Here is a 72,089-nt window from a genome sequence, read left to right on the forward strand (position 1 = left end):
CACCTGTGAAGGATTCACCGGTGACCGCTAATCCCCCGAGTGACTGAAGTGTCCCCCCCTCTCTCATACTCACCGATCCCCGATCACCGGCGCTGCACGGCGTTCACACTGCTCCGGCGGCTTTTTCTAATTTGAAAAAGCCGGCCGCCCATTAATCAATCTCGTATTCCCTGCTTTACCCGCCCACCGGCGGCTGTGATTGGTTGCAGTGAGACACGCCCACCATGCTGAGTGACAGGTGTCACACTGCACCCAATCACAGCAGCCGGTGGGCGTGTCTATACTGTGCAGTAAAATAAATAAATAAATAATTAAAAAAAACGGCGTGCGGTCCCCCCCCATTTTAATACCAGCCAGATAAAGCCATACGGCTGAAGGCTGGTATTCTCAGGATGGGGAGCTCCACGTTATGGGGGGCCCCCCACCCTAACAATATCAGTCAGCAGCCGCCCAGAATTGCCGCATACATTATATGCGACAGTTCTGGGGCTGTACCCGGCTCTTCCCGATTTACCCTGGTGCGTTGGCAAATCGGGGTAATAAGGAGTTATTGGCAGCCCGTAGCTGCCAATAAGTCCTAGATTAATCATGTCAGGCGTCTATGAGACACCTTCCATGATTAATCTGTAAGTTACAGTAAATAAACACACACACCCGAAAAATCCTTTATTAGAAATAAAAAACACAAACACATTCCCTCATTACCAATTTATTAACCCCGACAAACCCTCCATGTCCGGCGTACTCCACGGTCCTCCAGCGTCGCGTCCAGCTCTGCTGCATGGAGGTGACAGGAGCAGCAGAATACACCGCCGCTCCGGACACCTCCACGCAGCTAATGAGATGAGTAGCGCGATCAGCAGCTGTCAGTCTGGTAACTCGCGGTCACCGCTGGATCCAGCGGTGGCCGAGGGTAACCTCAGTGACAGCAGCTGATCGCGCTACTCATCTCATTAGCTGCGTGGAGGTGACCGGAGCGGCGGTGTATTCTGCTGCTCCTGTCACCTCCATGCAGCAGAGCTGGACGCGACGCTGGAGGACCGTGGAGTACGCCGGACATGGAGGGTTTGTCGGGGTTAATAAATTGGTAATGAGGGAATGTGTTTGTGTTTTTTATTTCTAATAAAGGATTTTTCGGGTGTGTGTGTTTATTTACTGTAACTTACAGATTAATCATGGAAGGTGTCTCATAGACGCCTGACATGATTAATCTAGGACTTATTGGCAGCTACGGGCTGCCAATAACTCCTTATTACCCCGATTTGCCAACGCACCAGGGTAAATCGGGAAGAGCCGGGTACAGCCCCAGAACTGTCGCATATAATGTATGCGGCAATTCTGGGCGGCTGCTGACTGATATTGTTAGGGTGGGGGGCCCCCCATAACGTGGAGCTCCCCATCCTGAGAATACCAGCCTTCAGCCGTATGGCTTTATCTGGCTGGTATTAAAATGGGGGGGGACCGCACGCCGTTTTTTTTAAATTATTTATTTATTTATTTTACTGCACAGTATAGACACGCCCACCGGCTGCTGTGATTGGGTGCAGTGTGACACCTGTCACTCAGCATGGTGGGCGTGTCTCACTGCAACCAATCACAGCCGCCGGTGGGCGGGTAAAGCAGGGAATACGAGATTGATTAATGGGCGGCCGGCTTTTTCAAAAGATGAAAAGCCGCCGGAGTTTTTATAACAGCCGTTCAGCGCCGCGCTGGAGATCGGGGAATGGTAAGTATGAGAGAGGGGGGAACTGACCGACAGACAGCTAGAGGGACAGACAGACATAGAGACCGACCGACGGACTGAGGGAGAGAACGAAACATAAAAAGAAAAAAGACTGACATGACATGAAAAAAGCACAAAACATACAGGGAACAAACAGAGATGCGTCCGTGTCACTCGGACGTGCGCACAGACCCATTGACTTTCATTGGGTCCGTGCTGCGTGTGGCGTGAATAAAACGGACATGCTGGCGTGAGACACGGCCCACAAAACGCATCACGGAGACGGACAAACGGACATAACCAAAAACGCAAGTGTAACCGCTGAGATATAGTAACATTGGTGCACGTTTGGCCGTGTCTCCAGTATACACGGAAACGGACCAAACACGCACGTTTTTCACGGATGTGTGGCGGAAGCCTAACTAGAAGCATTGGAGACAGCGCTGAAGCTGCAGCAGATAGAAAGGCGGCAGGACAGATTTGTGTTCTATTCAGTTAAATATGGAACTTATTTATTGTTTAGATTCTTATTAAACTAGTAATAAACAGTACAATGTATGTGTTTACATAATTTTGTTGTGATATCAAGGTGGGGGAGGCAAGAAAGATTTCTTGCACAGGAGCCCCCCGCAGTCTGTGTCCACCCCTGCCAGAATTAGATGCAGCAGTAGAAGTCCTTCCATCATGTTTCACTTTAGGAATTTCCTCCTGGATTTGGCTTTAAAAAGAAACAAAAACTAAAGGATCAATTCCACGAAATACAAATGACTTCAGGGCAATGAGTAAACTGAGGGGAGGAAGAAGGGAGAGAACAAGAGAAAGGCCAGCTTCTTGTGGGAGGAGGCTGAGTGTTGGCTATGGGTGGGGATTGCTCACTACGAGGAAGTGAAGAAAGTTTACCTACAAGGAGGGGATGAATGCGCAGAAATCCTACATGTAAGCCCTGGGAGCAGGAGATCCAGCTACAGAGGACAATCACAGATCAGCATGTCCCTACCATCAGCAGGTCAGTGGGACTGGCACTGTACATGTACACGTTCTCTAAACACTATATCAAATAGTCTCTTTTGTTGCGTGATTTCCAGTATTTTTTGTGTGTTCCAGTTACTTTGTATATTTCGTCTTACAACAGCTTGTGTGAAAAGTATCCATACTGACGATCGTCTGAGCGTTGTGTATAACTGGTCATGCTCCTCACAGTTTAGTTACCTGACATTTTTTTTGTCATTCTGCCCAATGTGGTCGCTGTCGTATATAGTCTTTGTCATTAGTGGTGCGCAACACTCGTAACGAATAGTCAGACGGGTGCAAGTCGTATAATGGAAGTCAATGGGGAGCTTGATCATTTTTCTTGGAGATCTTGTGGAAAAATGTGCGAGGTCCCCGTTGATTTCCATTATTGAGTCAAGATGTCCGAGCGTCCGACTACTCGTTACGAGTACCGACCCTGCTAGTGCATGCTCATCACTGATTGTCACATATGAGAATACCAATATGCACATCACTATTAGAGCCTCAGTATTTACTTGATCTGCTTATTAACAGACTTAGGCGGAGATCTAGTAGGACCAAAGCACATGGTATTGTCCGAAATAACAAGTTATCCAGACTGACTGTGTTCAACTGGTCATTTTTCACTGCGTCCACCATCACTAATCCGAGATACCATTACTAGTGTGGCACAGGACACATCAAAACTGATATAGTATTTGTTGAGCGAAATAACTAAAATTCTGTTATATTGGCAATAACAACCACAGTTGGTCTGGGATTACACCCCTACTGCACGTGTTAGAAAATGGACTGAATGATGTGGTGGTTTGCCGAATCAAGGATATTGCTTTTGGATAATCCATAGTTTGGACAAGTTAACATGGATGAGTCTCCAGATAGTTTATACATATACAGAGAGCTTTTTCCCCTTTAGGGTACGTGACAATGATCTTCCTGGCATTCTGGACGCAGAGTCATTTCTCTTGCGGAGACGCTACTGTTCTGTGCTGGAGAACGCGCTGTCCATGCCCACGATCAGGGTTACTGACCCACCATATTTTCACTGCGTTTTCCCACTCAGAACACTCGCGTCTCTGCAAGAATTGACATGCTGCAGCTCGGAAAGCAGCTCCGCAGGTCAGTTTACACAGCGTTAAAAAGCACAGTGGGCATGAAATTTCTATAAATCCCATCCACTGTGCTTGGACTGTACAACACAGCATTTTAAAGCCAACAAAATCACCTTGCATCCAAAACTCTGCTAACACTGATAATGTGCACACAGCCTTAGGCCATGTGCCCACGGGAGAACATACCTGCGGATTTTCTAGATTTTCCAGATAAATCCGCAGGTTTACGCAAGTACAGCTACTCCCCATGTTATCCTATGGAATTTGGGGAGTGCTGTGGTATTTGCGGCTGCGGATTTCCCGCAGCTGCAAGTAACTGCATGCCAGTTATTCATGCGGAATTCCTGCCTTTCCACTATGGAGATACAGGGCGGGAAATCCACACGAAATCCGCACTGTTTCCGCAGGTTTACCGCAACAATTCCGCCAGAAATCCGCAATAACTGATAGCTGCATATTCCGGGGAGCTGCTGCGTGAACCTGCGGAAATACCTGCAGAAAATTCCGCAGGTACGTTCTCCTGTGGGCATATGTCCTTAGGGCTCGTTCAGACAAGCGTATCAAACATACGTGTGCTGTCCAAATTGAAATTGGAAAGCATGCTGACTAATGTTATACCATAGGGCTGGGTTCACATGTAGTGTTAGCTTGCAAACCAAATAAGTTTTAACTCAAATTGCAAAGGTTTTTTTGATGCAGATATTGGTTATGTGGTTTCCTCTGGTGAAAGATGGAGGGTATGTGTTGTAAAAGTAAAAATCTTTCACTAAAAACTGCATTGCAAAACTGTGGTAAATAAAAAATGTGGCTTTGCAGTATTTTGGAACGTGGTAGGAGGGTGTTTAGTGTCTTAGCCATAGGCCATGTGCACTTGTAGAGTATTCAGTGAGGGTTTTTTTTTACCTCAGTATTTGCTCCACTCCTGGTTTTGGCTTACAAATGCTGAGGTAAAAACTCACCAAATACTGAATGTGTGCACATGGCCTTAAGCCTATTCACACGGCATGAAAACGGAGCGAGTGGAATGCGATATTTTATCGCATTCCACTCGGACCAATGTTCGCCTATGTCCCAACACCCATGTGCGATTTATTTTCTCAGCCCTAAATCGGACCGAGAAAACAATCGCAGCATGTTGCGATTGTAATGCAAGTCTTGTGTCTCTCATACCCATTCAAGTCTAAGGGGCGAGAGAAAAATCGCACTGTACTCGACAGTACACCGATGTACCGCAAGTGCAGGGCAAGAATGGTAATAGCCGGCGACGGAGGAGAGAGGGAGATAAATCCCTCCCGCCCTTCCTCAGCGCCGGCCCAACCCCGCAGCTGTAGTCCGGTCACATGATCGGACCTCAGTCGCAGGGACACTCGCATGACACTCGGCTCCTGCTGTGCTGCCAGCGTGATCCGAGTGTCATGTGAGGATCGCAGTAGATCCCCGTGTGGTCCTGGCCTTATACGTCTCCTCTGACTGTTTCACTCCTGGTTTTGGTTTACAGTGATGAAAAGTATAGTGCAGGTTGTGAAATAGACATCAATCATACACTTTCCAAGACTGTTCTGAAACATGAGACACGGACCTGAGACATTACGACAATTGCCCTGTGTAAGCAGAAAAACTGTCAGTATATAACCGATATTACTGTTAGGAAAGCTGAGAAACAGGACTGGGAAGGTCAGTAGATCTGTAGTGCAGGGTTTATGGTGTTTTTTTGTATGCTATACTGAACAGTATTTCTGGTTTGTCTTGATTTGTAACCCCCTGGGCTCCCATGTATTTATACATGTACGACACGTCACCTCTGGCATGTTTCAGTCATATCTTGTATTAGGTAACAGGAAAGCTGCCTGATTTACTAGAAAGAAGTATTTTCCCAATGTGCCCATGTTCCCATTCACACCCTTGCATAGCTGTTATTCTAATTAGCAGGGACTATGCAAGTACTGTGTGGGTGTCATGGTTGCCTCGGCGGTAACGTCTGTTGATGATGAATTTGATGAATCTTTGGTAAGAGATCAGTATCGGAGACACTCTATAAGGCCTGTTTCACACGTCAGTGATTCTGGTACGTTTGTGCTTTTTTTTTTAAACGTACCAGAATCACTGACATACGCAGACCCTTTATAATGAATGGGTCTGCTCACACATCAGTGATTTTTCACAGCACGTGTCTCCGTGCGGCGTACCCGCGTGTCCGTGATTGCCGCACGGAGACATGTCCATTTTTTTTCTGGCATCACTGATGTCCCACGGACCACGCAGTGGTGTGATCCGTGAAACACGTGCCAGAAAAAAACGTGCTTCTAAAATAAAAAGCATTTTAACTCACCTGGTTCCAGCGACGCTCTCTGCAGCCTGTTCTCCCTGCTGCTTCTGAGCCGGCTCATTACTGTCGCGCATATTCATTATGCACAACACAGCTGACCCGGAAGCAGCTGCTGCGGAGGTCAGCGCCGGCCGGATGCTGCACCGCGGGAGCGATCAGCACCATGGAGAGCGGGAGCGCGCACAGGTGAGTTAATCTTTAAGTGCAATCACGGGCCACGGAGAACGGAGCCCAGATTGCACTTAGACAACCCACGTGTGCCGTGATTCACGGCACACAGAGGGACATGTGCGTGTTTTACACGCCAGTGAAAAACGTCAGTGTTTTTCACTGACGTGTGAAACGGGCATTAGGCTGGGGCCACATGGGGCACTACTGCGATGCTCGCATGACAGTCGGCTCGCGCTGGAAGCACAGCAGGAGCCGAGTGTCATGGTAGTATCCCTGCGACTGCGGTCCGACTGTGCTAGCAGACCTCAGCTGCAGGGGGCGGGCCGGCGATGCGGAGGGGAGGGAGGGATTTCTCTCCCTCTCGCCTCCGTAGCCGGCTATTGTGATTCTCGCTCTGCACGCGCGGTACACCGGTGTACTGCGAGTGCAGTGCGATTTTTCTCTCACCCCATAGACTTGAATGGGTGCGAGAGAAAAGAGCCTCGCATTACAATCGCAGCATGCTGCGATTGTTTTCTCTGTCTGATTAGGGCTGAGAAAATAATCGCTCATGTGCGCTGACACACAGGCTAGAATTGGTCCGAGTGGAATGCAATGTTTTATCGCACTCCACTCGCACCGATTTTCTTGCCGTGTGGCTTAGGCCTAAGAAGGGTGCTGGGTAATATTTTATAGCATATGGTAACGTAATTCATACTGAAGTCTTGTCTTTGTATATCGTGTGTCTTTTTTCTCCTATTGTGGCGCATACTAATAAAATTTAAGACAAAGGCTATGGTGTCAATAGCTGTAAAAAAAACATCATAACCAACAAAGCCTTTGCTCTTCATATAGGAATATTGGATTATAAAAGCATGGCCACCTTCTCCCAGAATCCGAGCCAAAGCCTGTCCATAGGATGAGCTGCAATAATACACACTGCCCATATAGACCTGTACTTGTTTTTCTAGTCCTGTACACATCATTTAATGAGCGACACAATGCAGCCACATTTTTTTTTCTTTTCTTTTGAGAACATCTCGTTTGGAAATACTTGTGTGTTATTAACGTGAACTTCTGGTTCTCTAATGTTTCAATTTGCATAAAAGAAACCCTGAACAAGAGTGTGAATAAGCCCTTATGACAACATTCCACCTTCCTTCATACTATTGTCACTATTCCTATTGTTCCTATTTCAGTCTCTTGTGCCTGTGTTTTATGAGGCTGTGAATGTGAGCATTGCTGGTAAATTCTAAGTGACAGGTGCATCTCCTAATGGAACAGGGTTTCAAGTTTTCTTGCTGAATTAATGAATCCCAAGATACCACTACGCCATTTGTTTTCATCATACAGCATCTGTATCCGAGCTACCGCTTCTATCACACAGTGACCACTATCAGAAATATTCTTGTTCTGATACTTTTTGTCTACAAATTTCCCATTTTTGTTGGTTGTGCTACAATTAGTCCTTATAAATAATGATATGACCACTTAGAATATGATCTTCTTACTATTTTATAACATAGACAGATATGACAGGTTTAATAGGGTTGTTCATGGGTTTAAAAGAAACCACAATCATTGCTCATCTGTTAAATTCCCCACTGTTCCAGCATTGACAAACCAATGCTTATTTTCCTAGCAAGATGATGTTCCGTATTTCCACAATAGCGCTGCAGTCAGTCACTGATCTCAGATGTCTTGCAACACCACTGTAGAGTCCAATGATTGGCGGTAACAGTCACATGGAAGGACAGCTTGTCATTGAAGCAGGAAAATAAAGATGGCAGACTGAACAATAACATTTGACATGGTGCTTGTATTCTCTGTAATTGCTATACAGACCTATAACAATCATGAGCTGTGTGAAACAGACCGGCTGCTATAGTACAAAAGTACAGTACCAGGATACATGCATTATATGGCAGGACTGCAGTGCAAACCCTGGATGAGTGAATTTCTTTTACAGTCCTACAATTTACGATCAGAGTGTTTCCATAGGTAAAGGAAATGTTTCCAATAACTACACTGTTTTAGGAAAGTCATGGAAATTGTCTGCTAATGCATCAGTTTCTAAGTCACACTTTACCATTCTGCCTGATAGAAGATAGGCCCCTTTCACATTGCATTTCGATCTCTGTTCAGTGGTCCCGTGTCCGCCTCAAGAAAGCATATACTCCCAAAAATGTTGCACGACAGAGCACACGGTGACTCGTTCTGCACCATTACAGTCAATAGCCCTGTCGGGGCATACATCCAAAACCCATTTTGCAAGTGGTTCAGACGGAAGCCCCGATGGGACCACTGAACGGGGATCGAAACGCAATGTGAAAGGGGCCTTACTGAAGCAACTGATAACACAATAATCCTATTGACATCAAGGAGAATGAAAATATTGAGAAACCTGATCTATTGTTTGTCTGACAAATTAACAAGTCAGGTCTTTAATGCATATGGATTTGAATGCTGCCTCCTAAATGGGGACTTTGGAGTTAGTTCTCCATAAGTTCTGCATTTGGGCCCTTTATACAGTGATGGGCTTCGAGAAAACAACATATCAGTGGGAACAGAACCTAATGGCACTTGACTGTACTAAGGCTCTTTTTTTCATGGAGGCCCCCTTAGATGTGTACGAGGTCTCATCTTTACCCTTATAGGCCTCAAATTTCATATAGCGGTGTTACAGGGTGTGACAGGATCTCTAGGGGCAGGGGAGCGTAAACTGGCTCTCAGGCTGTAGGCACACAAATGACCATGGTTGTAAAGGTAGGACTGAAGGTGACAATGTTTGAGCTTCCTTCCTTGCCCTAGTTCCTGAACAACCCTGATCTATTGATCCCCCTCCCTCCACCCAGGGGAGGGCTGAGACGGGAGTGGTAAATATTCCCCTGGGGAATGGGATATTTGTCATCTGACAGAGCAAGTATACAAGTACATGGAAGCTGTTGGGATCTGTACGAGAGGAGTCATATAGGCTCTATGCACTGCTGTTCAGACTCTGTGACTGTGTGCTGAAAACTTTATACTTCATTGTAGACATTAAGGTATCAGTATGGAAAGATTACCTCTTCTGGGGTGGACCAGATTATGCACTGTGGTTGTACATATATCCCTTTCTTTTATCCCTTCCCATCCCTCTGTTGAACTGGATGAGCATTTAGGCAGGCAGGCACAACACATGGCCCACCAAAGGCTTTATTACAGCCCACAGACCAGTCCAGGAGCTGCCGGTCTCTGCTTCCAATATTCAAATGTATTCACGTCTAACAGATGCAAATATATTTGAAAATCTGAGCTCTGGCACAGAGCAGAAGAGAGCTTGTCAGCCACTGCTCCAATGTGCACAACGTAATGAGGTGTTCACGCTGCTGCCGGTGCCACATAGGCACCAGAGAAGTCGGCCTCGGTAAGTGCTCCATGGAGGAACTGAAGAGTAAATGTGTAATCATTTTAGATGAGGTTAGGATTAGGGTTACTGCTAAGGTACATACATTGTGGGGGGTATTGTAAAAGGGGCACAATATAGCGTGGGGCAGAGGGGAATATTATGGAAAGGGGCAGTTTGAGGGGACATTTTGGAGAGGGATAGTGTGTGGGTTGGTGATATTATGGAGAGGCTCAGTGTGGGGGGTATTATGGAGTGGGGCAGTGATTGGGGGAGGTATTATTGAGAGGGGCAGTGTGTGGGTTTTATTATGGAGAGGGGCAGTGTGGGAGGATATTATGGACTGGAGCAGCCTGGGGGGACAATATGTAGAGGGGAAGTGAGAGGGGACATCATGGAGAGCTGGAATGTTGTTTTCCCGTTTTCCAGTACAATATGTGGCAGAATAAATGGAGTCTTTCAAAAGTACTGATTCTGCAAAACAATGAGCCCTCATATGGCTATATCGACAGAAAAAAAATAAAGTTATGGCTCTTGGAAGAAAGGCAGGAAAAAACAAAATTGCAAAAAATGGAAACTTGCAAGGTGGTGAAGGGGTTAATATATATTTTTTAAAGCTCAGCCAAGTGAACCTATAGCTTAAATGTTGCTGCCAAGGCGCCCACGACACATATGTAATGGAAATTTTAGCTATAAGTTCCTGTCTTGTTTCCATCTTTAGAAGTGACAAAACCGGCTGCAGAGCAGCAAACTGTGCTGGAATCACAGCTCAAAAGACCAATGCCAATGAAGCACAGTCTCAAGGCGCGTCGTCCCAGGGTGCCCGATACTGCACCCCCAGATGTCCATTATGAAAGGGTGTTGCCTGGAGAGGTACCAGGTGAGGTGGATAATGCACTCCAAAAATTGATCTATGCTTTGTTATGGTATATTGTTTTTGTAATTTCTTTCTTAATTGCAGTGTGCAATAAATGTAGGCCCATATAACTAGCATCATCCACTTAAAGCTGTGTTCCTCAACTCAATTCCCACCAACGGTGTGTGTTTTCAGGATTTCCTTAGTATTGTACAGGTTAAGTGTCAAGCACCCTCGGTAGTGATGAGCGAGTACTAAAAAGCTCGGGTGCTCGAGGCTCGGGCCGAGCATCCCAAGATACTCGTGTACTCGGCCCGAGCACCGAGCCCAATGTTATCCTATGGGGGACCCGAGTATTATTCTGAAATGACCACCGGCAGCATGTAGAAACCATAAAACTGTAAATTAAATAAAAAAACGTGTGTGTGTGTGTAAGCGTGCATATATATATACACGCGGAGTGGAGTGCGGGAGGGGCCGTAGCCGAGCGGGGAAGTGTCGGGCTAAAGGCACGGTCATGCTGTGAGGGCCGGCCAATCACTGCAATTCCACAACAGGGCTGTGGCATTGCAGTGGTCTGCCAGCCAATCCCTGCATAAGGGCTGGCTCTAAAAAGAGCGCCAACATGAAGACCACGAGTACAGCACGAGTATTGCGAGATTACTCGGTCCCCGCCGAGTAGCCCGAGTACAGTGATACTCGTGCGAGTACCGAGTAGTAACAAGCATACTCGCTCATCACTAACCCTCGGTCATGAGTTCATGACTAAGGGTGCTTGACACCAGAAACTAGTAAAGGCATTATAGGCGATGTGGCACATGTAGCTAAGTTAAAAAGTTTAAAAAGTTAAAGAATACTGCAGGACACTTCATTATAGAAAGCAGACACCCCCAAAAGAGAGAAGACAGAAGACCTTGCAATCCTATTCGCCAGACGCCGAACAGGAGGTTCTGCAGTGGAACGCACACCCACACACATCAGATCGCACACCCACACACACATCAGATTGCACACACACCACATCCAGCGATATGCCGATTGGTTCTGGGGAGCAGACCATCCTGGGATGCAGTGTAGTGGAGCGCGAGGACCTGCAGTGGAACGCATGGATGACTCAGTGGTGGAATACATCGATGCGTTCCACCGCAGGTCCTTTATGCATTCCAACGCACTGCGTCCCAGTATTCTCTGCCGGCCAGAAACGCTCTGTATCGCTCAGTGGTGAGTGTGTGTGCGATCTGATGTATGCAAGTGTCGGCCAGAAGCAGGGGAGAACTGCGTGGCGCATACATGCTCAGAGCGCCTGCCAAAGATTGCAGGATGACTTGGGAGCCACGAAGATGCCCAGGGTCTGGTAAGTATGAATCTCCTGGGAAGGGGGGGCTGAATTTTTTTTGGTGGTAAACTTTCCCCCAAGCATGTTTCCCCAAGAATAAGGTCTACCCTGAAAATAAGCCTTAGCACATTTTTCGGAGCAGTGTCTTATTTTCGGGGGAACACGGTATTATGAGGAAATTGAGAAGTTTGAGACTGAAAGATCAGCCCAGGAGGAGAAATAAGCTGATTTGGCTAATAAAATATATTATAAAGTTGCTTCTTTTTATGTATACTATTGATTTTATTAAATAAATAGTAAAACAATAGTTAAACTTTAATTTTATTACTGTGGACCTAAGAACTAACCGACAGGTAGTTGCTAAATACAAGCATGTTGTAACCAGAGCCGATCTCTGTTGGCATAGAGTGGTCAGCTTCCACTGATGTCATATCGACAAAGCAGCTCTCCCTCTTCTGGGTTGCTTTGTTGACAGGTCATGACTGCCAATAGCATGCTGATTGACAGCTGTCTCCTTGCTACGTAACTGAGGGATGCTGGCTGTCGATCAGCATGACATCAGCAGTTATGCCTCATCAATAGAGCAGCCCCGAAGAGTGAGAACTGCTCTTTTGACGTGGTGCAACTGAATCACTGGGAGAAGCGGTTAGTGAATGCTCTGAACTGGCTCTAGATAGAACGGCCAAGTAGTTAGGAACCTCACCTGTTAGTTTTTCACTAATAATTAATAAAAAAAAATATATAGTCCTAAAGAACCCCTTTTAAGTGTTTTTTTCTTTGTTTTTTTTTTTTACCCCCCCCCAGAATGTTAGGATCTGATTTGTTAATGAAACAATAAGGCTATGTGCATACAGAACTTTCTTGAGGTGCTTAAAAATTACATGTTTTCCAGTGGAAAATGCTTCAGGAAATGCTCCTTTTCGAGGGGATTTGGAGGAGTTTGTTTGTTTTTTTTTGTTTCCTGGCCTTGATCACACAGTTTTTAGGAGGTTTTTAGCAGAAACTGAGATGAAATTCTTCAAATCAACTTCTGCTAAGCCCCCCCCCCCCCCCCGCCAAAAAAAAAACAACAAAAAGACAAGTTGTAGGGGTTGTCTCACAATTACGACTTATCTGTCGACAGAATTACTGGAACACCCACCCGTCGTGAGAACAGAAGTCCTGTGTCCCCTGTTCAAATGTAAATAGAACCGTGGACATTTATACACACTCCTGCTAAATTTATTGTCTGGGACTGAAAAAGATAACGGAACGTTATACTAGGCTTTCCCTGTCAGTCCATGATCCAATAACTATGATCACTTCTCCATGTGAAGGATCTTCTTTTCATCAGTTGAAGTCCTATCGGTGGGACCCCCATTACTGTATATGAGCCAGAAAGCTACAGCAGAAATTTCTGCTTTGCTGTAGCTTTCTGGCTCATATATACTGTGTGTGTATATCTATCTATCTATCTATCTAATATATATATATATATATATATATATATATATATATATATATATATATATATATATATATATATATATATATATATATATATATATATATATATATATATATATATATATATATATATATATATATATATATATATATATATAATATATATATTACACTTCAGTATTATTTGATCATACTGTACTGGAGTTCAATATAATATGATGAAAGGGAAGACAAATATTATGATCCCATAAAGTAATCTGTTGGAGGTAGAAAGTCCATCTTTACTGAGCTGGAAACATGACTCACTCATATATAAATATAAAAGTAGTAAGAGTAAGCAATTCTTGCACAACATACTGAAAGCATTCCAGTATATTCTGCCTACCGAATGGAACCCATCTAGAAATTGAAAGTATATAATATGTGAGATATGATTTAACGGAAGGCACTAAGGTCATGAGATAATACATTGTGGAGATGTGTATGACCCAAGAACAGACGCCGTGCTCCAAAATGACTGAAAGAAAAGTTATACAGAAGATGTGTGACTACTTTCTAAGGCTTCTGTCTCAAGTTCTATATATCCAGCTTTACGGCCTCCAACATGTGTGTCTACATTTGATTCTTTATGACATTGATCAGTCCGGTATAATATACGTTATCCTCAATCATAGTACTGTACAGATTTTTTTATATAAAAAAATGTCCTTGCATGTTTGAAATTTCTTGGCTAATTTACGGTAAGTGATTTTAATCTACAATCAAATTTGGCTAAATCTGTCATGTTAAGAATTTGAGTTTTAATTTTTCTTCCCTCCATAATTTGCAATGTTATATAATCCGAATCGGTATTGTTAGCTTAATAAAAACTCGCTTTCCTTGATCAGATCTGTGGACGTTGCTTTGACACACACCACCTACCTTCTCATTGTTTCTTGGCAGAATGGTAACTCCTAATTGCAGTGGCCTCCTTTATCAGAATAATACCCCTTGTCAAACTGCAAAAAATTGTTCAACAGTAAGTCAAGTAGACCAAGTTATTGACTTGGTCAAGAAATTCCCAGGATATCGATCGGATTGAGCTTTTGTGCGATAAGCTGAAAAAGAAGTCCGACCCATGGAAGCCGCACTTCACAGCTAACAGAATTTGGTGCCAATAGCATAGTATCAGATACAGCAGGACACCATCAGAAATCTTATGGAGCCTTAAAGAGTTTATCCATGCTTTTCATAAAGTCTGCAGGTATTCTGTGACTAAATTACATTGATACAAGTGAATTTAGCGATAAAGCGCACATCTAGTCGTAATAACGCTGGGAGTATGTACATTGCATACTTGCGGTCACATGACTGCTTGGTTGGGGTCCTCATGGCACACGCTGTTTTGGGATTCATAACTCTACAGTCACATAGAGAACATGCAGATTTTTGTGAAAAGCCTGGACAACCCCTTTAAGTCCCCTATACACATTAGACTAATGGCATCCAATTCTGCCCATATCAACTGATTTGGCCTATAATCTATTGTGCATGGGGAGTACCAGCCAAGTAATGGTTGTGGAAGAGATCAATCAGGCATATCCAATTTCAGGTGGCTCATTGCATTGTTTTTGCAAAGGTAGAACACCAGCAGACAGACTAGTAAGCAGCTTTCTCGTGGAGAACACAGGAGCGCTCGGCCAAGTAAGGGCTCCTGTGCATAGTAGTTGGCTGAGATATCTATCGGCTGATGTATTGTTAGGCCGACAGCCATGTTATGGCTCGATTTAGTGCAAAAAATGTATCTGTATAGCTAATTCAGTAAATAATTCTCATGCCTTTATGTATATTTTGTGTCCTAAGAATATAACCATTTTATTGTATTTTACAGGTCAGGAGGAGATTGACAGCAGAAAAATACCAGAGACTAAAGGTAATAATTTAGAGCTGAGCGGACCTGTTGAAGTTGGGTTGATACAGCCGGACTTTGGATAAAGTTCGGTTTGGGACCCGGATTTGACCTGAACCCTAATGGAAATCACTAATTGGGCAGTTCGGGTCTCCGCCCACATGCAGTCAGTCATAAACACAATACTTCCGTGGTGGGGTTTTTCCACTTTTTTTTTTTTTTTGCACACTATATCTGATTACACTGTTGTTACCCCCACTGCAAGCCGATCAAACATTGAAAGCAGCTTGCACTTGGCTGAACACTGAGAATACCCAAGCACAGCGATGCTCGGGCGAGTGGTTTGCATACATTAAGCTCCCGAACCCATCATTTTAAATTAAATGACTTTAGGGTGTTGAGTAGGGCCATTGGATCAAATACTTAATTAATCTCTTGACAGGGGATTGTGGGAAATGTGTCAATTTGCCTTACATGAGCCAGATTTTCAAATATAAGATGGCCACCGATGACGACATAGACCCTCCCATCAGCATGGATCCACCAGATGAGGTCCCTCCCACAGAATTACCATGGATCCGTCCAATGACGTCATAGACCTGCCTACGATGATGCCCACCAATCAGCTCATGGACTAACACATTGTTCAACCCACTGACCAATGGACACATCCAAGCATACCCACCGTAGGGCTGACCATGCCCCTTCTCCTAGTTTTTATAAGGCATGTTCTTGAATAAATCTCTCAAGTTTCTGGGCCGACCTTGGTCGAGGAAAGATAAATATCCGACTGTGTGTCTGATCTGATTTTTCAAGCATGCACTCGATCCACACCAATTAGAATCAGGCAGTAGACAACTTGTGGCACTTTGTAAGAATTCACCGTAACAAAGGTATGCCTGCACGCTGTAGTTTTGTGTTGTCACACAAAATGCACATTCTGGCCAAAAACCGCACCTTATGCCAGAAAACGCATAACAAACCTGCATGCGTTTTTCGCATGTTTTTGTCCCGTGCATTTTTTTTTTTTTGTTTGCAAAATCAATGGCTGATAGGGCTAAAAACTGCAGGGGAAAAAAAGAAGCAATGTGCTCACAGAATTTCTGAATTCAGGTAATCTTTGCCTGGGGAAGGAAAGACATGCAGTTTTGGGCAACAAACTGCACCAAAACAAGCGGCAAAAATGTGTCAAAAAACGCAACATGCGTACATGGCCTTATACATCTTTCCATGTCTATGGCAATTGGATACATGCAGGTTTTTGTTGTTTTTTTTTTTTCTTTTTTTCAGTTTTAGCAACAAACATGCTAGTTTGTAGTTTTGCAACAACTTGAGAGCCACAGATTATAAACCAATGCTATGGGGTAACCATCATTTTTTTTTTCCAGCTCTTAAGTTTAATCCGTAGCATTATTGATTGAATTCATAGCAGGGATATGTCATTAGAAAGACTTATGTTTAAAGTCTTTATGTTAAAAAAAGTCACTTTTAAACTTTTTTGTTTTATTTTGCTTGTCACCATTTTATCAAAACATTTTTCTGATATCTTGGGGTTTAAACTCAGGCCACTGTCCCTCATAATAAGCTAAAATTTCCTATTCTGTAGAAGTAATTTTCAGCTATCATTTCATTATCCACAGACCGGATTACAATAAAATATAACACCTTCATATGGTTAACTCACCATCCACCATTCATAATAAATGAAAGTTACAGCTCCCTCCCTCCCTGTACAATGACCTCTGCACAGAACACAGAGCATGTGACACCCCCACCAGGCTTGTGGGGCACTCAGAACCGGGCCGGTGCTGCTGGGAGGTCACGGCTGCAGGGCCCGACTCTGTGACCCTGGCGGTGTCGTTTAAAATGAGTGGGGGATATTTACATGGGATGATAAGTCGTGCGGCAAGATATAGACCGCTGCTGCTATTCAGCTCTCTTAGGGTCGGTGGTGATGCAGCAGAGGTGGTTCAGCTCTCCACGGGTAGAGCTTAACCCCAGGGCAGGTGTCGTCTATATCGGAGGACTTATCATTGGGGTGCAGGACCGAAGACGCAGGGAATAACTGGACAACACAAGGACCGTAGTTTCCTTTACGTTTTACTGGATAGTAGATGGTACAGACCCGGGAGACTGGTCCAGGTGTTAACAGAGGTCCGGGCGGCAGCCTGGAAGCAATTGAGGGGATCCACCTAGCCAGGTGGGTTCAGAGGCCTTCCTTCTGCGCTGTAACATGTGTGTCCCTGCTGCTTGAAGCTAAGCTGCGGCCCTCTTCTCAATATTAGTATTGGTTCTTACATGTATGGCAGGCAGTGAGAGCCTTCTACAGGTGCCGCTTTTCTGGTCCCGGCTCTGGGCTTTACTATGCTGCTGTGCCCCGGGTGTTCTGTGGGACCAGAAGACATGCAGTCTCCTGCCCTCTGGATTCAGCTGCCAGGCCTTCAGTACCTGCACAGCCTAGGACTCCGATGTCCTGTCCTCTGCGCTCTGCTCTGGGGGAGCTCTGTCGTAGCTCTGTACGCTAGGCTCTCTCCTTGATTCTCCTCTGCTCCTTTCAGTTTCACTTCTATGTCTGTATTAACCGCTCCCCCAGGCCAGAATTCACAGGGAAGCTCCCCATGAACTGGGTTTTAGAGCTCCCCCTTCTGGTCTGGAGTTAGGAAAGTGTTGACTGCTGGTGCTACCTAGCATGGGGACCCCCTTCTTGCTTCCAGGCATAATGTCACCCGCTGTGAGGAGGGCAGTGTTACTGTGGCAACCGGACCACTGGGGTGCCACACATACCTAGAACATTCTCCCATAGAAGTTAATGAACTACTCCAGCTTGTTGTTTCATATGGGTCCATGTGGCTGGTATTATTTTCTCACAGCTCTTAAGTTTCTTAAACAAGATAACCACCGTCATGTTCATAAAAAAAACAAAAAAACAAACAACCTACAGAACCTTTAACTATTTTGATTCTATAGTTTAATGCCTTCCATCCAATGCACAGAGCACAAGTAAGGGTACCGTCTCACTAAACGACATATCAGCGATTCCGACCACGATACGACCTGGTCAGGATTGCTGGTGCGTCGCTACATGATCGCTGGTGAGCTGTCAAATAGGCAGATCTCACCAGCGACTTGTGTAATGATGCTGTGCTTGGTAACCAGGGTAAATATCAGGTAACTAAGCAAAGCGCTTTGCTTAGTTACCCGATATTTACCCTGGTTACCAGCGTACACTGCTTACAGGCTGCCAGCGCTGGCTCCCTGTATACGTAGCTAGGGTACACATCGGGTTACTAAGCAAAGCGCTTTGCTTAGTTACCCGATATTTACCCTGGCTATGTGTGCAGGGAGCCAGCGCTAAGCGATGTACACTGGTAACCAGGGTAAATATCGGGTAACCAAGCAAAGTGCTTTGCTTAGTTACCCGATATTTACCCTGGTTACCAGCGTACGCTGCTTACAGAGTCCGTGCTCGTTGGTCTCATGCCGATGTGTGCTACACAACGGGAGACCAACGAGCAAAAAATGAACCAGAACAGTGAGTAATGATCAGCGATTTCACAGCAGGGGCCAGGTCGCTGCTTAGTGTCACACACAGCTAGATCGCTGATGATGTCACTGGTAAGTCACAAAACCTGTGACTCAGCAGCGATCTCGTTATGTGAGAAGTACCCCTCAGTTGCAAAGGTTGTAAAGCTTTTGTACAATTGTTGTCTAACCAGCAGGAGGGCACATATAGCGCTTAAATCATGTAATTCATGGATAACATAATATACATGAATTACAGGTATAAACATTAGTGCAACCAGAATAATTTTAGGTTATAGTGTGGATTTTATTATGGAAATGTATGTTTAGATGATCCCTTTAGTAAGGTATGATTGAGGGGCACTTACTTGAGGGCATTGACAACACATTTTATTATATGATATTCTCCATGACCTTCAAACCCAATGGTATCTGTGAAATCGTCTTTTTTCCACAACAAGGAAATTAGGCATGATGAATATATAGAGTGGCCCTGATTTATCAGCTGTCTAGCAGCAGAACTGGTTTTGTTACCCATAGCAGCCAATAAGAGCTCTGTTCAATATCTTAATCTCCTCCAGGGAGCTCCTTGCCCAGACACGCAGCCCTGACTATGAATAAACAAGCCTAGAATATAATTACGGTAATTCAGACCGCACAATTGCTGCTGTGTGCTGAAATCTCTAGGCGCTAAGTCACAGAAGATATTTCTTTTCCAATGCTTTGTTTATGATATAATCAGACTGCAATCCGATCCTTTAGTATGAGAAAAAGAAAAAATTCGACCAGGTTTCTCCTCCTTCGTTGTTGCAATCCGATCCTGTATATGAATTAGGGTTTCTGAAGACTGGTTCACATGCAAAACAACATTTTGCATGCTACTTATCTTGGGTGGATCGAAACGTTAGGGATAAAACTCATTGAATGGCAATGGGGCTAATCCTTGAAGTAATCAGAGTTGGAAACCGAAAATCTAAGGTAAAAAGTGGATTAACATCAAATTTCTTCAGTTTAAATACTACCCCAAATTGCAAAAAAAAGTTTGGAAGCTGTGTAAAAAGTAAAAGAAAATAAGAATGCAATGATTTGGAAGTCTCTTACAGCCATATTTTATTCACAACAGAGCACAGATCAGAAGGTGAGCATTAGCCGTTATTCCATGTCATTTGAAAAATATTAATTTATGTAGAAATTGATAGAAAAAGATCTAAAAAAAAATGTAAAAAAATGTTTAACTTTCCACCTCAGATCCATGTACACTTATGAATAAAATATGGCTATAGGAGATTTCCAAATCATTGCATTCTTGTTTGTGTCACAACTTTTTTTGGAATTTTATTTATTTATTTTTTTCAAGCATGTGAACATACTTCAAATATATCCACTCATTCATAGAAAATGTTTTATAAAAGTGACCTGCATCTTCTGAAGGTCTGTATTTATCTTCCTAGATGCCGATTCAAGCATCACTGAGACCGACGGTTGGTTTGCAAAGTGAGTGGACGTTTCTACTGTGCATCTTATTAATTGAGATATTTATAATAAATTTGTCAGTGTCATTTATATTTGTCAGCTTTCAATATGGCATGAGGCAAAATTGTTCAATATTCATTCTGGGGAAAAAAGGGATGATTTTTCATCTTTATCGTCATCCTTATGCCATCCATATGGTAACGGCAACAGTTATTAAAATTTACAAGACCCAATACAGTTTCCTATGTTGAAGAACTGAAATGTATCTATAATGGATGCAATAGGGTTGATACTATTGGGATGTAGTGTGTGTGTGTGTGTGTGTGTGTGTGTGTGTGTGTGTGTGTGTGTGTGTGTGTATATATAATATACGTATATTGTGTGTATGTGTGTGTATACATATACACTGTGTGCAGAATTATTCGGCAAGTTGTATTTTAGAGGATTTTTTTTTTTATCGATCAACAACTATGTTCTCAATCAACCCAAAAGACTCATAAATATCAAAGCTTAATATTTTTGGAAGTTGGATTGTTTTTTTTTTTTTTTTTTTAGATTTGGTTATCTTAGGAGGATATCTGTTTGTACAGGTAACTATTACTGTGCAGAATTATTAGGCAACTTAATAAAAACCAAATCTATTCCCATCTCGCTTGTTTATTTTCACCAGGTAAACCAATATAACTGCACAAAATTTAGAATGAACATTTCTGACATGCAAAAACAAAACCCCCCAAAAATTAGTAACCAATATAGCCACCTTTCTTTATGATGACACTCAACAGCCTACCATCCATAGATTCTGTCAGTTGCTTAATCTGTTTACGATCAATATTGCGTGCAGCAGCCACCACAGCCTCCCAGACACTGTTTTCCCTTCCTGTAGATCTCACATTATATAAGGGACCACAGGTTCTCTATGGGGTTCAGATCAGGTGAACAAGGGGGCCTTGACATTATTTTTTCATTTTTTTTTTTAGACCTTAACTGGCCAGCCACGCTGTGGTGTAGTTGGATGCATGTAATGGAGCATTGTCCTGCATGAAAATCATGTTTTTCTTGAACGATACCGACTTCTTCTTGTACCACTACTTGAAGAAGTTGTCTTCCAGAAACTGACAGTAGGTCTGGGAGTTGAGATTCACTCCATCCTCAACCCGAAAAGGTCCCACAAGTTCATCTTTGATGTTACCAGCCCATACCAGTACCCCACCTCCACCTTGCTGGCATCTTAGTCGGAGTGGAGCTCTCTGCACTTTACTGATCCAGCCTCTGGCCCATCCATCTGGCCCATCAAGAGTCTCTCTCATTTCATCAGTCCATAAAACCTTTGAAAAATCCGTCTTAAGATATTTCTTGGCCCAGTCTTGACATTTTATCTTATGTTTGTTGTTAAAAGGTGGTCATTTTTCAGCCTTCCTTACCTTGGCCATGTCCCTGAGTATGGCACATCTTGTGCTTTTTGATACTCCAGTAACATTGCAGTTCTGAAATACGGCCAAATTGGTGGCAAATGGCATCTTGGCAGCTTCACTCTTGATTTTCCTCAATTCATGGGCAGTTATTTTGCGCCTTTTTTGCCCAATATGCTTCTTGCAACCCTGTTGGCTATTTGCCATGAAACGCTTGGTTGTTCGGTGATCACGCTTCAAAAGTTTGGCAAGAGATGCACATCACCTGATTTACTTAATTGGTAGTTGGCTCTCAAGCCTATACAGCTTGGAGTAGGACAACATGTATAAAAAGTATCATGTGATCAAAATACTCATTTGTCTAATAATTCTGCACACAGTGTAAATATACTGTGTATGTATATATAATATAAATAATTACTGTGTGTATATATACAGACCGAATGTCAGCATGAAAATAAATGTTTCCGTAATTTTTTATCGGACTCTGCAAACAAAGAGAACTGGATCCCAAAAAAAAACACAAAATAATATCTCAACAGCCTCATTGAATAACATTTGTCAAGTGCTATTAGTTTTTTCCACAGTCCACACTCGGACAAAAAATACAATTGTGTGAGCAGAACAAAACAGAAATCGGTATACGTTGTACTACTCATTCTATTTTTTAAAGGGACTATGTCAGCACAGAATGACTGTTCAAACCAAGTACAGATGCCCGCTTGCTATCTCATCTGAGAGCACCATAATGTAGGTAAGGAGACTCTGAATCCAACAATATATCACTTAGATTAATGGGTGCAGCAATTCAATTCAATCAGAAGTTTTAGATTTTGCCATCAAGCAGAGCTGAGAGCTGTCCTGCCCACACCAGGCTCTCTATAGGGATTGTACATTGACAGTGAGGTGTCAGTCTGAGAAGGGGGCGTGTCAGACTACCCTGCGCTTGATATTTTAGTCCAATCAATGATAATCACTAAGTGATAAAGCCTTTACTTTACGTAAACAATAGCACTCAGCCTGCTGAGAGGTATGGTTGATTTTTGTATTTAACCCTTACAGCATGCTGTCCTCAGATTACATAGCAAGAACCTGCTGACCGTTTCCCTTTAAATGATTGGCCCTGCCATGATGCACTGGGCACCTGTACTTGATTTGAACAGTCATTCTGTGCTGGCAGTGTCAATCCGTTTAACAAAATCTATAATCTAAGGCTCTCTTTAGATTGGCATATATATTACTGCAAGGATTCTGATATTGTTGATAGCAAGAATAACCGCGATATTCTTGGTTACATATACTATTCTTCAATGGAAAACTACCAAAACCATATAAGAAAATGAAATGTTCAAATTTATTGGGATCCACTTTGAAAAGGCAGTATGAAGTGATTGGGTACATCACTTTTATCTTATTTGCCATAGCACATATTGGTTGAAAATACATTTTGTGCCAAGAATAACCCTATGTCAATTGACCAAAGATCATGGGTTTTTAGTCTGGGTGCTCGCATTGAGAATTATTGGAGTTGAAACTACAGTATTGTACAATGTATGTAAATGGGGATTTTCAAAGTCAGACTAATGTTCGATAGTTAGGACTAGCTTTATTGCACATGCCTCACTGCTCCTGTGGAGCAAAGTGCAGAATTCAAGTAATTCCTAGCAGCTGCGTTCTTTGGTAACTTTTTGTTCACGGCAATTAACCGGTTTGCTTGTTTAGGGAGAGACAAGATACATTCTTGGTAACAATAGGTCATTTAAAGGGGTTGTCCACTCCTGATATTAATGGCCTATCTGTAGGTTGGCAATATCAAATTGGTGGGTTCAGACACTGTCACCCCCACTGATCATCTGTTATCAGCTTTGGTGGGGCCTGGATTTAAACTGTGTGTGGTGCGTAATAGCATAGCTTTGCACACTGCTTAGTGGCTGTTCCCAAGAACTGAAGCTCCGCTCCTATTCATGAAATGATGAAGGGAGCTGTGCTGTTTCTTTTTGTATATTAAGGGCAGACCTGATAACCACTGATATATGTGGGTGCTGGGTGTTATTGCCCCACCAATCATTCCTAAAAATCGAACACCAACATAAAAGTAGTGGACAACCTTTTGAACATTTAAAGTTATCTATGGGTGTGTTGTTGATATGGCATTAGTAAAACAAAGTATCCATAAATCTATGTTGCATAACTTTAAGGAATTAATGCCCTCCAACACCAGTGATCTAATGTGTCATAATCTGGTTACATTTCCAGGTCTCAAGCACTGGACCCAGCTGCAGAGTATAACATGAAAAATGGACGACGAGGCTTGGCGCTAATCTTTAACCATGACTGGTTCTTTTGGCAGCTCACATTGCCAGAAAGACGCGGTTCTAATGCTGACAGAGATAATCTTTTTAGAAGGTATAATCAAATCCGAATGTATAGTGTGTGTTTTTTTTTTTTTTTTGTTTAAACCCTTCACGACATCTGCTGTATATGTACAGTGCATACTGGGGGCGGGTGAATGGAGCGGGCTAACTGGGTGAACTAGCTCAGTACTCTGCAGGTAGTGGCTGTGTGTTCCAGCCAGAACCGGCCTCTAACAATCACATCTATGATTGTCAACCTGCCTAATGCTGATGTCAAACTCTGACAGTGGCATTTAACACACGTTGGCATGAGGAGGCGCCATTCTATGTGTGGATCGGCACGCCTGTGATGTAATCGCGGGGCACCAATGGGTTGCTATTACACCCGGGGATCTATTGAAGACCAATTGTACTTGTCATTTCAGATCTCCCTTGAAACCCTGCCTGTGGTCAGACGTCAAAGGAAACAGTCATGTTTACTATATACTGCAATGCAATGGCATTGCTATATATGGCAAAAGCAACCACAGGTTAGAGTTCTTTTAGGGAACTAGCAAATGCAATGAAAAGTTAAAAATAAGTTTTAAAAAATATATGAAAAAAAGTTCAAATCACCCTCTTTATTTTTTTAATGTGGGGAAAAAAAAAAAAAAAGATAAGAAAAATACAGATCTGGTATCGTTGCTTTCAGAAAAGTCAGATCAATCAAGATATAAAAATAATTAACGCAATCGGTAAACATCATAAATGATAAATTAAAGAACACTAAAATTATGAGGGGTTTGGATGCTAGAATTCCACAAAAAATGCTGTAACAAGCAATCAAAATATCATATTTATCTCAATATAGTATCAATAATAACATAATCTCATTCTGAAAAAGGTAAGCCATCACACCGCTCCATCAACTGGAAAATGAATACGTTAACGGTCTCAGGATATGGTGACAACCCCCCCAATTTTTTTTTAAAAATATGATATAAAAATAGGAAATATAATTTTATTACCATAAAGGTGCTAATGAGGAGAATCATAGTGCCAGATTATTTTTGCCATGTAGAGTATGCCGTAAAAACAATTGCCAAAAAACAATTTAAAAATTGCAGGGAGGTTTTTTTTTCACAATTTCATTGCACTTGGAATCTTTTCCCTGATTTCTAGTACACTATTTGGTGGTAAAATAAATAGTGCCATTTTAAAGTGCAACTTGTCCTGCAAATATGAAGTCCTCATATGTCTACGTGGACAGAAAAATAAAAAACGTATGGCTCCAGGAAGAAAGGAAGGAAAAATTAAAATGCAAAAACGAAATACGATTTTGTCCTGAAGGAGTCGGTGGGCTTTGAAACGCGTAGACATTTAAAACATTATTCATCTCTATTTGGACTCTTTCATCATCTTTACCGCAGTGCAATAGTTTTTGTTTTTTTTCTATGCTGAGAATCGTAGGAACCTTTTATTCAGAATGAGTTGGTTCACTTTTGTACTTTCAAATTTTGAATTGTGATTGCACTAAAATCAGTCCATAACAGACAAAATAGTTAAAGGGAATCTGTCAAGTGATTTTTGTGTATCGTACTAACAGCATCTTGAAATAGGGCTTGGGCAGCCCTTTCAGAATATATAACTTTTTTACTCCTGTACGTCGCCCCATTGTGTTGCTATAAGATGTTGAAAATGTATATTCTCGTGCAGCCTAGTCAAGTGTATGTAAAGGTAACGTCTAAATCCCAGTGGGCAGAGGGACCTCTGCTGATATCATGCCCAAGTGACCAGAAAGGGGCGTGACCTCCACCAACATTGCTGATACCAGGAAGATACATTATTCTACTAAGTCCACGTGGGCATAGGGTTGATTAAAATAGAAGCGGGGATCTGGGGGTAAGAGTGTAGTGGACGGGAGGAAACCTCACCACGCCGACCAACGAAGCGGGCCATGCCACGTATCCAAGCCCGTCATGCCCACAGGTCCTTCTACCCATTGGGATTTAGCCACAACCTGTATGTAAATGCCTCATGCATATTCATCCCTTCCCCCGCCCACTCCTTTGTGCGGCGTTAGTGATTGCTGCAGACTGTCAGTATTCTTTTGTTAGGGAAAGTGAAACTAATCCAGCAGCTGTGAAACCCCTTCCCATACCAGCTAGTGATGGGCAGTCCGGCTCTTCTTGGTGATCCGGCTCTCATGGTTCCATTCACCAAAAGCCGACTCTTTCAGAACCTAATTGGATGCCTATTAAATATGTGTTCATCCCAGGTGAACACATATTTAAGACAATGTTAGCATGATCGAAACTCCGCCTACCAACTGACAAAGCCCTGCCCACCTGTAACAGACCAATTAAAATGTGGAATAGGCGGGGTTTTGTTTGGGTGGGCAGGGTTTTGTGCTCCAATCACCAGAATTTTGTGCCCAGTGAGAGCCTGTAACTCCTTAACGATCGCGGGCAGTAAAATTATGGCCCAGCGGTCAGTGTTAATCCCACCCGGCTGCCACGGGCAGCCGGTTGGGATCCCTGCACATGTCAGCTGATTTGTGCAGCTGACATGTGCGCCTAGCAGGCACGAGCAGATCTCCAAACTGCCCAAACCTGTTAACCCCTTAAATGGCACTGTCAAAGTGACAGCGCCATTATAATTACGGTCGCCGTTAAAGTTTACTCACCACCCGACACCGGAAGTGATCACGTGGATCCGATGGTTGTCATGGTAGCATAGGGTCATGTAATGACTCCTGTAGTTTATATGACTCACTTCCTGCTTCACCCTGCTGAGAGCTGTGTGACACAGGAGATGAACATATCTGGTGTTCGTAGCTGTGATCAGCAGATATGGCATAGTGATCAGACTGCTGATCCTTAGAGTGCCCTATGGGTGCTAGTAAAAAAAAAAAAAAAAAGTTTTAAAAAACCTAAAAGTTCAAATCACCCCCCCTTTCGCCCATAGAAAATTAAAGGGTTAAAAAAATAAAAAAATGTACACACATTTGGTATCACTGCATTCAGAAATGCCCGATCTATCAAAATATAAAATCAACTAATCTGATCATTAAATGGCGTAGCGGCAAAAAAATTCCTAATGTCAAAATGACGGTTTTTTTTGTCGTGGCAAATTTTACGCAAAATGCAATAACAGGCAATCAAAATGTAGCATCTGCGCAAAAAGGGTAGCAATAAAAACGTCAGCTCAAGATGCAAAAAATAAGCAGTCAATGAGCCCCAGATCCCAAAAAATTAGAACGCCACGAGTCACGGATAATGGCACAAAACGTGCGCCACTTTTTTGGACAAACTTCTGATTTTTTTTCTTTTAACCCCTTAGATAAACGTAAATCTATACATGTTTGGTGTCTACGAACTCGTACAGACCTGAGGCATCATATGGACACATCAGTTTTACCATATAGTGAACACAGTGAATAAAATATCTCAAAAACAATTGTGCAATCGCACTTTTTTTTTGCAATATTTCAACATTTGGAATTTTTTTGCCATTTCCAGAACACTATATGGTAATACTTTGATTTCAAAGTACAACTCATTCAGCAAAAAATAAGCCCTCACATGGCTATAGTGATGAAAATAAGTTACAACTCTCAGAAAAAAAAACCCTGGAAAGCGCAAAATTGGCCGGTCGTGACATTTAGTGGCTCTCACTGATGTGCCGGCTCCCATCATTCACAGCAGGAAGCCGGCTCTTTGTGTTGGATCGTTTGAGACCAACACATCACTAGTAGCAGCACATTATTAGTCTATTTGTCTGGCAATTATGTTCCAGATCTGCTCAGTGTTGTTTCACAACTTCTGTGTTATAATGGATGTGCTTCACACAGGGGCTGTACTGTTCAGCTGATCCAGGCTCCTGTGGCTGGTAGCTCAGGTTTGCCTTAATGAGTCACCTCCCAGCTCAGACTGGATGTCCTGTGGAGGGAGAAGGGAGACATAGCAGCTGCAGCATGTGAGTACAGAGCATACAGACTGGGAGCTGAGTATGGCACTGCCTCCTCCCCTGAATAATAAAGCCTTGGTTACCCGATGTTTACCTTGGTTACAGCTTACCGCAGCTGCCAGATGCCGGCTCCTGCTCCCTGCTCGCTTAATTTCGTCGCTCTCTCGCTGTCACACACAGCGATGTGTGTGTCACAGCGGGAGAGCGACGACCAAAAAATTAAGCTGGTCATTCAGCAACGAGCGGCGACCTCACAGCAGGGGCCAGCTCGTTGCTGGATGTCACACACCGCGACAGCGACGGGACGTCGCTGCAACGTCACAGAAAATGGTGACGTAGCAGCGACGTCGTTGTCGCTGTGTGTGACACCACCTTTAGGGGTTCGGATGGTCAAGATGTCAATTATATCTGATTCTGGCCATTACAGTAGGAGCCTGGCTGTAAATTTCTGTTGCTTATACAGAAAGCTCAGCTACTAGCTTACTCTATATAAAACTCCTCCTTTATGACACCTACAAAGGGGGTAGTAATTTTTATATATTGACCTTATATTAACTTTAGAAACATAATTGTAAAAAGTGTTGTAAGAAGCACAGCAGTCAATTTTTAAATTTTTCACTTTTGAGTATAGAAAAATCTACATTAATATTGTTTCTGTTTCTTCAGATTAACTGACCTTGGGTTTGAAGTGAAGAGCTATGATAACCTCCGAGCTGCAGACATTCTTGAGAAAATCCATGATGGTAAATTGTTTATTTTTGAAAAAGAAAAGCACAAGTAGTAAAAAAAAAAAAATGTTCTGACTTTTAGGGGCAGGAAACTAGTATCTCCATTGTATTTGTTTTTTTTAATGCAACATTAAAACCCAGTATTATACCCCAGACCGGTGATCTACAAAGTTGACTGTGTGGTGATGTGTTAGTGACTAGAGATCTGGGCGCTGGTGGGTTTCACCATTTAAGCAAAGGAATTAAACTGATCACATCCACTTATTTTATGTTTAAGTTTCACGTCAGGCACTGGAGGCAGAATCGCTGATGACTTGCGGTAACAGTTCTGCCACTTGCCAATACGATACACTTCATAAAGCAGGTTTAGTTGTAGTTATAGGCTCACGTGATGTTATAAACATTAAAACATTTTTAAACTGGAATGTTTTTATTAAGATTTTCAATATACAGAAAAAACCACGTTGGAGGCAAACTTGCCACTTTCCCACACCCAACCCACCCCCCAACTTAAAAACTCCCAAGAAACATTTTCATGCAGCCCTGTGTAGTAAATACTGCTAGTCAGATAATAACCAAGCTACAGTAACAACTTACAAGTTCAGATTAAGATAGATTATTGCTATAGGTTTAGTAATTACAGTTTCTGCGCTGTTCACCACACCAGTCCCTTACAGCGTGAATTCCATTAAAGGGAACCTGTCACCAGTTTTTTGGACTATAAGATGCGGCCACCACCACTTGGCTCTTATATACAGCATTCTAACATGGTGTATATAAGAGCTCAGGCTGCTGTGACAACATAAAAAACACTTGCCTAACGGTCGCTCTGCGGTGGAATAGGGCCATATGGGCGTCTCCGTTATCTGGTGCCGGCGTCTCCCCTTTCGGCCATCTTCATCTTCTTTCTGAAGCCTGTGTGCATGACGCGGCTACGTCATACACACTCGCCTGTCCTGTGCAGGCGCACTACAATACTTTGATCTGCCCTTCTCAGGGCAGATCAAAGTGTGCCTGCTTAGGACCGGAATGCCGTCGAGTTTGGATGACGTCGGACCCGTCATGCACCGCGGCTAGAGAAGGAGAACCAAGATGGCCGAAAGAGGCGGTGCCGGCACCGGACAACGGAGACTCCCATATGGCCCTAGTCCACCGCAGCGCGACCGTTAGGTAAGTATTATATTGTGTTTTTTATGTTGTCACAGCGGCCTGGGCTTTTATATACAGCATGTTAGAATGCTGTATATAAGAGCCTGGTGGTGGTGGCCGCAGCTTATAGGCCAAAAAAGTGGTGACAGGTTCCCTTTTAGTTCAGACTTTGCACCTCTTCAATAGCTCTTTATTAAAATAAACTCAGACAAAGTCTAGCCAGCTATCTTGAGGCTAGCCCCGACCCATCATGTGCCTGTATTTTTTCAAATTTGAGAACACAATTCCTTTTATGATATATGCATTAAAACATTTTTATTAATTTATAGTTTTAGTTTGCCTGATTCTTCTAGTCCCTTATGTTCTTTTGTTTTTCATTTGACCGTTCAGCTGCATTGAGTGATCACAGTGATGCTGACTGCTTCCTCTGCGTGTTTCTGAGCCATGGAGAAGATAATCATGTTTACGCTTTTGATGCTAAACTTGAAATTAAAAGAATTACTTCTTTATTCAAAGGAGACAAATGCCAGAGCTTAGTGGGCAAACCTAAGATTTTCATTATTCAGGTAAACGTGTTAATGGTTAATGTGTGTTTTTATTCTTATATAGACAAAGATTAACATAATTACCAGTATATGTAGGTTACTGGACCCCGTACTGTAAATAGTAAGAACTGGTGGGTGACTCCTGTCAGTCACCTGCAGCAGCGCTGGGAAGAGTTGGCCAGGGGAGGAAGCAGACTTGTCTGCTCTCCAGCTATGGTTCCCAACTATGATCTCCAAGGCTGAACATTTCAGAGAATAATATACAGTACCTGGCATGTTAGCCATGGTTTGCGCAGCATGAACAGCCTGACAGGTTCCCTATAATAACTTGTAATATCTACCGTGTTTCCCCGAAAGTAAGGCCCTGTCTTACATTAATTTTACCCCCAAAAGTCCCACCCTGCCTTACTTTCGGGGGAGGCCTTACATTGGAAAAAAAAAAACAATTTTCAACAACATCCCCTGCAGCCTCCCCATTGTTTCACAGTCCGGCATCCACCCCATCCTCCCCCCTGCAGCCTCCCCATACAGTGGTTCTGCCCCCCACTCTGCCACCACACACACTGACACATACGGTACCGGTACAGCCCCACACGGCACCCACACACATATCGTACTGGTACCGTACACACACACACTGACACATGCAGCCCCATACGGCACCCATACACATACCGTACACATAACGTACACACACACACACACACACACACACACACACACACACACACACACACACACACACACACACACACACACACACACACACACACACACACACAGAGAGAGAGAGTTTCGGAACTTACCGTTACTTTCCTTCTGTTTCGATCTCCTCTGCGGTGCCGGGCTGACTATTCGGATGCCGGGGACGCTGGACCAATCGGAGCGAGCCTGCAGGCGGTGACGTCGCGGCTGATTCGGCCAATCAGCTGCGAGCCGGCTGACTGGCCAATCACAGCTCGAGCTGATGGCCAGCAGGGAGCCTGTGACGAACAGGCTGATCGGCCAATCAGCATCGAGCAGGAAGGGCGTTGATGGAGCGAGGGAACAGCGGCAGCGGTAAGTATGCGGCCTTACATTACGCCGCGACCACCACCCATAGGTGGGCTTACATTCCCCGGGCCCCCCCGCTACCCTGCCTTACAATCGGGGAGTGCCCTACATTGGCGGACCCCCCCGAAACCCCCACCCTGCCTTACTTTCGGGGGAGTCCTACTTTCGGGGAAACACGGTATGTAGCACCACTTGCCCCCTATTGGTTTTAACCGTTGATTGGCCTTACTTGTTTTTATTATTGACGTAATTGTCTCTTAATTTGCTTCATGGTACTTTGTGATACATTTGTTTAGTACCAGGGACTATAGGGCCTATTAGGGGATACAAGGGTGAGTCTACGTTGAGTATCTGAATATCTAGGGTGCTAACCTACGCAGTTAAGCAGAGACTTTGTTTTGAGGGCAGACTTAGGATATTCCAGTATTCAGTATATTAGGTATATACTATTAAATATTATCCTCTACGGTAACTAATCTTTCTTTCTCACTGTAATTTATTCCGCTTTCTATTTTTTGTACAGTCTGTTATCTGTCCTTACCTTATGTTGAATTCCCTTCAATATTTTGCATATATATTTTAATAGGTAGACTATCCTATCGTGTGTGTGTGTATGTATATATATATATATATATATATATATATATATATATATATATATATATATATATATATATATATATATATATATATATATATATATATATATATATATATATATAATTTTATTTATTTATTTTTTTTAAATTCAAGAAAGATTTTTTTTTTAAAGTAGTATTTTTCTGTGAATTAAGATTTCTTGCAGAGTTTTATTGCAGATTACGAATATATCCACAGTAAGAGCTGCAACTCCTTGAAAAACAAACAAATCACTACTCTAAAAAGTTTTGAATTATAAAAAAAACAACAAACAACGGCCTCTGCCAGTTCTTTCATGGCTCCCTAGTCTAGTCCCTGTTGGTCTCTGTATAACCCAGCCTCCAGTATTGAGGTCTCATGTGACTGCTGCCAATCATACGTGACTAATAATAAATTTACGTTTAAACTTACAATAAGGGAATATTCCGGCCCACCATTGATTAGAGTGAAATGAAAATCTCTCTCATCCTATCCATAAATGTCAGCAGCATCTAAAGTGTGTACAATGGCACTAAGGCCTCTTTTACACATCCGTGAAAATCACGCACGTTTTTCACTGACGTGTCAAAGGTGCGTATTGTCCTCCGTGTGCCGTGTTTATGGCACACGAGTGTTCTCCATGATAACACACGGAGAACGGGAACTTTCTGCTCACCTGTCCCTGTCGCTGCTGTCCGTGGTGCTGATCTTCGATCTCCGGCCCTGCCGACTCCCCGCTGCTGCTGCTGCTCCTGGCCCGCAGTGGAGTGAATATGCAATGAGTCAGAAGCAAGTGACAGTAGCAGCAAAGACAGCAGTGCTGGAAAAGGTGAGTATAGAAATTCTTTTTATTTCACAGGCACGTGTGTTTTTTCTCCGGTGCGTGTCACACGGATCACATCTGTGCGGTCCGTGACAAAAATTAACATGTCTACGCGTGGAGCATACGGGCACACATATGCTCCACATGGTCCATGGCAAAACACGCACGTGAACGCAGACCATTGATTTTATTGGGTCTACGTGTGCCCGGGTTTCTGGCACGTGAGGAAATGGACCAAACACATACCGGAGACACGGACGTGTGAAGGAGGCCTTATAATGTTAAACAGAACCTTTCAGTCGATTCATGCTGCCCAAACCACAGACAACAATCCAGCTGTGGTCTGGCTTCTCCCTCAACCATCTCTTCCTAGCGCCACTGTGGGTTATTGACCGGTCTCTCCTCATATGCACACAAGGTACAGACCTGCCAATCACCTGCAGCACCTTTCGGAAGTGTCAGACATGAGCAAAGCCGGACTAGTCTGGACTACGGCTGTGGTTTTCGGCTGGATCTTCAAAGCAGGATCGTTTAAAAGAATAATATAACTAGAAAGAACAATACATCCTGAAATTGTGCCTCCAGGCTGCAATTCCTGCTCCTTGTGATTTGGCCAGTATGAAAAGCCTGACCGGTTCCCTTTGACACCTTGTAGTATCTGTCTCATCACTTACTCTCTAGTGGTTGCAATATGTTCATGGAGTCTATATGGAATAACATCTGAACAAGACTTTTTTTTTTTTTTTCTAAACCGTAGCTGTTTTACGAAATTATTAATTATGCTGCTTTAAATGGTATTTTAACAAAAGGATGTGATGGCATATCCCTATGGTATGCCATCAGTCCTTGATCAATAGGGATCAGACCAATTGAACCAACTGTTAGCATAAAAATTTGTGGTCTGCAGGGCTAATTACCACAATTGCTCCTTCACGTATCCATCTCCTCCAGGTTGCATATTAAGACTGTTAAAAAGGGTGTCCACTACTTTGACATTGATGGATAGGTCATTAATGTCTGATCGGCTGGGGTCTGACACCTCGCTGATTGGGTACTGCACATCCGCATCCTATTGATTAGAATGAGAGGTGGATGTGCAGTACCTGGCAGCGGCCACTATTAGAAAATGGGGCAAGGCCTGAACTGAGCATTTCTGGCCCCCTGCTGCCATTGCCGGGACCAGCTGATCCACAGGGGTGCAGGGTGTCAGACACCGGCCAATCAGACATTGATACTAAGGATAGGCCATCAGTGTCAAAGTAGTGGACAACCCCTTTAATCTGAAAGATATTCTAGTTTATGTTTACTCCTATCACATGTATGTACAGGGCAATATAAGATAAAATGGACATATCACTTATTGTTTCTTTTGTCCTCTTACACCAGGCTTGCCGAGGTGATAAACATGATGAGCCCGTCAAAGCCATGGACTATACTGACAGCAATGTGGATATTCCTGTTACTAATACCACGGAAGTAGATGCAGCCTCTGTCTATACTCTGCCTGCCGGGGCTGATTTCATCATGTGTTATTCTGTTGCAGAAGGTATTTAATGATATATTACATTAAAAAAAGAAAACATTTGGAAATGTTATAACGACATGCATTTCTTAGGCTAGTCTTAGTATACAGTAAGCTAAAATACAATATGCGTAATAAATTGTCTTGTCTTTTTCCCATCAGTGTCGTAGATGGTAGTTCCCCTTTAAAAACATGGCACAAATTTGTAACTGTGGTTTATAGCACATTAATTTTAGTATAATGTATTATGTTTATGTTTAAAATATACTTTCATTATTTATATTTCATTATTATTACTTTTTCCCCCCCCCTTTTTTAAGGCTACTATTCCCATCGGGAAACTGTACATGGGTCTTGGTATATCCAGGATCTGTGTGAGGCACTTAATAAGTATGGAAAAGAGCTGGAGTTTACAGAACTGCTGACGCTGGTGAACAGGAAAGTGTCTCTGCGCTCTGTTGAGAATTGTCTTGATAGGAATGCGATTGGGAAAAAACAAGTCCCCTGTTTTGCATCCATGCTGACCAAGAAGCTCTACTTAAGGCCAAAGTAAAAAATGGGACACATTTTCTCCATACAGCACTAGAATCTGGTCAATCCAGTTCAGATTAACAGTCTTTCCAGAAACCAGCAAACATTTCATATAAGAGGTTTCCAAATGTTTTACCAGTTGTGCTGCAATCTGTTATTGTAGCAGATAAATAAGGGATTTTTTTTTTATTACAAATTCTCAGGAAAAAACTAGGAAATCATCAGGTCAATAGATTTCGATTCAGATACATGTTTTTATAGAAAATAATACTTTAGCCTACTGTTATGCATTTTTATATGGCAGCATTTGTGAACCTATTGCAATAAAATGGAATTTTTCACAATATACGTCTATTTGGTTCAATATATCTATATATAATATACAATTTACCTTTTTAAAGCCTGGCTTTTCATAATTACAAAATGGGAGTCAGTCAAGACTCCTGTTTTGACATTGATAATATATATTACAACCTGTTATTACTAATGACAAAACAGAAGTCCTTCATGACAGTTGATATTGAAAGTTAGGTTCGCAACCCCTCCTTGGTACACAACACATGAAGAAAATAGTCTCTAAAGACCTCATTCAGAAAATTGGTCTGATTTTTATGTTTTAATCCAATTTTGCTCACTGTTTGGTTAATGTTTGTCTTTACCATCAGTGTTGAGGTGGCGAGCAAGAGTAGAAGTGGACCTTAGGTAGTGGGGGCTTAACTAAGCCCCTGCCGTGAGGCAGATGGCAGGTACCATTCCCAGGGCAGTGACCGAGACTATGGCAGCTGACCCCCAGGACAGGAGATGGACTTTGGTACAGACACAGGTGCAGACAGGTACAGGCGGGATGGCAAAGGCACACAGGAAGGCAGATACAGAGAGATATGGTGGGTACAGCAGGGACAGATGGTTATGGGAAGACTGACTGAGGAGTGCGTAACGGGACAGGAGCATGGAACATGACAACTAGCTAGCAGACAAATGACTGACTAAGGTTGTTGTGCAGGCACCTCCCCTTACGAGAGGATGCCTTAAGTACCTCTCAGCCATAGGCTGAGAGGCATTTCTGGGAAATGGTGCACCAACCCTTTAAGAGAAGGACAGGTGCGAGCGTGCCCTAAGATCACTCCTGGGGGATCTGTGCTGTGTGCACAGGCCCAGGGGGTAGGATGCAAAAGCACATATGGAAGTGCGGGGAAGGATACAGCTCGGCCATGGCGGTGAGTAAGTAAGTTTCCCTGCTGGGGAGAGGCAAGGTAGAGCAGGGACACTGGTGCTACAGTGTTTCATCAGTCATTTTTCTCATCTGTAAAATAAAAAGAAAAGCAAAGCTTCTCCTGTCCATTAAAATGTTAAACAGACAGCACATGGATTGCACACGGATGTGTTTTATTAAAAAATTTTCATGGAACCACAGACTTGTCCGTTTTTGACTTGAATCATGGATTGAAATTGCACATACAGTACATGTCTTCATGAATTTTTGCAAACAAAAACAGACATGTGAACAGTTCCTTAGATTATAATGGTTACATGAAAAACAAAGATACATACATGAAACATGGATGTTTGGATGAGGCATAACCATCAGCAGCCAGCTTCTATCCCTGCAGCAGCCTTGCTACTATTTCATAGAAACCATTTATATAAATGGTGCTTGGTCAGCCTAGGTCTGCCAGAGTCGGGGCTGCACCATATACAAATCGGAACAGGAAATGCTATCGCCAATTGCCCATTCTGTATGCGTTGTTTTAGATATACGTTCTATGCCTCTTGCTCTTCTTGCTCTAGTGACCACTGGAACATCATAGAGCTATTGCTTGAGAGAAACTGAATCTCAGAATTGTGATTTTGCAGTCTGGTGCAGCTGAACCAAAAGTTATAAGCTCTCAGTTAATAGTAAATTTTCAACCCTTGAAAACAATTCTGAAATTGCCACATATTAAAGGGCTTGTGGACTACTTGGACAGCACCTTATCATTCCCCATGTTTGGTCCCATTAAAATAAGAAAGCTTATATACTCGCCTCCTGTGCCAGCGCCGTTCAAGCAGTGCCGGTGCTCTCGTTCCTGGGGCTCACATGAGGTTGTTACATCATGCAAGCCCCGACATGTCATTCACTGCATTCAAACATATATAAGCAATCAACAAGAAGAGAAACCTGTGGTTGCCGCCCATTTCCTGTTGATTACTTATACGTCCAAAGGCAGCGAGTGAGAAGCCGGCGTTGATTGGGTGCGGGGGCTCGCATGATGTAGCAATCTCACGTGAGCCACAGAAAATCAAGCACGGGATGCAAGTATTAACTTTTTTTTTTTATTTTAATGGGGTCAAACATAGGGAATGAGCTTGATTTGTCCAAGTAAGAGACAATCCCTTTTTAAAGTGAAATATCTTAATTATTGGCATATTTTCTAGGTAGAGAAAAAAAATGTTCGGGGGGGGGGAATAAAAAAAAAAAATGGTATTGCATTATAATGTGATACGGCGTTAGGATCCTATTAATAGTGCTTTACACGAGACTAGCTATCGTGCGATGCATCGTCGGGGCCACGGTTTTCGTGACGCACATCCGGCATCGTTCACAACGTCGTCTTGTGTGACACCTCCGAGCGACGCAGTATCGCTCACAAATCGTGAGTCGTGTCCTCGTCGCTCTGTTTCAAAAAATTGTTTAATTAAAATGGCGCCGGTTGTTCATCGTACCCAGGGTAGCACACATTGCTCCATGTGACATCCCGGGAACGATGAACACAGCGTACTTCCGTCCCGCAGCTCCCGGCGGCTATGCGGAAGGAAGGAGGTGGGCGGGATGTTTATGTCCCGCTCATCTCTGCCCCTCTGCTTCTATTAGCCAGCGGCTGTTTGACGTCGCTGTGACGCCGAACGTCCCCCCTTCCTTCAGGAAGAGGATGTTCGCCGCCCACAGCGACGTCGCTCAGCAGGTAAGTCCGTGTGACAGGGGATTCACGACTCTGTGCGACACGGGCAACGATTTGCCCGTGACGCACAAACGACGGGGCGGGTACGACCCATCGTGAAATCGCACAATCGGTCATCTCGTGTAAAGCAGGCATTAGACTTGGATTATTGAAAGAAACATGATTCCTATAGAAAAGTTGAAGACATACAGTGTAAAGTTTTTAACCTCCTCAACATCCAATCGAATATAGTGTGGCAAAAGATGTTGTGTGTAGAATTTGGAGCAAATATACAAAATGTAAAGATGATGAAAGGAAAAAAAAATAAGCTGATAAACTATGAAACACATTAAAGGGAACACTGTCACGTGAAAATGTTATCTGATCTGCTGCAGGTTATTACAGAGCGGGAGGAGCTGATCATACATTTTTGTAGGAAAAATTTCAGGAACACTTGTATTTTACCCATTGAAATACTTTTGTGCTGGTATGTGCATGACTCTAGTGGGCAGTTCTACTCAGTGATTGACATTCTTCCTTGTATGACTGCACATATAGAGATTGCTGGCAAGCATTCAGTAGGAATGCCCACTGGACTCATGGATACTATCAGTTATGAAGTGACTGGGAATTGGAGCTAATAAACAGGCCCTCAGGCTAGGGGAGCCTCAAACTGTCCCTTATCTCAGAGGCACACCTGATGGTAGCGAAGTCTGGACCACCAGAGTAACCCTAACTCCTGAGAAGCCCTAGTCTTATAACCCGTCACCCCTACCCTGGGAGGGGGCGGGACTGGAATGAAAAATCTCCACACAAATAGAGAAAAACTGAAACTCACACTTTCAAGAGTCACTCAAGGAGGTAAAATGTGCACGGGGGAAATAAAGAAAAGGAAGGAAATACACAACGACAAGGGTATCTCCACAGTACACCAATATAGCATACAGCAGTGCTCCAGAAGCTGAATCACCATGCACCAAGACTGGTATTGCTTTCGTTATATTTGGCATGGAGGAACAGGATCCCCCATCTTTTAGAGGGTGGAGGCAACTGTGATAAGTCTTCAGTAACCTGTGACCCCAGCAGCAACTCCCAGGCTAGCAGGAATTAACTCCTGCAATACAGATCACCAACGAGCACAACACTGGTCAATGCCTGGCTCTGACTAAGCAACAAAGAAGCACCAGGTGGCATGTCAGACTGCAGTGTGAATAGAGTCCGAAATTGCCATGAAACCTGGTGTGTATAGAGCAGCACGCCGCATGACACATACAAACGGCGATTTCAATGGATAAAATACAACTTATATTGAATATTTTCCAACAAACTTTTATATTATTCTGTTCAGCCTTACCTTCTCTATACCTTGCTGTCCACAGGTCAGCCTGTATATACATGTCAGGATCCCCTTAAAGGGTCAGGATAGAAATAAAAAAACATATATTGAACAGTGAATGTTTTTGAAACAAACTGTAAGCAATCAACATAAACATAAGTGGTCATGGATTGTACATGGATGTCAAAGGGACTGTATATATGGTCATTTAAGTATTTATAATTCACCCGCAAATAAAAAAAAATAGGTCAGTGCTTGTTGATCACATAGTAGGGATAAAATGTTAAAAATATTTAAACGTGTACGTTTGTTATAATAAACAAGTGAAAAATGTTCTAAAACAGTGATCCAAAGGGGTGTAAAAAAAAAAATGGTACAAATACAATACATACCCCTAATTATTATTTTTCTCTGTGCGGCCCATACACCCAGCCGAGTTTGAGATCCCTGCTCCAAGATCAATTTTAGACACATGCAATACGGCTGCATTTCCAGGGATCTATGATATTATCAGTTCAGTTCCTTAGACCTGTAGTCAAGGATAAGACTCTCATCCGTAATACGGGATCAGACCCTACTCAGTAGCCGCTGCTGGGTACTGCAAATCAGCTCCTATAGAAAAGAATATAAGCTGATCTGCTGTACCCGGTGTCAGCCACTAACAGTGTGACGTACCTGGTTTCCGGCTCTATGAACCATTTACATCCAGCTGCTGCCAATGGTGACAAACAGTTGATCAGTGCGGGTGCTGAACCTCAACCGATCTGATATTGATGACATAGTAGCAGATAGCCCCTTTAATCCCACAGAAGAGATCTGTATATACTAGTATAAACATGTGTCACAGTGCCAGATTTATAATACTGTAGTACAACTCATTGCCCTCTGATAAAATAAGAGTTAATAAGTAACATCTTCATAAGCCAGACAGGTTTCTTTAATTCGCAAATGCTTGTTTTATGGAGCATGCAGAAGATGTTAACAGCAGTGATGAGTAGATCTTCTAAAATTCTAATTTGACAACTTATCCATAAAAAATTTGATTCATGTCAAATTATCGTGAATCTCAATCCTGGAAAGCTTGTAAGAGAGGCAAGAGGGAGGACCCTGCTGGCCATAACAGCTTACACTTTACTCGAGAGAGAGTTGACCACCCCTGACCATAAGAGCTTACACTCTAAGGCACCCTTCACACGTCCGTGAAAAAAACGATCCGTTTTTTCACGTACGTGTTAAAGGGGTGGTTTGCCCCCCGTGTGCTGTGTTTGTGGCACATTCCTGTTCACCGTGTGTTATACGTAATAACACACGGATAACGGAAAGCTCCGCCTTACCTGCATCATCCGGCGCTGTCTGTGGTGCTGAATGACAGCGTCCGGCACAGGCCACGCCCTGCTGACGCTGCTTCCGGCCCCCAGTGAAGAAGACGTGTTGTTCAAATTCACTGGGGGACGGATGCAGGTGACAGCCGCGGCAGACACTGCAGAACTCGTGGAGGTGAGTTTGTGTTTTTTTAATTTTTTACGTGTGTTTCTCCGCCGCGTGTCACGTGCACCCGCATCCACACTACTTACGCGTGGTACGTGTGCGGGCCCGTGCTGCCGGAGAAACACGGACATGCATCCGTGTGGAGCACACGGCACATGTCTGCTCCACATGGAGGCACGGGCCACTGGCAGAACACGTGCGTGCACATATACCCATTGATTTTAATGGGTATACGTGTGCCCGTGTCTCCGGTACATACGGGCACGGACCTAGCATGTATCGGAGACACGGACGTGTGAAGGGGGCCTACAAGAGAGAGTGACTTACCCAGTAACTCTGGAGATGGAAAACAACAAACTGTCCACCATTGCGAACCACTGTGCAAGGTATGATAATCCGTAAAATGTAAACTACAAATCGATTCTCAAAATATTTGAATTTGCGTGAAACCGTGAATTTCAGGAAATTCAAGTCGAACTCGATCCTCCATGGTTCAATCTGCCCACCTTTAGTTAATAGCTATCTACGTTTAAGAACGATCATATTCAAAATACGTAAAACTGACCTGCAAAACAAGTAGATTGTTTTAAGGAACTGCTAGACTGGCTATTCTTTTACAAAAAAAACCAAAACATTTTGAGTTCAAGAGAAGACAAATATCAGTTACAAACTCTGCTTTAAGAATAGGCTCACAGTCAGACTTTTTGCTCAAAAAGATGGGCTAATGCCGCGCTCACATCAGCGGTATTTTGCCGCAGGGCTGGATCCGGTACACATGCGCTTCAGCTCCATTCATTTCCTATGGAATTGCGGCAACATGTGGTTGCGTGCGTCATCCTGCCACGACTGGAGGTGAATTGAGCTGAAACGCATTTGTACCGGATCTGGCCCTGCGAAAAAAAAAAAAGGCAGCTGATGTGAGCGGCACCTAAGGCTTCTTTTCAGGGGATGTCTTAATTTTGTTTCCCATGAACAACAATCCACATTTATTCTTGAACAAAAAAAACCAACATTTATTCAAATATAGTCAATTTGCATTCTGGATCATCAACATAATTATCCAAACTGTGTGTAACACGTCTCTCTATAAGTGATGGGAGGACCCGAACTGTAAAAGTCTGAATCCGCACGGTTTCCAACATACCTGAGTGCCAGACCCGGGCCCGGCATTCTCAGGGAATTCTGGCTAATGATCTGGGTCCAGAAACACGGGAAATAAGGAAAAAAAAAATAAAGGAAAAATAAAGAAAATAAGATTGAAGCAAGTGCTTTATACTTAAAAAGACTCTGGCGTAGCTGTAACTGCTTCTCATTCTTCTTCCGATGTCGCTCATTATTGCTCATCCATATGCACTCCTGTCCCCTCCCACCAACCATCTTGGCGTCTGTGATTGGTTGCAGTCAGACGTGTCCCTGGCCTGTGTGATAGCATCTGACTGCAACCAATCACAGGCGCTGTCTGCAGTAGATCGGAGTAAAAATAAATAAATAGAAATAATTGGCGTAGGGTCCCCCATATTATGATATCCAGCACAGATAAATCATATAGCTACAGCCCCCAGCCATGCGTTTATCTTGGCTGTGTATCAAAATAAGAGGAACCGCATGTGGCCTTTTTTTTCATTATTTAAATAAATCATTTGAAAAAACAGCATGTGGTCCTTCCCAAATTTCATACCCAGCCAAGATAAAGCGCTACAGCTGAGGGCTAGTATTCTCAGGCTGGGGAGACCCATGCTTATTGCGTCCCCCAGCCTAAAAATAGCAGCCTGCAGCCGCCCGGAATTGCTGCATCCATTATGTGCGACAATGCCAACACTTTACCCGGCTCTTTCCGACTGCCCTTGTGCCGTGGATATCGGGGTAATAAGGGGTTACTGTCAGCTCACAGCTGCCACTAAGCCCTAGATTAGTAATTGAAGGCGTCTATGAAAGGTTTTGATGACCTAAAATGTTGCCACATGGCTCAATAAAATCCACTTTTTTAAGCTCAAAATCTGGAGTACTGCCTGTGCATTTCTGTGGATCTATCTATCTATTCATCCACACACACATGCTGCACATACACACCTTCCTGTCTCCTCTTCAGCCTTAAGGCCCCGTCACACACAGAGATAAATCTTTGGCAGATCTGTGGTTACAGTGAAATTATGGACATATTGTTCCATTTGTACACAGCCACAAACCTGGCACTGATTGTCCACAATTTCACTGCAACCACAAATCTGCCGCAAATTTATCTCTATGTATGACAGGGCCTTTAGACTCCTGCAATTAAGGGACCTTTTGGTAATAACCTAGTCACATGATGTGATATCACAAATGACCTGAAGCAGTGTTATCATCAGGATATAAATGCTAGGAGAATGGGGCCTTCTGAAATTGCCCAGTTTGCTCTCCTTTCCACTAAAGCCAGTCTTGCATATCAGACTGTCTCCTGTTCAGTTCTTTTAGTCTCCTGTAATTGAGACCTTTGCTTACATCATGTCACATGATTGTGAAGCCAACAAAGGTCCTTAAATAATCTTAACCTTGGAATACAACTGCTGGGGTCCTTAAGAGAGTGGGGGCCCTGAGCAACTGTGCAGTTTGACTCCCATCTAACACCAGTCCTGACTATATCTAGGTCTTATTTTTGGGGTAGGGCTTATATTTCAAGGATACTAAATTCATACAAAAATTCTGTAAAATCATGGTAGGGCTTATTTTTGGGGTACATTTTATTTTCTGGTAAACAGGGTATGTATAGCCGTGTGTGGAAAACCCAACATTTATTCAAATATAGTCATATTGCATTCTGGATCATCAACATAATTACCCAAACTGTGTGTAACACGTGTCTCTATTAGTGAAGGGAGGATGCCGCTGTCAATCTCTGACAGCAGTATTTACAGCATGTTAGCAAGCAACAGGTCATTTTATGCACCCATCTTCACCCCTTGATGCGATCGTGTGGGCACTAATAGGCTACCATGACGGTCAGGGGTCTGCCAAAGACAGCATTTCCTGCATGACCGTACTCCTGTGAGTGCAAGATTCTGGCTGGTGTTCATAGAAGACCACGATTTTTGCTATATACAGCAATAATGTTGTCTTGCTGTTATATAGTACAAGCGATAAGATGATCACAGATTCAAGTCCAATACATAGACTAACAAATACAGTAAAAATATATATTTTTTAAAGATTTGAAAAACAAATGATAAAAGTTCAAATCCTTCCATTTTCCCCATTAATAATCAAGAAACACTATTGCTAAATCTGTAAAAACACGATCTATCAAAATATAAAAATAACTAACCCGATTTGTAACGGTATAATGAAATCTAAAGATAAAATAACCATTTTACAGTCACAGCAACACTGCAAAACAAAACTTGCAATAAGAGGCGATCGAAACATTATACTGTATATATACCCTTAAGTGGTTACAATAAAAACATCTACTCAGGACACACACAAAAAAACAATATGAGTCTCGGATATTGATGACACAAGAAAAATTTTATTTTTTTTTCACAAATTTCCTATTTTTTCCACCACACACACACAAAAAAAAATCATATGCATGTTTGGAATCTATGTAATCGTACTGATCTGGAGAATCCCATTACTTAGTAATGTTTACAATATATTGAACACTGTAAATCTATAAACAATTGAGTGCAAAAGTACATTATTAATAGAATGTGTGTTTTGTTAAATAAATCACATGATTAGAAGTAAAGAAAGAAAAAAAATGGGAAACATACGGAACCAGAATGGGCAGAAAAATGACACAGCAGGGATGATAGGTACAAGACATATAATTAATAACATATAACATTATAGTGCCAATATTTTACAGGAATGGGGCATAAATGCGTAGCATGCAAGACGTGATATAAATGCAAGCATATTCATGATACATCAAATTGTATGGAACATAAATAACTGTCAATGTAACAAGTGTCATACAGGTGCTTCTCAATAAATTAGAATATCCTCAAAAAGATAATTTATTTCAGTAATTCAATCCAAAAAGGGAAACACATATATGTTATATAGAGTCATTACAAACATTATCTATTTCACGTGTTTATTTCTGTTAGGACTTGTGCCTACAGGGCATTTTTTTGCTTTTTTTCTAGCGTTTTTCCTTCCTTATTTTAATCAATAAAAGCAATGAAAAATCATCCCAGCAAAGTCTATGAGAACCGTGACGTTCTGTGCCCACGTTGCTTCTTTTACGGTTGCTTTTTTTTTGTTGCTGAAAAAAAGCAACATATCAATTGTTTTACCGTTTTTTGCATTTTTTTTCCCCAATTGACTTCAACGGAGTCAGTGAAAAACTCGTGTAATACCTACATTGATTTTTTTATATGCTTTTTGACATCACTGGGGTTTCCTGCAATAGAGATGAGCGATCCTAATCGGCAAAAATCGTACCATCTTTGGCCGGATCAGACATCCAGTTGTTTACTGCAAAACATCCTGCCAAGGATCGGTAAATGATTGGATGGCAAAAACCATCCTCTCCCTGCCCATTACAGCCATGTCAAGTATTCTCATTACTGTGATTGGGCACTGTAAAACAAAAAAGGAAGCAAAAGGGTTAAAGCAGTTAATACTTACAGCATCCCCACGGCTGCAGCATTACTTCCAGGCCCGACAATTATCTCTAATGAATAGTCAGTGCTTTCCCCGCCCACCGGCATTTTTGATTGGCTGCAGTCAGACCCTGCCCCTAGACAGAGTCTGTTGATTGGTTGCAACCACAGGCGCTGTCTAAGGATCTATATCGTGGTATAAAATAAATAAATAACACAATTAGCGTAGGGTCCGCCCATATTGATACCAGCACAGATAAAGCCGGCTATAGGCTGCAGCCACCAGCCGTGTGCTTATCTTGTCTGTGTATCTTTAAGAAGAACCGCATGCCATTTTTTTTTTTTAATTATTTAAATAAATAATTTTAAAAAAAAAACCCTAATATTGATACCCAGCCATGATAGAGCCCAACAGCTGGGGGCTGCTAAGGAGTCCTATGATTATTAGGCCGCCCCCCAAGCTTAGAATAGCAACCTGCAGCTGTCCAGGACTCTCGTATCCATTAGATGTGACAAGCCCAGCGCTTTATCCGGCTCATTCCGATTGCCCTGTTGCGGTGGCAATCGGGGTAATACAAGAGGTTAATAACAGCCCACAGCTGTCACTAAGCTCTAGATTAGTGATGGCAAACGTCTATGACACCCCGCATCACTAATCTATAAGTTAAAGTAAATAAACCTAAACAAGAAAGCCGGCCGCCGGGAGATCATCTGATCGCTCTCTCTCATGTTTTACAACGGAATCCAACAATGAATTCTATTCTTGTCATCCGTTGTACAACGCATTAGTCACAAGCGTCATGTGACTGATGCATAACAACGGAAATGTGAACCTAGCCTTAGGAAAAAAGCCAGTCACAGTCGTCAGGAGCAGAGTCGCTGTTACAGGAAGCAGGCGACTGGGGCGAACACGTATATCCGCTATTAAAGAAAATGAACTACTCTTCATGTCCATGATTCCGACAACCTCTTGGCACTGAAGCCCAGAGGTGGGTGGGATTATTGATGTGGGGAGCAATGAATATTCAGTTTCTTTAATAGCGGACACATGTGATCACCTCAGCCACCGGCTTTCTTCAGTGGCTGGGGCGATCACAAGTGTCCGCTACTAAGGTAAATTAATATTCCCTGCTCCCCACAACCATATTGCCACCTCCTTCTCACCCCTGAAGCCGGTGGGCATGGGGAACAGTGAATATTCTTTTTGGATTAGCTGGCAGCAGATGTCGAAGTGTGACTGGGGGCACACGGCAGTGATGTTATGTGTTGCCTGTCACTTATATGTCGATGTCAGTTACTAGCATCAGAAAATGACACCTTGCATTGGTGGAGCGGAGGGAAGGTGAGTAGAAACATTTATTTTTTTGTGTGCAAAAAACCCAAAAACGTCTTAAAGTATGAGATGTATACCAGTATGGGCCCTTGACCCATGATGGGGATTATATATACCAGGATGGGGGACACATATACCAGGATGGAGGTTGGAGGACATATGCACCAGGATGGGGAACACATATGTCAAAGTGGCACATGATAGTAGACATTAGTACAGAATTACACCATAAGTATCAGCAGCACTCTGGATCAACTTTTAGGTTAGGTCATGGGTTGAACTTTATGGACTTAAGCCTACCTTAAACATTATGTGTTTTTTATTACATAAAGTAGACTGCCCCCAAAACAATGCGTCATGAAAACATTTTTTTTGCTTCAATATATATATATATATATATATATAGATAGATAGATAGATATCTATATATATATATATATATATATATACTAGAAGGTGGCCCGATTCTACGCATCGGGTATTCTAGAATTTACGTATTGTGTAGTTAATGTATGATTTTTGTTATATATATATAGATGTTGTTGTGTGTAGTTACCAAGTGTTTGTGTAGGGCGCTGTACATGTTCTGGGTGTTGTCTGGGTGTGGCGGGGAGTGAGAGCGGTGTTGTATGTGTGTTGCGTGTGTTGCGTTGTTTGTGGAGCGCTGTGTGTCTGTAGCGTTGTGTGTGTGTGTGTTGCGCGGTTTGTGTGGGTGTGGTGTGTTTTGGGGGAGGTATGTTTTGTGCAATGTGTGTGTTGCGTGGTATGTGCGTATATTTATGTATGCCGCGGTGTTTGTGTGTTGGGTGTTGTGTGTGTGCAGCGTTGTCTGTGTGTGTGGGTGTCTGTGTAGGGCGGTGTTTGTGGTTCCCAGTGTGTGTGTGGTGTGTTGTGTGTGTGTGTTGGGGGGAGGTGTGCACCTCCCATCGTGCTCCATCCCCCATGCTGTGCACCCCCCATCGTGCTCCATCCGCCATGCTGCGCACTCCCAAACGTGCTCCATCCGCCATGCTGCGCACTCCCAAACGTGCTCCATCCCCCATGCTGCGCACTCCCCATCGTGCTCCATCCCCCATGCTGCGCACCCCCCATCGTGCTCCATCCCCCATGCTGCACCAGCATCAGCCTCTCTGTCCCCAGCATCAGCCTCTCTCCTCCCAGCATCAGCCTGTCTCCTCCCAGCATCAGCCTCTCTCCTCCCAGCATCAGCCTCTCTCCTCCCAGCATCAGCCTCTCTCCTCCCAGCATTAGCCTCTCTGTCCCCAGCATCAGCTTCTCTCCTCCCAGCCTCAGCCTCCCCCAGCATCAGCCTCTCTTCTCTCAGCCTCCCCCCTCCCAGCCTCCCTCCTCCCAGCCTCCCCCAGCATCAGCCTCTCTCCTCCCAGCCTCCCCCTCCCAGCCTCCCCCAGCATCAGCCTCCCCCAGCATCAGCCTCTCTCCTTCCAGCCTCCCCCAGCATCAGCCTCCCCCAGCATCAGCCTCTCTCCTCCCAGCCTCCCCCTCCCAGCCTACCCCAGCATCAGCCTCCCCCAGCATCAGCCTCTTTCCTTCCAGCCTCCCCCAGCATCAGCCTCCCCCAGCATCAGCCTCCGCCTCCCAGCCTCCCCCAGCATCAGCCTCCGCCTCCCAGCCTCCCCCAGCATCAGCCTCTCTCCTCCCAGCCTCCCCCAGCATCAGCCTCTCTCCTCCCAGCCTCCTCCAGCATCAGCCTCTCTCCTCCCAGCCTCCCCTAGCATCAGCCTCCCCCTCCCAGCCTCCCCCAGCATCAGCCTCCCCAAGCATCAGCCTCTCTCCTTCCAGCCTCCCCCAGCATCAGCCTCCCCCAGCATCAGCCTCTCTCCTCCCAGCCTCCCCCAGCATCAGCCTCCCCCTCCCAGCCTCTCTCCTTCCAGCCTCCCCCAGCATCAGCCTCTCTCATCCCAGCCTCCCCCAGCATCAGCCTCTCTCATCCCAGCCACCCCCAGCATCAGCCTCCCCCAGCATCAGCCTCTCTCCTCCCAGCCTCCCCCAGCATCAGCCTCCCCCAGCATCATCCTACACCCTCCCAGCCTCCCCCAACATCAGCCTCCCCCAGCATCAGCCTCTCTCCTTCCAGCCTCCCCCAGCATCAGCCTCCCCCATCCCAGCCACCCCCAGCATCAGCCTCTCTCCTCCCAGCCTCCCACAGCATCAGCCTCCCCAGCATCAGCCTACACCCTCCCAGCCTCCCCCAACATCAGCCTCCCCCAGCATCAGCCTCCCCCTCCCAGCCTTCCCCAGGATCAGCCTCTCTCCTCCCAGCCTCCTCCAGCACGCCGTGCTCCTCTGCCGACACTCACAGATCCGATCGCATACACTCACACACACACACACCCACCCGATCGCATACACTCACACCCACCCGATCGCATACACTCACACCCACCCGATCGCATACACTCACACCCACCCGATCGCATACACTCACACACACCTGATCGCATACACTCACACACACCCGATCGCATACACTCACACACACCCGATCGCATACACTCACGCACACCCGATCGCATACACTCACGCACACCCGATCGCATACACTCACGCACACCCGATCGCATACACTCACGCACACACACATTGACGATATTGCACATACGCGCTCATACTCACAACATCCGGAGATACCACATGCTTCTGGCCATGTGATCCTCCGGCAGGTCCTGGAAGCTCACAGCACAGTATCGCGGCCGAGAAGCAAGCGAAAGCTCCGGATGCTGTGAGTGTGTGGATGCGATCTGATGTGTGTGTGAGGTGTGTGTGAGTGTGATCTGATGTGTGTGTGTGTGTGTGTGTGTGTCTGTTGTTATGTGTGTGCGTGTGGATGTTCCGCCGCTGCAGGACCTTGATGCGCTGGTAACTATGCTACCATGGTTACCAGCGCATCACGTCCCCCACTCGCACGGGAGCCCACACCAGCATACGGCGGCAAACCCCAGCAATGCGACGGTTTGTGTCGGCTGGGTTGGCGGAGTATGCTGGTGTGGGCTCCCGGGGGTACAGTACTCACCTGGTAGTCGTGTCTCCGTGTCAGTTCGGGGGATGCGTGCGGGGGGCGGGGCCAGAGCGAGCGTGCATTGCGTGAGGGGGGCGGGGCGTGGCCGAGTTGCCAATACGTGCAGGGTGCCGGGGCGAGAGGCCAATCCGTGTGGGGGGTGGAGCCTATGCGAGCGGCCGGCCAATCAGTGTGGGGGGGAGCCAGGGCGAGCGACCAATCCGTGCGGGGGGGGCGGGGCCATGGCGAGGCCAGTGGCCAATCCGCTTTGTGTCACCGTAAGGACACAATTTTGGAGCAAGACAGACAGACAGACAGACAGACAGACAGAATAAGGCAATTATATATATAGATATATATTTATATATATATATTCATTCATCCTCTAAAACCTAGGTGTGACTTATGGTCAGGTGTGTCTTATAGTCCAAAAAAATAAAGTACCGTATATACAGGAGTTAAGGGTCTGCCTGCCCACTCTATCGTCCAAACTCCTATTCCCCCATTCAACCTCACATTCACCCATCTGCTGGCCCGCCCACCCACTACTCTTCTTGTGCCCCCCCCTCCCTGCTCATGCAGTGTGTAGGGTCTCTGTCGTCTACCTGCCTGCAAACTACAATGTATTACTACAACAAGATGAACCATACTGACTGCTGCCGGTCTGCTCTGCAAATAAATAAAGAATAACGTTTAGAACACCATTCTAAGTCTGAACTGGGTGCAAAAACCTAAAAAAAATCACTATGTGGAGAGAAGGTATGCACACCAGTGACTATGCAAGGGGAATACATGTAATAGCAGAAACTGCTGTGTGAATACTGGCCTGAAAAATACAATAGCTAAAGTGCTGGACAAAAGTATTGACACCCCTGCAATTCTGTCAGATAATACTCAGTTTCTTCTTGAAAATGATTGCAATCACAAATTCTTTGGTATTATTATCTTCATTTATTTTGCTTGCAATGAAAAAACACAAAAGAGAATGAAACAAAAATCAAATCATTGATCATTTCACACAAAACTCCAAAAATGAGCCAGACAAAAGTATTGGCACCCTAAAGGCCGCTTTACACGCTATGACATTGCTAAAGCGATGTCGTTGGGGTCACGGAATTTCTGACGCACATCCGGCCGCGTTAGCGATGTCGTTGCGTGTGACATCTATGAGCGATTTTGAATCGTCGCAAAAACGTTCAAAATCGCTAATCGGTGACATGCTCCCTCTTCCTAATTATCGTTGCTGCTGCAGGTACGATGTTGTTCGTCGTTCCTGCGGCAGCACACATCGCTATGTGTGACACCGCAGGAATGGGGAACCTCACCTTACCTGCAGCCGCCGGCAATGAGGAAGGAAGGAGGTGGGCGGGATGTTACGTCCCGCTCATCTCCACCCCTCCGCTTCTATTGGGTGGCTGCTTAGTGACGTCGCTGTGACACCGAACGCACTGCCCCCTTAGAAAGGAGGCGGTTCGCCGGTCACTGCGACGTCGCTAGGCAGGTAAGTATGTGTGACGGGTCCGCGCGATTTTGTGCGCCACGGGCAGCGATTTGCCCGTGACGCACAAACGATGGGGGCGAGTACAGACGCTAGCGATCTCGCTGGCGAGATCGCAGCGTGTAAAGGGGCATTTAGCCTAATACTTAGTTGCACAACCTTTAGCCAAAATAACTGTGAACAACCGCTTCCGGTAACCATCAATGAGTTTCTTACAATGCTCTTCTGGAATTTTAGACCATTCTTCTTTGGCAAACTGCTCCAGGTCCCTGAGATTTGAAGGGTGCCTTCTCCAAACTGCCATTTTGAGATCTCTCCACAGGTGTTCTATGGGATTCAGGTCTGGACTCATTGCTGGCCACTTTAGTAGTCTCCAGTGCTTTCTCTCAAACCATTTTCTAGTGCTTTTTGAAGTCTGTTTTGGGTCATTGTCCTGCTGGAAGACCCATGACCTCTAAGGAAGACCCAGCTTTCTCACACTGTTCCCTACATTATGCTGCAAAATTTGTTGGTAGTCTTCAAACTTCATAATGCCATGCACATGGTCAAGCAGTCCAGTGCCAGAGGCAGCAACGCAACCTCAAAACATCAGGAAACCTCCGCCATGTTTGACTGTAGGGACCGTGTTCTTTTCTTTGAATGCCTCTTTTTTTTTTCCTGTAAACTCTATGTTGATGGCTTTTAACAAAAATCTCTACTTTTGTCTCATCTGACCAGAGAACATTCTGCCAAAACGTTTTAGGCTTTCTCAGGTAAGTTTTGGCAAACCCCAGCCTGGATTTTTTATGTCTCGGGGTAAGAAGTGGGGTCTTCCTGGGTATCCTACCATACAGTCCCTTTTCATTCAGACGCCGACGGATAGTACGGCTTGACACTGTTGTACCCTCAGACTGCAGGGCAGCTTGAACTTGTTTGGATATTAGTTGAGGTTCTTTATCCACCATCCGCACAAGCTTGCATTGAATTCTCTAGTCAATTTTTCTTTTCCTTCCACATCTAGGGAGGTTAGCCACAGTGCCATGGGCTTTAAACTTCTTGATGACACTGCGCACCGTAGACACAGGAACTTTCAGGTCTTTGGAGATGGACTTGTAGCCTTGAGATTGCTCATGCTTCCTCACAATTTAGATTCTCAAGTCCTCAGACAGTTCTTTGGTCTTCTTTCGTTTCTCTATGCTCAATGTGGTACACACAAGGACACAGGACAGAGGATGAGTCAACTTTAATCCATGTCAACTGGCTGCAAGTGTGATTTAGTTATTGCCAACACCTGTTAGGTGCCACAGGTAAGTTACAGGTGCTGTTAATTACACAAATTAGAGAAGCATCACATGATTTTTCAAACAGTGCCAATACTTTTGTCCACCCCCTTTTTTATGTTTGGTGTGGAATTATATCCAATTTGGCTTTATGACAATTTTTTTTTTTTTCATTGAAGACAAATTAAATGAAGATAATAATACCAAAGAATTTGTGATTGCAATAATTTTCAAGAAGAAACTGAGTATTATCTGACAGAATTGCAGGGGTGCCAATACTTTTGGCCAGCACTGTATATGTGAAAATTAAAAAATGATAATGGAATCTGCATTACTGCCATGAAATATGAAAAAAGAGAAATTTAGCTATTGAATTGATCAATGCAATAGAGCCCCAAAACCTTGGAACACCATTCTAAGTCTGAATTGGGTGCAAATGTGTTTCACATAAAGCTATTGTATTTTTCAGGCCAGTATTCACGCAGCACTTTCTGCTATTGTCGCGGGCGGAGGAGGGGACGCTGCGCTCTCCCACTGCTCGGGTCCGGCTGCTGCTGCTGCTCGGTGGTGGCTCGAGCGGTGGGCCGGATCCCGGTGACTCGAGCGGCGTTCCTCGCCCGTGAGTGAAAAGGGGATTTGATTGGATTGTGGGGATTTGGATATTGTCCGTGACGCCACCCACGGTTGTGGTGATATTGGTGACACCACCACTGCTCTAGACGGGGATCCCGGGAGCGGTGACAGGGAGCAGCTTTGTTGTTAGTTCTCCCCTCCGTGAGTAGGGGGTTGGTTGTCCCGGGGCCCGGTAATGGGGTAGGGATGGATGACACGCGGGTTACAGGGCCTGGTGAGGTGCAGGGTCGCGGGGGCAGCACTGTGCCGCACGGTGGTACTCACTCAGCCAATGATGAGGACACAGTTCTCGGTAAAACACACGGCTGGATGGACGGGTCCCACAGACGGCTGCGGTGTTGTTTCTCCCGGCAGGTTGATGGTGACTGCCTTTCCCTGCACCTGTGTACTGTAAACGGTTCCAATGGGTTCCCACCGGTAACCCGCTCCCCAGCTTGGATATGGGCTGGAGGAGCCCCTTTTGCCCGCAGGCTCTGGCCCTGGGAACTTTAGCCTTGGCGGTGACTGTGTTTCCCTCTCTCGGTTGGACTGTTGCCTTCTGTCGGGACTTGGCTGCTGGGAAACCCAGGAGGTTCCCTTCGCTAACGAATTTGGCAAATTCACGGCGACTCCTAGCCTTGCCGGGGTCCATAAGCCCCTGCCAGATGGTGCTGACTTCTCTTTGTGTACCAGTCCGGTACCGCCAGGCCACCGCCCGTCCATGGTCCTTACGGTAAACTCCGATAGGCCACTCCTGCAGACGGTCACCACCGTCTGCCAACCTTGCTGATCCGTCCGGGCCACACACCCGGACCAACTTCAGGCTGCTTAACTGCCACTTTCCTTCCTCTCACTTTCACCTCCAAAACTCATCTGCCTGCCTTTCCCGCTTCCAGGACTGTGAACTCCTCGGTGGGTGGGGCCAACCACCTGGCCCACCCCCCTGGTGTGAACATCAGCCCCTGGAGGAAGGCAACAAGGGTTTTCATCTGACTTTGGTGTGCCTGACTGGGAGTGTGGGGTGTGCTGGTGTTGTTCTCTGTGGCCCCTGGCTTGTCCAGGGTGCCACATTCCCCCTTAGTAAAATGCAGACCGTCCGCGGGCTGCCCGTCCATCACCGGTTTTATTTTCACAAACTGAAAAGATAACGGTAAAACAGTGATTACAATTAAAATAACATCTTTCCACATCGGGAGGTACTCTTACTTAAACGTTACTAACGGTGTTGGCTTCCGCTCTCTCCCGCCCAAGCAACCTGGCCCTGATGCTGCCCCTAAGCAAACAGGCAGCACCCCTTGACCCCAGTCCAGCACAAGTTGCCCGAGCGGGTTCTGTCCTTTTCAGGGGACCCATGTCCATGGGGAACCCCTGAAACCCCCAGAGGATCGCCACCGGTTCCGGTGGTGGCTGGGCCCCAGCCTGCTCCACTGCGGGCCCTTCCTCCAATCTGCCTCTCCGGAGGCGGTAACGGTATAAGCCATAAAAACATTTTTTTTTTTTTTCAAAATGTTTTTATTAAATTTTTTCAATTTTTATAAACATAACAAAGACCTTCATGGTTACAAAAGAAGAACATTCCTCTGACAGAATAAAACATAATAGGGGATATTGCCCCAACTTAAAATTCCAAACTGCTCTTTGGTAAGTCGTTAAAACCTGTGTCAACCCTAGGTATTTCCGAAGTTGCTCACGTGTCCCGATATACCCTTGTCTGCTCATCTTCTCCGCTCTCCACAACCCACTACTGGATGATACTTAATTTACCCAAGTTGTCTTGGTTATCATTCAAGAGATACCACTCTGAGTGTGTAAAAGGTGTCATCACATTATTTATTTCTCCCGGGGTAAATTGGCGTTCAATAAAGTTTCTCCATCTCCCAAAAAACTTGCCTGTCAACCTGTCTTTGTCCCTTTCCGCTGCCATTTTTTCTAGTCTCAGTAGGTTATGTAATTCGCCAATGACTTCCTTCATGGATGGGCTTTCTCTGTGTATCCAGTGTTTTAAGATACATCGTTTGGCTATCATGGCTATGTCATGTAGTATTGCAAAATTTTTCTGTCCCTGCGTCTCCGAATCCCCTCTTACTCCTTTCTCAAAGGAGTGAAAACTCCACACCATTAACTTTAAATCACTAGAAATTCCCCATGTTGCTCTAACAAATGCCCTAACTTGATTCCAAAACCCCTGAATTTTCTTACATTTCCATAATCCATGTAACATATCTGTTTTCTCTTCTTGACACTTAGGACATCGCATATCTCTTCCTGGTATATTGAATCCCAAGATAGCCCTATGTAAGATTCTAAATTGAGTGTCCCTCCATCTCTCATTAGTGACATGTTTCCGCACTTGTACCCAACCCTTCAATATGGTGCCCACCACTTCTTGTCCTTTCAATTGTTTTCCCCAAGCTGTTAGGGTACGGCTATCTTCCCTAGATATAAGCACCCCCCGAAATATTCGGTAGATATGAGAGACATTGACACTTGCTACATCACCTTCCATAAGTTCATCAATCAAACTTCTGTTCAGTTCCCTTCCAAGCTCACTCAAATCTCCAAGCACCCCAAATTTTAATTGTTCATATTGGATAATATGCGAGCTATTGAGGTCATACTTATCTAGCACTTCTTTGTCTGTCATCCACCTTCTCTCCTCCACATTCATAACGTCTTTCACCCACCTAATGCCCTTCTCTTTCCATCTAATAAACAGCTTGTTTTCTCTTCCCAAGGGGAAGTTTGGAGATGCCCAAGGGTTCAAGTACTTAGACATTTTCCATGAAAGACTCAGCTTCTTTCTCACTGATTTCCAGGTTAACATAGTGTCTCGGAATATGATTGAGCTCCTTATGTGCCATTCCACCTTGGACAGTGGAGAGTGTAGAATGGACGTCAAATCCCATGGTGATGCATACTTAGCTTCCATACCGTAGTCTGAGTGCCTACTTGTCCCTCTCATCCAATCCAACACATGCCTCATTATACACACCAGATTATATCCCCGAACATCTGGGAAGCTAAGTCCTCCCTCCTCCGCTGACTTCATCAGTGTACGCAATTTTATTCTGGGTTTCCTTCCCCTCCATACAAAATCCGCATACGCAGAGTTCAGTCTATTCACATCCTTTAGTTTTAGTAATAACGGGATTGTCTGGAATGGATATAGTAATCTAGGAAAGCTCATCATTTTTATCAGGTGACATCTTGCCAGAAGTGGTAGAGGCAGACCCTTCCATCCCTTAATTTGTGTTATAATTTTCCTTATTAACAGTCCGTAATTTAGCTCGTAGATCGATTCCATCGTTCTCCCTATATGTATTCCCAGGTATTTAATTCAAGTCTGTGCTATAGGGATGCCACAGAAACAACCCTCCCTTGCGTTTCCCCCTGTTGGTCCTTGAGGCCCCCTCAGAAACATGATCTCGCACTTTTTCTTGTTTAGCTTAAGCTTTAGCTTAGTCCAAATTTCTCAATCAAGGCAAGAGTCTGTGGTAAATCTGCGCTGGGGTCCCCCATATACAGTATAAAGTCATCAGCAAAAAGCGCTATCTTTATTTCCATTTCCCTTATCTTGATCCCTTTAGGCCTTGTGCGCACTGGGAAATGGAATTTTCTTGAGAAAATTCCGCATGCTCTCAAAGATTACCGCACCCGCGGTAAAAAACCGCGGGAAACCGCACCCGAAAACCGCATCCGGTTTGCCGCGGTTTGCTGCGGTTTTACCGCGGTATTATTCGCGGTTTTGCCGCGTGCGGGTTGGGATGTGCTTTATTGCATTCAATGCAATAAAGCACATTGAAAAAAAAAAAAAGTAATTTAATTCTGAGATAGTAGATAGACAGAAGAATAGATAGAGGGATAGATAGACAGACAGAGGGATAGATAGATAGATAGATAGATAGAGGGATAGAGGACAGATCGCTGCATTTCCCACGGTCGGCAGTGAGTTCACATTACCGGCCGTGGGAAATGACCGGTAATTACCTCTGCTGTCTGCTGCTTTCATTCAGCGCTGTGTCTGTGACAGTCGCGGCTGGATGGAAGCAGCGCAGGACCTGTGGATTACGCCGGAGCGGTGGATTACGCCGGAGCTTTGGTGCGGGAGGGGTTAATAAAATGGTGAACGAGGCTTGTTTGTTTTATTTAAAATAAAGGATTTTTCGGTGTCTGTGTTTTTTTCACTTTACTTACGGGTTGATCATGTCAGCTGTCACATAGACGCTGCCATGATCAAGCCTGGGGTTAATGGCGGTGGTCCCCCACCACCATTAACCCCTTGTATTACCTTGCTGCCACTGCTACACGGTGGCAAGAAGAGCCGAGGACACGCCGGTGCTGCCGCATAATGAATGCGACAGTCCCGGGGCAGCTGCGGCTGATATTCTCGGCTGCGGGAGGGGGAGTGAGGCGGGGGGACATTAACCCTGCCCCTCTCCCTCCCCAGCCTGAGAATACCGGGCCGCCGCTGTGTGCTTACCTCGGCTGGACGGTAAATATGCAGCGTAGCCCACGTTCTTTGTTTTCTATATTTCCGTTTTCTTTCTATGTGTGTTCTATGTGTCTGTGTCTGTGTTCTATGTCTGTGATGTGTTCTGTGTGTGTGATCTGTGTGTGTTTACGCTCTGCACGGCTTCCTCTTCCTGTAATGACATCACTTCCCTGCAAACCGCAGACAGGCGATGTACATTACCGGAGGTAAACCGCGAAATACCGCAGGGAATAACGCAGGAAAACGCAGTGAACCGCACAGAATTTGCTGCCTGCGTTATTCCCTGCGGGATTTCATGATTACATTGGAGTCAATGGAGTGAAATCCCGCAGCGATGTGCGGAAAAGAAGTGACATGCACTTGTTTTTGCTGCGGGAGTCCCGCAGCAAAACATACAGCTGTCAAATTCCGCCCAGTGTGCACAGGATTTTTTTTCTCCATAGGATTTGCTGGTGATTCACTGCAGAGATGTTATGAACATTTTCTGCAGCGAAACATGCAGCAAATCCGCGGAAAATCCGCGGCAAAATCCGGTAAGTGCGCACATAGCCTTAAAGCTGTTCTGTCCCTGTAAAATTCTTGATAATGGTTCAATTGCCAGGTTGAATAGGAGGGGAGATAGCGGGCAACCTTGTCTTGTTCCCTTCATCAAAGGGAACACGTCTGATAGAAAGCCCGGAGTGTGTATCCTAGCTCCCGAGTTGGCATATAGTGTTCTGATATAAAGTCTCATTTTGCCTACTAATCCTATGGCCTCCATTACCTTGTCTAACCAGCTCCAGTTTACATTATCGAACGCTTTTTCAGCGTCAAGAGTAACTAGGGCTGGTTTTGCCCCTTTCCCAGTGCACTCTAATCTCACTGCGTCTAACACTAGAATTGTCCTCCGAATGTTAGTGACAGCATTTCTCCCTTTAATAAACCCCACCTGGTGTTCTGTAATGATCCTAGGTAGAATCATGGCCAATCTGTTAGCCATGATCTTGGACATTATTTTTAAATCCTGGTTTATAAGTGATATGGGCCTATAGCTTGAGGGATCATCTAGATCTTTGGTCCCCTTGGGGAGTAGTTTGATATATGCTACATTAGAATTTTTGGGAATTTCCCCTCCTTCCAGGAATGCATTAAATACAGCCGTAAGATCCGGCGAGATCAGATCCTTCATAGCCTTGTAAAATTTGCTATTAAAACCGTCAGGTCCCGGTGCCTTGTTGGTGTTAAGGTCCCCAATTGTTCTCATTACACAGCACAACAATGATTTTGCTACTGAGGGTAAAACATGTGTTCTTTACTAATTTGAACATGCTGATTCCAAATATGAACTCAGAATTTGCACAGCACGTCCAGATTTTGAGTTATACTTAGAAAAGGCCATACGCCTATTCAGGCATTGTTGAAGGCATTGCACATGCGGTTGGAATGAAAGAGACCTATGCTTCTATGCAGATCATTCTGAAATTGATTAAATATTCAGAACATCAATGGAACATTTGTGCTGACCTCAAAGTTGTTGCACTAGTCCTTGGTTTGCAGTTAGGTTACACTAAGCATATGTGCTTTCTGTGCCTATGGAACAGTCGAGATGACAACAACCATTATAAAATTAAACGGTGGCCCAATAGAGATGAACATAAGATTGGTAAGCACAATGTTCAACACGAATCACTTGTCGATCCACTTAAAGTTTATCTTCCACCTCTTCACATTAAACTAGGACTAATGAAAAATTTTGTAGTAGCAATGGATCGTCAAGGGAATGGATTTAAGTATCTGAAGGAAAAGTTTAGTGCATTGAAAACTGAGGCCAAACTCAAAGCAGGAATCTTTATTGGTCCTGAAATCCACCAACTAATCCATGATGAAATCTTCAAGAAAGAACTCACCCCACTTGAACTAACTGCATGGGATGCATTTATAGTAGTAGTTCAAAACTTCCTTGGAAACGAAAGAGCAGAAAACTATGCTGAACTAATAGACAATATGCTTCAAGCATACGAAATGCATGGTGCCCGAATGTCATTGAAAATGCATTTCCAACATTCACATCTTGACTTCTTTCCTCCAAATATGGGTAATGTCAGTGACGAACATGGTGAGAGATTCCACCAGGACATTTCTACTATGGAAAAAAGATACCCAGGTCGCTTTAACCCCAACATGATGGGCGATTACTGCTGGTTTTTGCAACGGGCCACTAGGACCACTCACAAGCGCAAAAGCAAGTGCCTGAAGCACTTTTAAAAGTACTCTGCTGAGTTCAAGGCGATTTCTTAAGCTACTATAAGTGATTTTTAAGTTTTTTGGTTTATTTACCTATACTTCTTTTTCAATAAAAATGATAATACATGTTGTGAAACTGTGGGACATAACGATTCTGTATCTTTATTAATTGCTTATTTTAATTTTCACAAAAATTGGAATAACTTAATATCCTGACGTGCTACAAAAAAACTAACTTCAGATTTGGATTCAGCGCATTCGATTTAGTATAGCGCACATGGTTTTTGCCAAGTACCAGACAAAAAGTGTTTATTTGTTGTGCTGTGTTACCTCCTCCACTGTAATAGGTGCATTCAAGGCACTCAAGTCTTCCTCATTTAACCTGGGCATGTATGCTTGTCTCAGCCATTCTGCCTCTTCAGTCATGTCATTATCTCCTGGCCCATATAATTTTCTAAAATAATCTCCCAGCAGTTTATTAATTTCCTTAGGGTCCGTGGTCACCCCTCCCCCCTTTATTTTCAGTTTGGGGATCACTGTCATCTTTCTGCTGCCCCTTGCCAGGTTTGCCAACATTCTCCCCGCCTTGTTGCCGAATCTATGCAACTCAGCTTCTTTGTGCGACCAGAATAATTGTTCCTTCCTTTTTGGCCCAATCGTCAAATCCCCTTTTCGCCTCCAACCATCTGTCTTTAGCTGTGGGAGATCTGTTTGCCAAGTACTTAGTGTAAGCTACCCGAACTGCTTCACTCAGGGCATTATAGTTTTCATTCGTTTTTCGTTTGATCATGGCCACATACCCCATCAATCGACCCCTCAGTACCGCCTTTGCCGTTTCCCAATATAACACTGGTGTCCCTTTATGTTCCTTGTTGCCTTCTATGAATTCTCCCCACCACTCTTGCAGTATTTTTTGGAAGTTTTCTTGTCTAGGAAGAAACGATGGAAATCTCCATATGATATCTGTACCTCTCTTGAATTTTTCTCTAATGCCCAATCTCACTGGACTATGATCTGATATCACCATGTTCTCTATCTCACAGTTTTGTACTCCATTCACTAGGTCTTGAGATATCCAGAACTGGTCAATACGTGACCAACTATCATGTGGGTGTGATAAGTGCGTATATTCTCTATCATCCGGATGCGTTAGTCTCCAGATATCTTTCAATCCTACATCTTCTAATGTTGCCTCTCTATTGTCTGACCTCCTGTCCACGTTTCCTACTCCCTCCTCCCTCCTCCTCCTATACTCCGCTGAGTCTGGAACTGTGTTAAAGTCTCCTCCCACTATTATGTTAGTCCCCCCCTCTGTTAGTAATCTGGCCTTTATGCCTTCATGAAAGGAGTTCTGTTGTGCGTTTGGACCGTAAACATTATAAATACTAAGTTTGCCCGCTGGACTAATGATTGTTAAGTGTTGCCACCTTCCCTTGTCATCCGCCTCGTGTGTCACTACTTCATGACTTAGTTGTTTATTTATAAGAATCATGGTACCCGCTTTCCTGCCTTGTGCCTCCGCCCCGAATACGGTGCCCACCCAGTGTTTCTTCATGCGGAAAAAATCCTCCTTCCCCAAGTGCGTTTCCTGTAATAGTGCAATGTCTGTTTTAAGTCTTTTCAGGTGTCTCAATATCATTGCTCGTTTGTTAGGAGATCTCAGACCTTTAACGTTTCACGTAATTATTTGTACCATGGTTACTAATGCATTCTGCTTTTGCTGGTCCCTCTCCTGTGGGCCCTAGGCTCCCGATAGACGAGACAATCATCACTAAATACCTTGTTAGCCCCCCAAAGTTGACACTTCCCTTCCCCACCTTGTAAGTATAACAAAAGTAACGAAAAACAAGTAACTGTGAAACATGTTTTCCCTATCAAGAAATTTTTGGCACTTTTCGCCATGTTAGTGACTTCCACTTTTCCTGACCAAACCATTAAGCTCCCTAGTCCCCCCCCCCCTTTAAAGTATACATTTTATCCCCGGACTATCATGAACGCGCCCCGAATGATATGAGGAGATTGAGACAATATGTGAAAACCTCTTAAGAAGAAGAGAAAATAAAAAAAAAAAAAGGAAATTCGGGTCCAACTTAGCTCTGAGTCCTGGAAACCATCCTGACGTTCAGATTAGATCCCCTTCAATTGTGTCTGTATGCTGATCTTGGACAAAGGAAAGAGGAGGTAAGGGAAGAGGGGGCAAGAAAAAAAAAAAAAGGGGGGAAGGTGGAGCAGGGAGTCAAAGGAGGAGGCCCAAAAATTGGCACATAACCTCCCCTTCCACCTCTCACGACCCCTCGCCCCTCTCTCCTTGACAAAAAATACGAAAGGGATCTATTTGATTTCAGTTGTCCTGAATCTTCCCCAAGAGTTAGTCTCTGTGATCCGTGCGAGGAGTAGGTTGTTGTAATCCTGGGCTTGTTCTCCTCTCCTTTCTGCTCTCAACTTGCGTTTGCCCTCCGAGATGTTCCGGATCTTTTCCTGGGCTTATGGAGAATCTTCTTCTGTTGCTCCCTTCTTCACTAGATCCTCTCCCCTGTCCATCTGGCCGGGACTTGTCTGGCTCTGCCATGATAGCATTTTCTGCTTCTTTATAATCTTTGTAGTAAGCGAACGAGCCATTGGGGTTTTTAACTTTTAGTGTAGCAGGGTACATCAGCTGACATTTTATTTTTTTGTTATATAGAAATGTGCAAATTTTGCTAAAATCTTTTCTTCTTCTGGACACTTCAGCCGAGTAATCTCCAAAAATCAGCAATCTATTGCCTTGGAAATGTAACGGGCGCTTTCGTTCCCTAAAGGCCTTCAGTATTTCCTCCTTGTGCTTGTAATCTAGATATTTAACTATCACCTGTCTAGCCCTCACCGGGTTTTTCTTGTTGAGATTCTGTTCCTCTCCCTTGTTCGCCTCTTGTTGTCGCAGTGGTCCCACTCTATGAGCCCTTTCTACTCTGAATTTTGCCTTTATGCCTAAGGCCTGAGGTACCTCCAGCTCACATATATTGTCCAGTTGCCCCAATGAGACCGATTCTGGCAGCCCGACTATACGTAAATTATTTCGTCTCGACCGATTCTCCAAGTCTTCAGCCTTGTCTTTCAGATATTCATTAGACTTCACTAGACTTGCTATTTGTCCTTGCATAGCCAAAATTATTTCTTCAGAATCAGATATTCTCTGTTCCGTTTCTGCCAGTCTAGATGCCTGGACGTTTATCTGCTTTTGCATAGCAGCCAATGATGTTTGAATGGCTGTCTCAATGACCACTTTGATCTCTTTTGACAGATGTGATGTCACTTCTTCAGCTAATTTTTTATAATCTATATTGAGCTCCTGGTTGTACTTGTTTTGGCCTCCAGGTGGTGCTATTGTCTTATATTTCTTATTTTGCACTGAGCTTTTACCTCTCTCTGCCAGCAGTAATTTGCATGCTTGAGACATTGGTGTTCCTGGCTGCTTCTTGTTTTCTTTACAGGGGGTATTAGTGTTTCTGTCATGTAGCTTCTGGTGAGGTCTTTCAGGATTAGGTCCCTCATGTTGCTTGATTATTTTCCCTTCTCTTCCTGCTGCTCCACTGTGCAACTTTTGCTTGCTAACTCCTCCTTCCCCTCTCTCTTCCATGTCCATGTCACCTTCATCTTCCCACTGAGATCCTCCCTCTTCTGTCCCCTGCATCCATCTCTCCCCAGCCCCCTCCTCTTCTGTCTCATCGCTCACATCTCCTATATCTCCCCCTCTCCTAATATGTGTTACCGCGGCTTGCAGCTGGGACTCCGTCCCCTCCTCCATCAGACTCTCCGGCGCCATGTTGATTTCTTCCCCCACACGCGGCACGTCAGAATCATTGCTTCTCCAGGACACCTCGCTGCAGCCAGCACTTCTCAGCAGGTACCGCTCCATGCCTGCTGACTTCTGATTCCCCACTGTGGTCTTTTTATCTCATCCACGTGTCCGGGTGAGTTATTTTTTGTCGGTTTCTCCGGGGGGGGGGTTGTGTGGCAGGAGCTTCCCCTCTATGCTCTCACCTCAGCCAGGACCGGATCCGGAAGTAAAAAAATAAAATAAATTATTTTCATGCCACAAGTTTGTGGTTGCCCTGCTAGTTCTCGGGCCTGTTCGTAGTAGTTTCTACGCATAATTTGAAAAAGGGGGTCCCAACGGGGACCAGTTGCCGGCAACGACCGGTTCTAATCAAGCTGACAATCAGGTGACTTTCCTCTGTTGATCATTCTTATCATTCTTTTAAACGGTACTTTCAACACACACACAATTTTCCCCCTTTAAAGAACAGTTTCCCTGTACCTAAGTGGGGGTCTACCTAGGTTGGGCCGAGTGGACCTTCGGGGTCCAGTGTCAGTGGGGACAGGCAGTGGGGCGGTGGGAACAATCAGTTCCTCTTCCCTGCTATCGTGTGGGGCAGGCGGAGGCATAGGGGAGCTGGGTACAGGTTCATCCCTGGGCACTGGCTCATGGTCGACCACTTCCATCACTTCTTCATCCACAGGTTGTGGGAACAGTATCACTGGAAGGATCACCGCACCATTCTGCGTAGGCCAGTCTGCTGGAAAGTCACCCATCACGGTGTGGATTACCTCTTTTGCCTTCTCCGCCGGTCTAGGAACCGGAGCTTCAGCCGCTGCCCTCAATGCTGGTGGGCACCTCTTCAGATGGTCCCGGGAAACCATGGCCAAAGTGCCCCCTTGGTCACGACTGATCTGGTAGGCCTTCCCATCTTCCCATCCTGTGGGCTGTATGACATATGGGGTTTGTTCCCATTGATCATCCAGCTTGTGGGTCCTCCTTTTCCGCTTCAGCACTACATCTCCAGGCTGGAAAGGACCAGCAGACGCCTTCTGGTTGAAGCGCTGCTCCTGTTGCTCCCGACTCCGACTCAAATTCTTCTCGACATACTCCTGAATTTGTCTGTACTGCACCCTCCGCTGAGTGTCCCATTCAGCTGTCGAAGGGAGTGCTTCTAGGGCTTCCAATCCCATGTCCAGAACCACCGGTAGCCGGCCGGGGCGAGCCCTCATCAGGTATGCTGGGGTGCACTTCGTTGAGCTGGAAGGGATATTGTTGTACATGTCGACTAAGTCAGGTAGCTTCTCCGGCCACAGGTTCCGCTCTTCTAGCGGCAACGTCTTGAGGAGGCCCAGGACCAGGTGGTTCATCTCTTCACACATGCCGTTGGTTTGAGCATGGTAAGATGTGGTCCGGATCTTCTTGCAGCCGTACAACTGACAAAATTCATGGAACACCTCTGCTTCAAAGGCCGGGCCTTGGTCAGTAAGCACCTTCTCAGGGTATCCATGTGGTCGGCAGAAATAAGCCTGGAATGCTCTAGCGGCGGTACGGCCAGTTAGGTCTTTGACTGGGACAACCACCATGAACCTTGAATAGTGGTCTACAATGGTTAGAGCGTAGGTGTACCCACTTCGGCTGGGGGTGAGCTTTACATGGTCCAGGGCAACCAGCTCCAGCGGTTGATGTGTAACGATCGGGTGTAGGGGCGCCTTCTGGCTGGCCTCGTCCTTCCTTCTCAGCGTGCAAGGGCCACACTCTCGGCACCAGGCCTCTACAGATTCCCGCATTCCACGCCAATAGAACCGCTCTCTCAACAACATCTATAGTTTCTTCCATCCGAAGTGTCCAGCACTATCATGGTAGGCTTGCAGTACGGTGGGCACGTTAGCTTGGGGAATCACCAACTGGCGGATCTTCTCATGGGTCTTCGGGTTAATCAGCTCACGGTACAACTTCGCCTGGTGTAGATACAGCCGGGTCCGTTCCCGCCACAGGTGTTGGGCTTCATCTGGGGCGGCAAGGTCTATCCCAGCAGCACCCTGTTCCACCAAGATCTTGACTAAGCGGACAGCGGGTGCCTGGTCCTGAGCTTCTTGCCACTCCTGGCTGGGCAGCGGGTCCAGGTTAACCCATTGTTGATAGACATGTACCTTCTCAGTCGGTGGCTGATGAAATGCGGGCAGCTCAATCTCTTCGAGGTCGTCATCCTCAGGCCCTTCTTCCGACAAGTGGGGCATCCGAGAGAGTGCATCGGCATTAACGTTGGCACGGCCGGCCCTGTACTTGATGGTGAAATCGTAGTTGGCTAGCCTAGCCACCCACCGCTGTTCCAACGCGCCCAGCTTGGCGGTGTCCAGGTGGGTCAGCGGGTTATTATCCGTGAAAGCGGTGAACTTAGCCGCTGCCAGGTAATGGCGGAACCGCTCGGTGATAGCCCACACCAGTGCCAGGAGTTCAAGCTTGAAAGAGCTGTAGTTCTCGGGGTTCCTCTTAGTCGGTTGAAGCCTTCGGCTAGCATAAGCAATCACTTTCTCTTTTCCGTCTTGGACCTGGGATAGGACTGCCCCTAAGCCTACATTGCTGGCATCGGTGTAAAGGATGAAGGGGTGGTTGTAGTCAGGGTATGCTAGGATTTCTTCTCTGGTCAGGGCCGCTCTCAGCTGACGGAAGGATTCCTCATGCCTTTCTTCCCACACCAATGGGGCTCCTAGGGGTCTACCACCTTTGGTCTGTCCCACGAGGAGGTCTTGCATGGGGGCAGCCATCTTCGTGTACCCCTTGATGAAGCGACGGTAATACCCCACCAGCCCAGGAACTGCCTCACCTCCTTCACCGTGGTCGGCCTCGGCCAGTCCTGAATGGCTGTGATTTTATCAGGGTCAGGGGCGACACCCTCTGCACCGACCACATGCCCTAGGTACTGCACTTTGGGTTTCAGCAGATGACACTTTGAGGGATTCAACTTCATCCCATATTTGGCAAGGGACGCAAACACCTCGGCTAGGTGCTCCAGGTGGGCTTCATATCTCTGGGAGTACACAATCACATCATCCAGGTACAGCAGGACAGTCTCAAAGTTTAGATGCCCCAGACAGCATTCCATCAGCCGTTGGAAGGTTCCAGGGGCATTGCACAGCCCGAAAGGCATGCTATTAAACTCACAGAGTCCCATAGGGGTAGCAAATGCAGTCTTCTCTCGGTCTTCTGGTACCACAGCCACCTGTCAGTACCCACTGGTGAGGTCAAGGGTGGAAAAGTAATTAGCGGTTCTCAGCGCAGCCAGATTCCTCAATGCGGGGCAGAGGGTAAGCGTCCTTATGTGTTATCTGGTTAATTTTTCGGTAATCCACACACATCCGCATGGTGCCATCCTTCTTCTTAACCAGTACCAACGGGGCGGCCCAGGGACTACAGCTGTCCCTAATAACCCCTGCCTCCTTCATGTTCCTCAACATGTCCTTGGCACATTGGTAGTGTGCAGGGGGAATAGGCCTGTACCTCTCTTTGATAGGGGGATGCTCACCGGTGGGGATATGGTGTTGGACCCCTTTAATCTGCCCAAAGTCTAGGGGATGTTTGCTAAAAACCCGCTCATACTCCCGTACCACCAGGTATACCCCTTCTGTGTGATGTGTAGGGGTATCGTCAGTGCCTACGTGTAGTTGTCGACACCACTCGTCTAACTCCCCTTGGGATGGGTGAGTGCTGGCAGTAGGTGGTGAGGTTGGGGGAATGGCCTCGTGGATGGTGTGGGGATCCAAGGTGAACAACTTGGCAAGGGTAGCGTACCGGGGAAGCCTGACTTCTTCCTCCCCGCAGTTCAGCACCCTCACGGGCACTCTCCTCTTCTTTACATCCACCACCCCTCGGGCGGCCATTACTGTGGGCCAGTGTTCAGAGGGCATGGGCTCTATCATGGCGGGGTAGTCACACCCCTGGGGCCCTACCGCTGCCCTACACCAAATCATCATCTCGCTCCTGGGAGGCACAATCAAAGGGGCAACATCCATCAATCTCACCCCACCAATCTCTCCTCCTGTCGAGTTCACATGTTGGCGGTACATCAAGGCTCGGATCTCACGCTGCACAGCTCTCTGTTGGCTCCCCGCCGCCGTGGCGGCCAGCTGCTGCAGTAGGGTCAGCACGTCACTCATACAGTGCTCCATCACGTTAGTCCCTAGCACTACCTTCGGGTTATGATCACTGGGTTCATTCATTATCACAATCATACCCTGGTGTTGCAGTTCAGCTCGCCCCACAGTCATGGCCACTTGTTTGTATCCCACTTGGGTCAATGGGAGTCCATCAGCAGCAATCAGTGTTATCTGGCATTTGGGGGAGCCAGCTCGTCTTTTCCCCAATACCGTTGATACAGTGTGTATGGTATGTTGGTTACCTGTGATCCAGTGTCCAGGAGAGCCATCACCGGTATGCCGTCCACAGCCACGGGGATGATGGGCCGGGCCCCGATGTACCGGTCCCGCCAGTCTGGGGGGCCATGGGGTTCTACTCCTGAGGATTGGCCCCTGGCCCCAGGGGTTGCTCATTTAACGGACACCGTCGGGAGTAGTGGCCGGGTTTGCTGCACCTGTAACAGATTGGGGGTCCATTCCGTGAGTCATTGGCCCTTCTCCGCTGCATCCAGGGGACGTCCTCAGGGCTGTCGGCGAGCTGCATCTTCACCGGGGCCTGGGATCTGGTCGGAGGCTGGAGTGCGGCGAGGATCTTAGCGAGGTCCCCATCCATGCGGCGATCTTGAGCAGCGAGCTCCTCCATCGTTCCGCTTGGGGCTGCAGGCACTGGACGTGCTGATGGGGTAGGGGATACCACGACGGGAGCAGTCTCAACCGGCCACGGGGCTGGCTCAGGAGCTTCAAATGCGGGGGGTTGCAGAGCTTTGATGGCCCGTTCCTTTAATACGGCAAAGTCCACATCAGGGCCCACAGCCGAAGCTGTTTGCGGTCCTCTGAGGACCTCATCCCCTGCACAAACTGCTCACTTAACATTTTGTTACTGTCCACACTGTTGATGGTGTCCACCCGCTTCAGTGTGCGGAGTGCGGTTTGCAGGCGCAGGGCATAGTCCCGAATGCTATCTGCGGGCCGTTGCCGGCATTGATAGAACTGCATCCGCAACTCGGCCTCGGTACGGGTCTCAAATGCAGTCTGCAGCTTTTCAAATATGGTGGCTACAGAGGACCGGTCCCCCTCGGCCCAGGTCTCCGCCTCTTGCTCAGCCGCGCCGGTTAGCTGCCCCAGCACTAGCGCTGCACATTGCTTATCAGTCAGGGGGTACAGTTCTAGTAGCGGACTAAGTTTTTTCCGGAAAACCTGCAAGGCATCAGGTTTCCCATCGTACTGCGGTAGCCAGTCAGCTCCGGGCACATAGGGCAAAGAAAACGGCATCACCTGAGTGAGAGCTGGGGCCGCGGCGCCCCCCGCCAGCGCGGCCGGGACCTGGGCAGGCCCATTCCCATCTACGGGTGCTCCCGCGGCTGCATCCGCTGCTCTTCCAGCGGCTCCGTCGGGCGAAGACATCTTGTTTCCATCCCCCTTAGTCTCTTTCCGGCTCCTCCTCTACAGGGTGCGGGGATTTGGCCTTTGCGCCTCCACTACTCGAGGAAACGCTCGAGCGGGAATTCTTCGCGCCCAAGATGGCGGCTTCACAAATTTTTCGGCCGGACACCTCTGGCGGTCACACAAGGCGCACTTCCACCAGTTGGTAGAACGGTAGGATCCTGTTCGTGATGCCAAGTTGTCGCGGGCGGAGGAGGGGACGCTGCGCTCTCCCACTGCTCGGGTCCGGCCGCTGCTGCTGCTCGGTGGTGGCTCGAGCGGTGGGCCGGATCCCGGGGACTCGAGCGGCGTTACTCGCCCGTGAGTGAAAAGGAGATTTGATTGGATTGTGGGAATTTGGTTATTGTCCGTGACGCCACCCACGGTTGTGGTGATATTGGTGACACCACCGCTGCTCTAGACGGGGATCCCGGGAGCGGTGACAGGGAGCAGCTTTGTTGTTAGTTCTCCCCTCCGTGGGTAGGGGGTTGGTTGTCCCGGGGCCCGGTAATGGGGTAGGGATGGATGACACGCGGGTTACAGGGCCTGGTGAGGTGCAGGGTCGCGGGGGCAGCGCTGTGCCGCACGGCACGGTGGTACTCACTCAGCCAATGATGAGGACACAGTTCTTGGTAAAACACACGGCTGGATGGACGGGTCCCACAGACGGCTGCGGTATTGTTTCTCCCGGCAGGTTGATGGTGACTGCCTTTCCCTGCACCTGTGTACTGTAAACGGTTCCAATGGGTTCCCACCGGTAACCCGCTCCCCAGCTTGGATATGGGCTGGAGGAGCCCCTTTTGCCCGCAGGCTCTGGCCCTGGGAACTTTAGCCTTGGCGGTGATTGTGTTTCCCTCTCTCGGTTGGACTGTTGCCTTCTGTCGGGACTTGGCTGCTGGGAAACCCAGGAGGTTCCCTTCGCTAACGAACTTGGCAAATTCACGGCGACTCCTAGCCTTGCCGGGGTCCGTAAGCCCCTGCCAGATGGTGCTGACTTCTCTTTGTGTACCGGTCCGGTACCGCCCGTCCACGGTCCTTACGGTAAACTCCGATAGGCCACTCCTGCAGACGGTCACCACCGTCTGCCAACCTTGCTGATCCGTCCGGGTCACACACCCGGACCAACTTCAGGCTGCTTAACTGCCACTTTCCTTCCTCTCACTTTCACCTCCAAAACTCATCTGCCTGCCTTTCCCGCTTCCAGGACTGTGAACTCCTCGCCTGGCCCACCCCCCCTGGTGTGAACATCAGCCCCTGGAGGAAGGCAACAAAGGTTTTCGTCTGACTTTGGTGTGCCTGGGGTGTGTGGGGTGTGCTGGTGTTGTTCTCTGTGGCCCCTGGCTTGTCCAGGGCACCACACTATTACATGTATTCCCCTTGCATAGTCACTGGTGTGCATACCTTCTCTCCATATATTGCCCTAAAAATAAGACCTACCCTAAAAAAAGCCCTAGTAGAAGTTTTGGCGCTTTTTAAGTATGCTTTAAATGTAAGACCTATTCCAGAAATAAGCCCAACTTGCGGTTAATTAAGGAAGCGTCGAAGCATTTTAAAAAGTTAAAGAATACAGCAGGACTCTTCATCAAAGAAAGCAGACACCCACAAAAGGCATCTCCCTGCACAAAAAAAATTGCATTCACCAGACCCCAAACAATTACAATTGTCAAGTGCCAATGGTGGATGGGCTCTCACACAGATCTGCATCACTGTCAGGTCCCTCTCTGTTATAGCTGCATTGCACTGCAGCTCTCATAAACAGATCGGGTACCAGTATCACTCTCTGCATGTGATCCTGCTTCCAGTCACCGGGGTGGGGCAACCGCAGTAGAATGCAGGAGGACCTAACAGTGACGCAGATTTGTATGTGCCAACTCTAAATGTTTGGGGTCTAGTAAGCGTGATTCTTTTAGGGGGTGTCTGCTTTCTTTTGGGGGTAAACTTAGCAGTATATAGAGGATAATAAATTTAGGCAGGTAAATTAAACCTTTGTAAATATAGTATGTACCCTCCACTATTGGACTGGTTCTGCAACATGTGAATAGAAGATCAGATAAGAAAATGTGTATCTGAACCAGTAATAGGATTAACACAAAATGTTGATGTTCCAGAATATGATGACATGATTATATTTAAATAAATGTTGATTTTTGTTTTCTGTTTCAGACATGCCTTCTTCTCCCTTCCAAGTTTTTGCTTTATTCTTCTTTGAGAAAAAGTAACCGTATTTGGAATATATATTTTACTATATATTATCTCATGGAAATGCATCCTGCATGTGATTGGAGGCTTTGCCTAAAGGCCCCGTTACACGCAACGACATCGCTAACGAGATGTCATTGGGGTCACGGAATTCACGACGCACATCCGGCCTCGTTAGTGACGTTGTTGCATGTGACACCTATGAGCGACCGCTAACGATGCAAAATACTTACCAAATCGTTGATTGTTGACACATCGTCCATTTCCAAAATATTGTTGCTGGTGCAGGACGCAGGTTGTTCGTCGTTCCTGCGGCAGCACACATTGCTGTGTGACACCCCAGGAACGACGAACACCTGACCTGCGTCCTCCGGCAATGAGGTGGGCGTGGCTTTCATGCGGCTGCTCTCTTCCCCTCCGCTTCTATTGGACGCCTGCCGTATGACGTCGCTGTGACGCCGCACGAACTGCCCCCTTAGAAAAGAGGCTGTTCGCCGGCCACAGCGACGTCGCTAGGAAGGTAAGTATGTGTGACGGCTCCTAGCGATGTTGTGCGCCACAGGCAGCGATTTTCCTGTGACGCACAAACGACGAGGGCAGGTGCTTTCACACTGCGTGTAAAGTAGCCTTTACCCTTGTCATATATATGTATGTTTCAAGTAATATATGCATTTATGTTTGAGAGAATTTCAATAAAAAACGTTAAAAAAAACAAAAAAAACCTGTTGATTTTTTGTTCATGATTAAATGTGGATTGTGGTTCATGGGAAAATATAAAACATCCCCTGCAAATAAGCCCTAGCGCATCTGTCTGAGCAAGAAATAATACAAGACCCTGTCTTATTTTCGAGGAACGCGGTA

The 72,089-nt window shown here is 45.4% G+C and overlaps 1 protein-coding gene across 2 annotated transcripts; it reads left to right on the forward strand.

Annotated features, from left to right (window-relative positions):
• Positions 1 to 2,594: 2,594 nt before the first annotated feature.
• Positions 2,595 to 35,239, forward strand: CASP6 (caspase 6). 2 transcript variants are annotated; one of them, XM_075336582.1, is made up of 9 exons: positions 2,595 to 2,729; positions 10,429 to 10,587; positions 15,216 to 15,257; positions 20,207 to 20,249; positions 23,897 to 24,046; positions 28,609 to 28,685; positions 30,210 to 30,385; positions 34,245 to 34,404; positions 34,701 to 35,239. In XM_075336582.1, the coding sequence occupies exons 1-9, from the start codon at positions 2,711 to 2,713 to the stop codon at positions 34,931 to 34,933; spliced, it is 1,059 nt and encodes a 352-aa protein (XP_075192697.1). In that variant the 5' UTR covers positions 2,595 to 2,710; the 3' UTR covers positions 34,934 to 35,239. The 2 variants fall into 2 exon arrangements, with proteins under 2 accessions (XP_075192697.1, XP_075192707.1); XM_075336592.1 differs by lacking the exon at positions 10,429 to 10,587.
• The last annotated feature ends 36,850 nt before the right edge of the window (positions 35,240 to 72,089 follow it).

The sequence above is a fragment of the Anomaloglossus baeobatrachus genome, chromosome 1 (assembly GCF_048569485.1).
Source record: "Anomaloglossus baeobatrachus isolate aAnoBae1 chromosome 1, aAnoBae1.hap1, whole genome shotgun sequence".
Taxonomy (NCBI): Eukaryota; Metazoa; Chordata; class Amphibia; order Anura; family Aromobatidae; genus Anomaloglossus; species Anomaloglossus baeobatrachus.

What these genes read in the sequence shown, in the direction of transcription:
- CASP6 (XM_075336582.1), top strand. An exon ending in GTTGCCTGGAGAGGTACCAG is followed by an intron (nt 10,588 to 15,215) that starts GTGAGGTGGATA and finishes TGTATTTTACAG; the next exon opens with GTCAGGAGGAGATTGACAGC. An exon ending in TCTTGAGAAAATCCATGATG is followed by an intron (nt 28,686 to 30,209) that starts GTAAATTGTTTA and finishes TTGACCGTTCAG; the next exon opens with CTGCATTGAGTGATCACAGT.